Source organism: Silurus meridionalis, chromosome 3, assembly GCF_014805685.1.
Source record: "Silurus meridionalis isolate SWU-2019-XX chromosome 3, ASM1480568v1, whole genome shotgun sequence".
NCBI classification, from domain to species: Eukaryota; Metazoa; Chordata; class Actinopteri; order Siluriformes; family Siluridae; genus Silurus; species Silurus meridionalis.
The window spans coordinates 8,326,279-8,381,013 of record NC_060886.1 but is presented as its reverse complement, the minus strand read 5'-3'; the positions used below and the strand labels follow the sequence as shown (position 1 = coordinate 8,381,013).

Here is a 54,735-nt window from a genome sequence, read left to right as displayed (position 1 = left end):
CTGCCACCATCCCTATTTTTCCCAAGATGAACGCGCTTTTACAACCTTCTGGATTGGATTGTGGTCGGTACTGTGCTTCATCTCCACCCTCACCACCGTGGCTACGTTCCTTATCGACATGGAGCGCTTTAAGTACCCTGAGCGCCCCATCATTTTCCTGGCCGCCTGCTACCTCTTTGTGTCACTAGGCTACATCGTGCGATTGCTCGCGGGCCACGAGCGGGTGGCGTGCGGCGGCTCTGGGGAGCAGCAACACATCCTGTACGACACTACCGGCCCGGCTCTGTGCACGCTAGTCTTCCTGCTCGTCTACTTCTTCGGCATGGCCAGCTCAATCTGGTGGGTGGTGCTGTCGTTCACCTGGTTCTTGGCCGCAGGGATGAAGTGGGGAAATGAAGCCATTGCTGGCTACTCGCAGTACTTTCATCTAGCAGCGTGGCTGATCCCCAGCGTCAAGTCGATTGCTGTGCTGGCCCTCAGCTCTGTAGATGGAGACCCTGTCACTGGAATCTGCTACGTGGGCAACCAGAGTCTGGAGAGCTTGCGAGGCTTCGTGCTAGCACCCCTAGTAGTCTACCTCTTCTCCGGGTCACTGTTCCTGCTGGCCGGGTTCGTGTCACTCTTTCGCATCCGCAGCGTCATCAAGCAGGGTGGCACCAAGACGGACAAATTGGAGAAGCTGATGATTCGCATTGGCCTGTTCACCGTGCTCTATACTGTCCCAGCAACCATCGTGGTGGCATGCTTAGTCTACGAGCAGCACTACAGACCGGGCTGGGAGCAGGCACTTGCCTGTACCTGTCCCTCAGAGCGCCAGCAGCTCGGTTTAGGGCCCGAATATGCAGTGTTCATGCTTAAGTATTTCATGTGCTTGGTGGTGGGCACCACCTCGGGGGTATGGATCTGGTCAGGAAAGACGTTGGATTCATGGCGCGGGTTTGCGGCCCGCTGCTACCCGTGCAGGGCCAGAAAGCCCCCCGCCTCAGCTTCTTCTATGTACAGCGAAGCCAGCACGGCACTCACTGCTCGAGTCGGATCAGCACCACCCGGATCCTACCACAAATCAGCTCCACCGTCTCACGTCTGATCGAACAGAACTTAACATGAAGGATCTTAACAAACTGATCGCTTTTACATATGCGGATACAATGTGATCAAATGGAATTTAGACTTTTGGATGCAAAAAAAAAAAAGCAGGAAGAAAAAAAAAAAAACATTAAGGAATAAACTGGAGAATGATCTCCTGGCTGAAACCATGCTGGGAAAAGAAGAAAAAAAAATCACAGGAGCTACTAGAGACCGTGTCCCACTTGTGGGCATGTTATTTATTTGTGTATGTAAATATTTGTTCCTTTCACATTGTGATCTACAGGGAATGCCCCAACTGTGTGTGTGTGTTTGTGCTTTTATAATGGAAACCAGAGGTGGAATATTTTCACCAGAACAGGGACCTTTTTTATTTTTCAATTCCACGTCATCGAATGGGTTTCACTGGTAAACAATACGTGCCGTGACAGGATTACGCCAAACGTCCTGTATATAATTGTGAAAAGAATTCAGAAACGATGGAGAAAAACAGTGGACCAAGTCAAGTCTCATTTCATACAGCGTCCACAGGTGTCCTGAGAACACGCTCGCTGGTAAGACAAGTAAATGACTGATTATCGCAGATAGTCCAGTGCACGGTTTGCTATTTGGCTGATAAAACACTGATGATGAATCTGCAACTTTGGGAAGATTTTTGATCTTGCAAATTTTAGAAAACAAAACACAAATCAGGAACTATAAGTGAACAGAAAATTTGAGATGTTGATGGACTTCACATCCCTAAGCTTCACTCCCATCTAGTGGACATTTTATGTTCTGCTGGGTCTTTTAGAACTTCTGTGCTCGACTCCACACCTTATTCATGATTTCTTGAAGTAAATCAGATGCAAATCAGTTTACGGTTCATTTTCTAAAACCGATTTGTCAGAGGATTTTAGGCTTCCTGGCCAGTTCTCCTCTCTTCTTCAGGACCTGTGTGTGTGTGTGTGAGATGATGCGTTTGTAGATCTGAGCAGAAATTAATTTTTAAATCTGATCAAAAACACAGTCGTTTCTTGGTTCTATGAGTGTACATATTCGTTTTGCCCTGTGTGTAAATCCAGTATCCGGATATTTCTTTTATAACGAGCTGCTCTTGTGTGTAAATACTTTTTTTTTTTTTTTTTTAAAACAAAATGTTGATTGCTGAGATTTTTAAAAGATTTAGATATTTATGACAACTGGAGTGTTGTGTTTCATTGCTTTCTCTTATTTGTAGAGAATAAAACGATGGCGCGATCTGGTTTCTGGATTGTTGCCTTCAATCAAACCGTTTTCCCGGTTTAATATTTAATGTACATTTTTAAAACAAGGGCCTTTCCTCAGGGGCCCAGGAGTTGCAACATAAACTTCATGTCTGTGAACCTGCTGAAGAACGTTTAAGTGCATTTCTCTCATTCAGAATTTTTTTCCAAGCAGTTTTTTTTTTTACTTGTTCGTCTACTGCCAATATTATAGGAATATTTCAAGTTCTGATTAAAGGGAAAAAAGTTCTTCACAGGAAAATGCTTTCTTCGCATCCCTGTGACGCCAGAGCCAGTGGAGCATTGAGGGCTAAGGGCCTTGCTCAGGGGCCCCAAGCGTGTCAGCCAAAAACAGGGGCTTAAACCCACAACCTTCTGATCAGTCACACAGTGTCTTAACCACTGACCACTTCACCTGATTAACCACAGGCACTCAGATACAAGAAGTCATTTTATATATATATACACACAGTTACATACATATTTGTGCACACGCACACACACAAAACGGAAGGAAGTATGCCTTTGCCATGACACTCATAATTGAACTCATTTTTAATTTTGAGTGTCTTGATGTTTCTACAACTTGATTGGAGTTCACATGTGCTCAATTCATTTGATTGGACATGATTTGGAAAGGCGCACACACACACACACACATCTATATGATGTCCCACAGTTAACAGTGCACGTCAGAGCACAAACCAAGAAGTTCATCCTCTGAGACAGGATGTGTGGAAGGGAACAAACATTTCTGCAGTATTGAAGGTCCCAGTAAGCACAGTGGCCTCCATCATCCGTAACTGGATGAAGTTTTGAATGCACTGTTACTGTAGGACCTTATTTCCGGTCAACTGAATTGACCACAGGTGGACTCCAATCAAGTTGTAGAAACATCTTAAGGAAGATCAGTGGAAACAGGATGCACCTGAGCTCTATTCTGAGTGTCATGGCAAAGGCTGTGAATACTCATGTACATGTGATTATTTCATTTGTTTATTCTGAATAAATTTGCAAAGATTTCAAACAAACTTCTTTTTGTTCATTTTGGAATAAAGGCTAAAAAAGTGAAGCACTGTGAACACTTTCCGGATGTGCTCTGTGTGTGTGTGTGTGCATATATATACACACACACACACACACACACACACACACACACACACACACACACACACACACACACACACACACACACACACACACACACACACACACACACACAGCAATATATGAAATTATATTGGATCGTGCAGCTTCGGTAACCTGCACATCAAAACATCGACCAGTTTTACACGTGTGGTATTAGTGTTTATTTAAAATACTCCATATGCAATCGATTTCAATTAAAAACTGACAGATTTCACAGCTAGTAGCCTACATAGTAAGCAAAAAGCAAAAAAAATAAAAAATAAAAGTCAATTTGTTTCCATGTAGACAGGTCATTGGTTGTTGCAGGGGGACCGATGAGAGAGATCTCTACCGGAGGACAGGAGAAAAGAGTCCGAAGCGGGTTATGATCATGAGCGTGATCTAGGAGAGCACGGCGTTGGATCTGCGGATGCCCACCAGGTTGTCAGCACTGAAGGATCTCCTCATGGCGGTTCTGCTCAGATCTTTGTACTTATCCTCACACAGTCTGGAGATGGCCTGCACCGGAAACACACGCTGTTAAAGAGAACTGTTTAATCGCCGAACGCCGTCACGTGTAGCGGGTGGCTCGGATTGTTCCTTACCTCGAGTTTCTGCGCACGCTCTTTGCTCAGAGGCTCCAGAGGAAAACTCAAGTTGTTGTCGTCTGCCAGCGAACGCAGATCAAAATAATACTTGGCGTAGACGCTAGCCGGGACGTTGATGTTGAACTGCAGGAGCTCCAGGAAGTGTCTCTCCATCTCGTTCCTGGTGAAGAGGGGATTGATGAGCAAAAAAAATTAATAAATTCTTACTTGCACACAACAAAATATACATAAACACTGATTATCTCTTCATCATGGCACCTGTTAGTGCGTGCGATTTATTAGGCAGCAAGTGAACATTAGGTGAACAAAGTTGACGTGTTAGAAGCAGGAAAAATGGGTGATCGTAAGCATTTCAGCGAGTTTGACGAGAGCCACGTTGTGACGTCTAGACGACTGTTTTGGCAGCGAAAGGGAGACCGACACGATATAAAGTTACGCCTGATCAGTGTATATTTATGCAGAAATCATATAATGACTTCTTTAAGAAACGATATGATTAACTTCCACATTCAATGCTTTTGGTGTTCAAATAGAGTCACAAATTAGTGAAGATTTTCCAAATGCTCTTCTGCTCACTGAGAAAAATCCGCTACGTTTTACAACCACATTGGCCAGTCTGCTTTATTCATTACTGTCATCACTTCGCCTTTCAACCTTTCATTTCGATATTGCACAAAGTTTACATCACGTCTTTATACAACTCTAAAACGCTGAATTGAATCAACACCTGTGTCAAAACGTAAATAATTTAGCGCACCTTTGTGCACTACATAGTGTGTGAGCCAGAAAACACACACTTCTGTGGGGTGGTGTCTCTCAAAGACTTTAATACCGACACTAAAAAGAGCCAACCAGGATGTGAGCGATTGTTCTATGCGAGTCCTCACTGGACATCCAGCGTATCGATGTTCTTTACAAACCCCTACTGGTGATGAAGTGAACATTTCGCAGTAAATGTCGACCGATTCATCGTGTTCATTGTCTTTTTTTGTTTCCTTTTTCGATCAAAGGATTTTTGGCTTTTTAAAAATATTTTCAGGGGTTGCCCTGAATTCTAAATTTCAACATCGGCCAGAGACAAACCCGTATCGGTCGACCTCTAATTCTCAGCATTTCTCCTTGTACATCTGAGAGACGGCGGTGAGCCTGTCGCCGTGGAGACGGTGGCCCGGATGCTTTAGGGAGAAGATACACGGGGTATGATGGGGAGAAAGCGAGGGCGAGAGGGGCTACCAGTCACCAGGGGCAACAAATGGAGTAGGCGAGAGCCTGGGCCATTATGCTTGGATGCTAAGAGCACTCGAGTCCGACCGGCACAGAGACTCACAAAGCCAACTTCAATAGACAGGATGAAAATAGAACCGATGGAGCACACACACACACACACACACACACACACACACACACACACACACAAACAAACAGCTGAAAACAAGGTGTGCAAGCAAACACTGAGTATATCGTATTTAGATTAAATGTATTTAAAAAATAATAATAAAAAGAAAGAAATTATTAAAAGCTCCAGTGTTGTAATACAGGGGTCTCCAACCACCGAGTGGTACCGAGCCGACCGGTACCAAGCCATCATTTCATACTGTACAAAAACAATAAAACTCAGTTTGTATTCCGTTTGATTGTCTTTCACAATGTGTGTGTTGTGTCTTAGTATAAACTCTCAACTCCACACATACTTATTATACTGTATTTATGCTTACACTTCTATACACTGCATGTAATTATACTTAACAGTGCACCACCTCCCCCCCCTCTCTCACACACTCACACACACACACACTCACTCACTCACTCACTCACATGTCTTCAACAGTGATGTCTTTGAGGATCTGGCAGTAGTCTACATTCCACACAGCCTGATCATCCCAGACTTTGGAGGCCAGTAAGATGGCGCCCAGGACGATTCTCTTCCAGTTACACGGGCAGATGTCCATCTCGGCGTATGTCAGCAGTCGCTCCAAATACACCTGCAGCACACGGTGAAGCGTGACATCTCACATCCAGTCTCAGAAGAACTCAACCTTTCAACGAGCGTGAAATAAAACTACAGGGTGTCTGAACCGTTAAGATGAATAGCGCATGTACATAATTAAACGTATGCTCTTTTTCACAGTGTATTCCGATTAGATCCTGACTTTTGAGACAGAATGGAGTTAAAAAAAATACCATGTCTCAATTTTGTACCGACACGATCCACCCTGATCCGTTAATAGCAATCTGCTGCCATCTAGTGGACATCCGATGTTTTTTATTTATTAATCTATAAATCCTATGAAAATACATGATATAAAAAGGTTTGTTGGTATAAAATGTGGATTAGTAAAACACATCTCTGTAAAGCACTTGGGTGTAAATATTTACCTTCCTCCGGATATTAAAACTTGAACTCGGCTGTGTATTATTAACCAGGTTCCTTCTAGATATACTTGAAATTAGGGTTGCAAAGAGACACTGTTCCTATAGAAACTTCATCGGGGCTTAATTGCCAAGGCCCTTAACCCTTGGTGCTTCAGGGAACTGTATCACGGCTGACCCTGTGCTCTGAACCCCAGCTTCCTAACATCACTTGGATATGCGAAGAAAGATATTCACTGTTCTGTAAAGTATAAAATCACATTTCTTTTTCTATGATGAACACAGTAGGATGTGACATGAGATAGGGAATGAACTTAACCCTTTTATGCTGTATGTTTAATTAGTTACTATGTTGTTTAAAGTGATCATTTGATGCCCGTGTGTTGTTGCCACTCTCACCAGAGTGACGATGGCGCACTCGGCGGTGAGCTGAGCGGCGCTGAACAGCGTCCTGACGAACCGGTAGATGAGCTTGTGCTCGGGGTCTGTGCGCGAGTAGTCATCGGGAACTTGCTCCCTCTGCAATCACATTTCACACACAGCTGTTAACGTGTATACGAGCACAGTGTAGAATATCGAGGTCCCAGAAATGTTACACGGTATAAGAAACACCTCCAGGGCATGTAGAACACCAGGAATAGCATCATACTAAACACTGAACCTGATGCACCGTATGTAAAAATACTTTTCACGCCGAAGAACAGATTTCAGTCAGTACAAGCAAACGAGCTGAACCATCTGACCGTCTTGAAGGAGGACGTACTTACAGACAGAGGATGTTTCTTCTCATCAAATATGTCCAGCGATCTGTCAGAGTCCCTGTAGGGGGCGCCAATGAGAAAGATTTCGGCATTTTTAAATCGACAAAAATGACTTATGCAAGAAATAAGAATAAAAATGTTAAAAAACTGGGTACATACCTGTTTTTAATATGATAATATATTGCTAGAGTAACACTGGAGAGACAGAAGAGAGAGAGGTAAGATTCATATAAAGACAATAAATCAAAGCAAGTGACTACACTGTGGACAGTCGTAAAAAGCATTTCACTACGTCATACTCTGTATGAATGCGTATGTGACAGACGTTTATAAATAATGGTTTTGGTACTAATTTGATTGTATTTATATAGCAACATATTTAAGGTGTATAATGACAGGAAATATGACTGTGTGGACTGTACCATGTCAATTAAACCCACCATTTTATTGTGCTTTTCAGGTTGGGCTGGCTGACCGTACTGTCATCGATGAATATTGTCGAGCATGAGCTGTATTTTTTGGAGAGGGGACCTGGAGATACCTGAGATGAAAAAAAAATTATAATCTTTAAAAACACAAATACCTGATTTTTCACATTGTAAAGTAGAAATGCAGTATTATAGAGCATTAGTTCCCAACCTCCCTGCCATGGACCAGTACCGAGCTGCACACAGAGAAAAACACTTTCTAATGTTTATTTTCTTTCCATTTTATCAAACTGCTGTTTTTTTTTTAACGTCCACTTCCAAATGTGTCAATTTCCTGCAGCTGTTTAAGTCGTGTTTTTTTCCCCTCTATGCATTGATAAATGGAGCTCGCAATGATTCTGCATTACGGTGAGTCGAGTTTCTCATTATATATGTAATAATTAAATCACATATTATAAATACTTGTAATATGATATGCACATTATTGCCTTGCACATTATTGCCCCTCCCTCGGGGTCCGTGGAGAAATAAATAATAATAAATAAATAAATAAATAAATAAATAAATAAATGAATAAATGTTGCTGAGCGCTGTTATAGAGCTGACTTACATGGTTTATATGATTGCTTTTCCTCTTGTCCCGGACTAAAGGGGAAAAAAAAGGAATAAAAAAAAAGTTTAGTCATCATTAATTAGTCATGTCACTATATTTAAAAAATAAATAAATAAAAAATAAATAAAAATGCAGACCCACTTTTTTTCCAAAACACGATTTTATTTTTTCTAAATAATACTGTTTTTCAAGCCATACAGCTTTTTTTCTTTTACCTTAAACAGTGGATAGATATTTCATGGATATGCATACATCATAAAAACCCCCAAAAACAATAATAATTATATATAAACACACACACACACACACACACACACACACACACACACAGACAGACAGACAGACAGACAGACAGACAGACAGACAGACAGACAGACAGACAGACAGACAGATAGATAGATAGATAGATAGAACCTCACCCTAGCCTCAAAATAGGAGGGGGAAAAAATATCACTTTTTACTCAGCTACATTCAGTCGTTCCTTTTTATTTACGAGGATAAAAACTTAACCAATCGCGCAGCAATCCACCAATCAGGGTCGAGCGTGCGCTCTGTTTTAAACTTGTTTTGACTGGCGCTTGGTGGAATCTACTCACACTAACATACAGTTCAGCATCAGTTCAACAGCAAGCAGAACATTTACAGAGGAATAAATGGTGAAGAAACTCCTGACTCGAACTCGACACAACACCTGTGGCCTTGTTTGCAAATTTTAGTTTTGAAGTAGTTGAAAAGAAGGTTTTGGGCTCATGATAATTTGAATAAATTCAATTAGTGTTTTACTCATTATTATCATTCTATTAATATATTTGTGTGTTATTTGTGTGAGTCTTTTCACATAAGCAGAGATGATTAAGGAAGAGTCTTGAGATAAAAATTGTAATAGGAACATTAAAGCCATAATAAATTATAAAATTTTGAATACATTTATACATTTAAAGGGAAAAACTTTTGTACTTTTACTCACATGAAAGTTTAAAGAGGATCAGTGACACGGTGTGCAAATATAAAGATATAGAGATGCACTGTGCATAAATACTGAGGTAAAAATGTCCAGCGACCTCGTTCACGTGATTATACAGAGATCACGTGATAATTATAAAGTAACGTGCAAAGCGGCGAGGTGGAGAATGAGATGAAAGGCATGGTAACATAGCAGAGCAAATGATAAAGGGATGAAATCTTGATGTATAAATCAATCTAGATGTATAAGAAAGGATGTTGAGTGCCTCATGTAAAAGAGTGTAAAATAATAACTTCACTGAGGGAAAAAAAAAGCAATCACAACATTCTTCAGTGCAGAAGCAGAACCGTGTGTGCTGTTGATAACTCACCGTCTGTTTGGGACTTGCTCAGGAAGATGGTGCTAGCACGAGCATGGTCTGAAGGATTGGACTCGTGAGCAAGATCTGAAGAGGGAAAAAAAAGGTTGAATAAGACTATTAACTTGATTAACAAAATCGTTGAACGCACTTTAAATGCTACAGAGTGTGGAACATAATGTAAGACACCGGTGTCATAAATGGCATGAGAACTTAAACTGGAGCTTTATGGGTATAGAGAGTCATGTAATGCAGGCAGAACCAGTGCATATCTTTACTGCTTCACACACAGCATAGTGCTGCTGCTCCATGCACCAGCCGTGGTACCGAGGGGAGGAGAAGGACACAACGAGTGCATTGTAGATCCAGAGGAGCACACAGTAGCAACACTCTTTACAGCCCCCTACACCACACATACCAGGAAGGGAGAAATAAAAGTGGGTCTAATCCACCTCGGGCGTTTACTGAAAGAAAAAAAGAAAAAAATTAACCTAATTTATTAAATCTGAGCAGTTGAGGGTTAAAGGCCCTGCTCAAATTCCCGATAGTGGCACTTTCCAGTCAGTAGTAGTCCAACATTTTAACCACTGAGCTACCACTGCCTGTGGAAGTGTGCACAGAGCCTGAAGAGACAGACATGTCCGTTTCAGCAAGACATCATCGAGTCTGGGGTGTTAGAATTAATCACCCTTTGAGTCTCATCCCCATGGAAGGCCATCTCTGCTAATAAGAGTTACCACCTCACAGTTCTTGAACTCCATCTTTCTGGAGACCATTGACTGTCTACTTTAGACAATGAAGGAGTGTTTGAATATGTGGGTGAACTGATGTCCTATCCAGGATTTCTGGGATGGGCTCTGGATCCATTACAACCCTGCCCATTTTCTGTGGGATGGGTGGATGGGTTGGATGAAGGGGTGAGTAGATGGATGATTGGCCTCAGATTTATACAAATTACAGCCAAGACACAGCACAAGCGTGGTGCTGCGAGATGATGGATCATCCACCTCATCTCCGTGCAGCTGGATTTGCAAGGTTTGTCTCATGTGACCACTTTGGGATCCTTACAACCTTCTCAATTAATCCAAAATTATTAACTTTTGATCATTCAGTAATAAAATCCAAAACCATTAGGGCACCTAAACAATTATTTTGCATGAACAGTTCTGCATTTAAGCACCCATCACTGAACAGCACACCTCAACAATGACAAAACAATAATGAATGAACATTGTGTTTCACCAAGATGAGAATGGGTTCCCTTCTGAATCTGGTTCCTCCCAAGTTTTCTTTACAGAGTTTTTTCTCACTACTGTCGAACTTAAAGCCACGAACATATTCATTAAAATGTTATAACCTCTTTATCTCTGTAAACATTGTCCATTGTTAAAACACGCTACAACAATATATCTGAATAGAATTAAAACAGAATAAAATCTGCATACTGGTAAATATCTCATTTATTCATTGACAGCTTTAACACCAGCTTTAGAACAGACATCAGCAGAAGACAGGCACACTCGATGAACACACGTATTGATTTGTGCTAATTGTTGATCAATGGAAACCCTGCAGAAGAGCAAGACAGCGATGACCCCTGTCCTTCTAGGGGGCACAGCAGGAAAAGTCTGCATCCAATCTTAAAGGGCTTGTTTGGTATTTGCTTTCTTACTCTGCAAAAGAAAACAAGGGAAAAGGCTTGGGAACAATTTTTTACATTTACCCTGGAGTTTGTTAACTGAGGAGTGTAGAGTTTAACCTCCAGACTTTACAAGCAGCATCGGGCCTTTTCAAATTGTTAGTCTTCAGGTTGCCAAATCTGCCAAAAGTCAACATAAAAAACTGTCCCAGAAGCCTATATTCAGACACTGATGGCATTAATGGTTAGATCACTAGATTGCTTAGTCGGTCATGTTGTTTTGTGTGCAAAATCCACCAGGTAGAATTATTCTGACACCCAACCTCTAGATAAAGTTCTCTTTTCTTCTTTACCGATATACCCCATGTCCCTCCTCTGCACATGACCAAACCATCTCAATCTCGCCTCCCTCACCTTGTCTCAAAAATGTCCTACATGCACTGTCCCTCTAATAAACTTGTTTTTAATCCTGTCCATCGTCGTCACTCCAAACGAAAACCTCAACATCTTCAGCTCTGCTACCTCCAGCTCCACCTTCTGTCTTTTACTCAATACCACTGTCTCTAATTCATACAACATCTCAGGTCTCACCACAGTCCTATAAACTTTCCCTTTCACTCTTGCAGATACTCTTCTATCACAAATCACTCCTGCTATCACTCTTCTCCACCCACTCCACCCTGCCTGCACTCTTTTCCTCACTTCTCTAACACACTCTCCATTACTTTGCACTGTTAACCCCAGGTACCTGAACTCCACCTTTTCTCCCTGCAACCGCACCCCTCCAATGCCCCCCCTCTCATTCACACACATGTACTCTGTCTTACTCTTACTGACTTTCATTCCTCTTCTCTCCAGCACGTACCTCCTTCTCTCCAGGCTCTTCTCAACCTGCTCACTACTCTCACCACAAATCACAATATCATCCGCAAACTTCATTGTTCACGGAGACTCCCGTCTACCTGTCCATCAACCTGTCCATCACCACTGCAAACAGGAAAGGGCTTAGATCCGATCTTTGCAACCCAACCTTCACCTTGAACCAGTCTGTCGTTCCTACTGCACACTTCACTGCTGTCACACTGTCTTTATACATGTCCTGCACCACCACCAAAGAAAATATTAATGCGTCTGTAGTAGGGATGCACCGAATATTCGGCCACCGGAAAAAGACTTTGATCACCGAAAAAACACGGCCGAAACAGTTTGTTGTGATGATGCAAACAGAAACCGCGGCCCGCACGTGCCTGTCTAAAACAACATGTCTGCGGTGTGGACGTATTTCAGTATATCTGAGAAAGACCCACGGATAGTGATTTGCAAAACATGCAATCCCGAAATTTCAAGGTGGGGTGCGTCTGCAAAGACTTTCTCCACGTCGGGTTTATCACCTGAAATCCAAACATCCGATCGCTATGCTGAATATGAGAGGAACGCAAACGCACAGAAAAGCAAAACCCCTCTGTGCATGCGCACTCCGTCTGTGGTGGAGGTTTTTGAAAAGGCAGGAAGTTTCCCAGTGATGTTGTTGTATTGTATCTTTAAACAGTTGCACTTGTTCTAAATGCACTTTGTTTTTATGAAAGAACATATTTAATTTTACATCCTTTCAGCAGGCCAGAGGGCCTGTACATTATTATTTAATGTACACGAGTGCATTTAAGTTAAACATTTAAGACTAAATTTTAATTTATTTTATCCTGTGCATTGTTGCAATGTGCTATAAATAAATATTTTCATAATTTGTAATTGATTAATTTTTTGAAACTTTAATATTAATTTATGCAATTGAAATGCCTTGATTTTAGTAAGGTTAGTACACAGTCATGGCCATAAATGCAATAGTAATAATAATTGGCATAATTTCTTTCGGTTTTCGGGCTTGTTTTCCTTTTTTTCAGTTTCGGCCAAGAATTTTCATTTCAGTGCATCCCTAGTCTGTAGTGCTCTTTCTTGGCATAAAACCATACTGTTGCTCACAGATGGTCACCTCTTCTCTCAGCTTGGCTTTCACTACTCTTTCCCATAACTTCATGGTGTGACTGATCAACTTTATTCCTCTGTAGTTACTGCAGGTCTGCACATCTCACTTATTCTTAAAGATCTTTACCAGCACACCACTCCTCCATTCCTCAGGCACCCTCTCACCTTACAGAATCTTGTTAAAAACTCCACTGCCATCTCTCCTAAACATCTCCACATTTCTACTGGTAATGTCACTTTCCACTCTTACCTAAAATCCTTTTAATAGCTGCTCTCACTTACTCCTTACCAATCCTATTCACTTCCTGCTCCACCATCTCCACACCATCCAACCTTCCCTCTCTCTCATCAAGTAATGGCTCAGGATCAAAATTTGAATGAACTGTTCTGAGTTTTAGGACTAATCACTGATCAGGACGTCTCAACAATGATGGAACTGTAATGAATGGACATTCGGTGCCACCCAGATGAGCCTGGTTCCTCTCAAAGTTCTTCCACATACCATCCCATGGAGTTTTTCACCAATGGCTCGTGCAATCGGGATAAACTTGTAAATTTATATTTTATAACGTGTTGATCTTTGCAAATATGCATTGGGAGAATGTCCATTGTTAAAAGCACTATACAAATCGAACCAAATTTAATTACCCCAAAATATTAAAATTGACCCCTTTTAAATTAGAATTTGGTGTTCTTTTGATGTTGTATGAATTACACTTTAAACAAAAAATGTAGTGCAGACACACAGACTGGTGTCCACTGTACAAAAACAAACAGCGTGTAAAACAAAATGAATCATCTGAAAAACTCTGCTCTTACGCCCGATCCTCTGAGGTTCATGACCTGTCAGAACGGCTAATAAACACAGAAGAAAGTGACGTTTTTTCGGTTCAGATGCCTGACGGCGATCTTGCGCTTGAGCCACATTCATTCGAAGAGGCTCAATCTGCCAACAGCTGAACCTGCTAAACTGGGAGTGCCATGCTGCCGTGTCAAAAATAACCCCAGGGGGTGGAGCAGGGCACACTTAAAGAATACTGGAATGCTGGGTATGGGCACACGTCTCTGATTAAAAGGCATTCTCAATTCTGAAGGGCAACACGAGAGACTGGACAAACAAAGTGTGTATATCATATCCCTTACAAGCAGCTGAGTAGAGCAGCTCGGGTTTGCCTTCCGTGTCTGGTGCCATCCAATGTATCTACTCTAGATGATTCTCCAGAATACAAAGAGGGACTGTGGGTGAGGGTATAGCAATTAACACTTCACAGGAATGTCAGGAGTAGCGAAGATATTTGGGAGTCTCGTCTGGCTCGCTGCACATTCCTGTTCATCTCATGCTATCTCAGGGGAACATGCAGGAATGCCCCTTATCATACAGACTTACAGCAACTGTGCCAACCAATGCCACAACACGTGTTTAGACTTAAAGCTAAAACCCAAAGCCTGGAATGTGCATCCCCCTCTGTGGAGCTGCGCAGGATGTCTCCAGAGGTCTAAACAAGCAGCTGTAAATTCTCTAAACAACCCCAGTGGGAAAACTAAGAAGCTCAGTCTTCGAGGTGATTCGAACAGCCCGTGTTCTGATGTTTGCCAGTAGCTGGTGTTTGTTTTGTTGAGTAACAGAACCCATTTGAGCCACTCGGGTCACCGGGGAAGAAAAACACACCGGTGTATTCCTTAACCGTAACCCGAAACATGACCTGAGGCAGTTGAGTAAGAAAACCAACTAGATGACAAGACTCTAGAAAAAAGGCTGTATTGACAAAATTAGCTGTTTATATTACTTGATGACGTTGACCTGAGATTATTTTAAACAAAATTATTTATTTATAGGAACAGGGTTAAATAGAAGGAATGTCAGCGATGAAATCCTGGGAAAGATACAGCAAGGTTTTCGCAGCAATCTACTTTAAGGAGACATTCATGGGGGGGGAGATAGACGGAGTATCGTGCCTGTGGGGTATGTCAATACAGAACCTGTGGAGAAAGCCAATATCAAGCCTGAAGGGTAAATAAATACAGCATCTGCAGGGTAAGTCAAAGGACCGGTGGGGTAAGTCAAAGTCAGGTGGGGTAAATGAAAAAGTCTTACTCATTGGGTAAATAAGCACAGAACCTTTAGGGTAGATCAGCATAGAGACTGTGGGTAAGTCGGTGTTGAGTCTGTGGGGTAAGTCGGTGTTGAGTCTGTGGGGTAAGTCAAAGTTGAGGCTGTGGGGTAAGACAGTGTTGAGGCTGTGGGGTAAGACAGTGTTGAGGCTGTGGGGTAAGACAGTGTTGAGGCTGTGGGGTAAGACAGTGTTGAGGCTGTGGGGTAAGACAGTGTTGAGGCTGTGGGGTAAGACAGTGTTGAGGCTGTGGGGTAAGACAGTGTTGAGGCTGTGGGGTAAGACAGTGTTGAGTCTGTGGGGTAAGTTGGTGTTGAGTCTGTGGGGTAAGTCGGTGTTGAGTCTGTGGGGTAAGTCGGTGTTGAGGCTGTGGGGTAAGTCAGTGTTGAGGCTGTGGGGTAAGACAGTGTTGAGGCTGTGGGGTAAGACAGTGTTGAGGCTGTGGGGTAAGACAGTGTTGAGTCTGTCGGGTGACTCAGTACTGAGTCTGTGGGGGTAAATCAGCACCTACCATCGGGCAGCTCCCGGTCGCTGATGTGCTGCAGGTACGGCCCGGTGTCTTCACTGAGGTCGGCGCTTATCTGACAGTCCTCAAGGCGCTCCGATGCCCGCGGCAGTTTCGGACTTCCGCTGGGAGACACGCAGCATGACACCGTATTCCCCATAATGCAGCGCACTCAGGACCGAGTCGTGTGAAACTCACACCAAGTTCACTCCGGACATCAGAGCTTCATTTACAGAGGCGGAGAGACGCTGCTCGGGGACCGGACCACTGCTGCCCGCTTCTCACACACACACACACACACACACACCGTACAGAGCACAGCTAACTGTCCAGCGGGACTCCGGCGTGGATCCGTACGGCTTGCAGGATAAACACAGCTGGCTAATGTATTCCGGATAACTACCTAGAACCCGGATTAACTACCCCCAACCCGAGTTAACAGCACCCAACCCCGTTTAACAATCCCAACCGCTCGCTAATCTGCTAGCTAACTATCCATTATTTCTGAATGGGCGGTCAGTTAGCTTTTACGCTAAGCTGGCTAGTCCATTTAACTGATCCGACATTGAAGTTCGGATCTTCTCTGGGCTTTGGAGAAGGAAATCAGCTCCTAGACCAGGCCGGTAAAGTCCGGTAGAGTGTAGGGGGTTCGGTAACGGATCCTCCCCCCGCCCTCTCTCCAAGTCGAAGTCCCAGAGCCGAGGCCTCAAGTCCCACACCGTCCGCGGTCTGCTCTTCCGCTCAAGCACCAATGAATGGACAAACTCCCCGCGCTTCTCCACCGAGGAAAAAACCCCAACCGTTCCCTTTTCCTTTCCCACGAAGTTCAGCTTCTCTCGCCCGGCCTTTTTTTCAGGCTCTCCCTGGTTCTCCGCTCCGCCACTTCGCCGGCCAGGCTCGCAATCCTCCACTGCCCGTCTCCGCCATCTGTTCCGCCACCGAATCCACCAGGACACGCCCCTTTTAAAATTCCATCAATTACTATTGGTTGTTTCATCCGAGTTAAACCTGAACTGTGGCTGCTTTTGGCTGAAACCCCTGTCACTCAAATCAAGGATCTGCCCACATGCATGGGTCTGGCTCCAAAATGGCCCATTGCTCCTCTAACCCTCATACAAGTTTATTCATATTTTAACTAGACATTATTTTCTCTACTTTCTATGTAAACATAAAATGGTTTATTGCCATATAATGAACATATGTATATATTTTTTTATTCATTTAAAACCTTGCTAAATGAGCATCAATTCACCCATGTATATATGTATGGGCTCCATTGAGAAGACTTATTTTCATTCATACTGACACACACACACACACACACACACACACACGTCAGAGCCATACACACTACTTCTTTGTAGGACAAAAAAACAAAAACCCTACAAACCAATCTGGTCTTTAATGAACATTTCAGTAGCTGGACAGTAGTTCTCAACAAAATTATGACTTAATGGAGTTGGTGTTTATATAAATGACAATATCAATGTTTATGAGGCTCATAATGCGAGCACGTAAATACACATTGGCATTGCATTCCTAATGGGGAAAACCCCCAAACCATTAAGCTTCCACCTCCATGTTTGACTGTGGGGGTGAGGCAGTACCCTAACATCTTCTCTCCTGTTCTCTGTCTTTCTTCTGTTAGAGCCAAAAACGTCAAATTTGGACACATCTGTCAACTGAACTTTCATCCAGTCATTCTTTGTCCATGTGTTTTTTGCCTTTTACCCAGTTTGTTGCATATAAACCAAAGAAAACATGCATTTGTCTCAAAAACCATGTGTTTCCAAACATTTGTTTACACTTTATTAGCAAAAGTTTGCAGACATCTGGTCATAGGTTTGGTATATGCTTTTTGGGCATCACATTTTACATTAAGTTCCAATTTGCTCTTATAATTCCATCCACTCTTCTGGGAAGATGTTTCACTAGATTTTGGAGTGTGCTTGTGGACATTTTCATCAGCCACAAGGGTGTTTCTCAAGTCAGGTACAGATGTTGGTGAGGTGAAGAGGTCTGGGGTGCAGTCAGTGTTATAATAATTAGAACACTGACTGCACCCCAGACCGTCTCACCTCACCTCACCTCACCTCACCAACATCTGTACCTCACCTAAATCTAATTCATACAAATAGTGTTTATTAGGGTTGAGATCAGAGCTCTATAGCAAGCCATTCAAGATCTTCTCTACAAACAATGTAAACCAGATGTTCATGGAGCTGGCTTTGTGCATGGTGGTATTGTCATGCTGGATCAAGTTTGGGTTTCCAAGTTCAAGTGAATGCAAAATTTAATGCAACCACATCCAGAGACATTCTATACAACTGTGCGCCTTCAACTTATTTGGTAACAGTTTGGAGAATAACCACATATGGCAGGAACGGACAGGTGTCCAAATACTTTTGTCCATATTGTGTATATATGAATGAGACCTAGTGATATAAATGTTAAAGGGGATAAAACGGGGTTCTTCTGGTAGAAAGAACTGCAATAGAAGCAAGAAAGAAATAAAGAAACAAAGTAAAAAAGACCTAAAAATAGTTGTGGTTGTATCGAATATTAATAATCAACTTCCTGTTATATTTTCAGTGCCTTCAGTGAGATGTATAAGACGTGACATCTTCATCCTACTGTAAGTTCCGTTATTTAATCTTCATCTGCAGGGACTGAACAATTTCTGCTGCAGAGTGGTAAAACCCTGGCTGTAGGCTTCAGGGAGCTTCAGAGTGTTCACCTGTCAGAAAATAATTGGTTTTGTGGATGAGACCAGATTCAAGGTGTTCTGTGTCAAAATGCATATACCGTTTTTTTTTTGGCCAGTGCTAAAATCTGTATGGAGAAAGTCTGCTGGTGAGAGATTACTTCAACAATTTGTCATGCTCGAATCCGCTAGTGCAAATGACACTGTGGGGCAGAAAGACGGAACTGTGGCTGCTTTGGGCAGTGAGTTATAATAAGTGGGTACTGCCTTGATAAAGTAGGGATTTTACCATACCATCAGAGAGTTTTTTCTGTCTTTTATTTATTTATTTCGATTTCAAATAGAATTGATGCTGTGGTAAATGACGCAGCTGAACACAAACCAAAGAGACGTGCCACATGAAACCAGCTTTGATATTTTCTATCATTGGCACTGCAGAGTTCCAGAGGTGCTGCGTTATTATATATTAAAGCGGCCCTAAAAGCAGGAAAATCAAAGGTTTATACAATATTAAGGCACTTGTTTTCTTCTTGTGGCATATATAATGTGAAGATTGAAGATCTGGTTGACAGATGCAGAATAAATGAATAAAAACCGAAATTTTGTTGTGTGTTTTCTTTGATGTCTTGGAGTCTTGTGTTGAGACAAGAGGAAAAAGCGGTATATTTTCTGCCATAGCAAAACCTTCAGTCTTAGTAAGGTTTCCTAGTATTTTTGTCTTAAAAACAACAAAGAAGAAAAAAAAATGGATATTTTGCTGAAATCAGATATCCGCAGGCCACTCAGGTGCTTGTTCAGTCCCTCGTCATCTTAGCGCTGGACTACTGTAAGTCGCTCCAGGCAGGTGTGCCTCTGAAAGACATTCAACCTCTGCAACTGATCCAGATCACAGCTGCATAACTTGTTCTCCCACACCACCACTCTTACACTCCCATCATTGACTTCCTGTAGCTGCCCAGCGGATTTAAAACTCTGATACACACTTACAAAGCCCAACTTAAGCAGCACTTATCTCACCCTTCACTGTACCACGCTCCTTCCATCCTCAAGCACTGCTTGACTGATCCCACCATCTCACTGGGCACAAGGAAGACATTCTTCCAGTCTTTTCTCTGCTCTGGCATCAAGGTGGTGGAACAAACACCCACTTGATATCCGAGAAGCTCACGTCAAGTCAAGACAACAAGCTTTTATTGTCAGCTGATGCACAGTGAAATGAGACAACGTTTCTCCAGAACCCTGGTGCTACATTGAACAACATAGAGCTACATCACACAACATAAATGTACATACAGAGCACAGAGGTAAGCACTAAATTAAGTCGTCCTAGCCTCATAAAGTGCATCGTGTGCAACAGATGGTTCAAGACACACGGCAGTGCAAACAGACAAGACAATAAAGGACAGATACCTACCTAAAACCAATAAACCTACTGCAGGGGTCACCAACCTTTTGAAACTGAGGGCTACTTCTTGGGTAGCAATTAATGTGAAGGGCAACCAGTTTGAAAGTCAAAATAACACACAAGTTCTGAAATAACAAATTTGCTCAATTTACTTTTAATTATATGTTATTATTAATAATGAATGATACTCATCTTTATCTAGTCATCTATATTTTAAGAGTAATTTTCAAATTCACACCAATGCAAGTGTGCTGCTCACTGGTAAGTGGCGCTACGGTGATCTATTTTTTTTAGAAAAGGCCCACAGGCGACTCAAGTGGTCCCGCAGGCACCATGTTGGTGACCCCTGACCTACTGTATATGTTATACAGAACAATGTGCAAAAAAGAGAAATTTAAATAAGAGTGTACTTGTAAACAAACACAATATTGTTCAAAACTGCAAATGCAGCAAGAGGTGTGCAGAAACACCATGTAACAGTTATGGTATAATTATAGTATAATATGGGTGGAGACATGGATGTGTATGAATTGAAATAACTATTGAGCGTGTTTTAGATTGTAACATTTCATTAACACAAAGTAGAGTGTGTGCGTCTGAGTTTCAGTTCAATTTAATGTGTTGAGGAGCCTGATAGCTTGAAAGAAGAAACTGTAAAAAGCACCATTTTGTATCTGGAGAGATTAGTAGTCTTTAAACAATGTACCTCTTCGAGAGGTTCTTATCTTAACGTTTTAGACTGATGGTTTTCTTAGTCTGTGTCCTAATAAACCAGCGTCAGAATGTACTTATCGATAAAAACTTCTAAGTATTTTGTAAGTCATTATGGATAAAGTGTCGGCCAAATGAAATAGAATAATACAGGAGCGTGCCCTTGAAGTCTTTTTTTTTTTTTTAAATCACGTCAAGCATCTTCTGCTACTCTCACTCGATCTCCACAATGGTGTAAAAAAAAACAGCGGCGTTTGAGCAGGACCTTCATCATCAGGAAGAGGGCGAAGTCTGCAAGAAGTGAGGAAGTGAGATCATGTGGATTGTTTTCCGACAGTCATCATGCACAAGTTGCTGAATAGTTTTTCGGTGGTTGGTCTTCCTAATCTCTCATCGTCTCCTAGTGATGTTTTTCCACTATTGAAGCATGTGTGCCACTCAAAACAAATAAATAAAAATAAAAAATAAAATAATATATATTATATGGTATTATAAATTATACCAGACTAATAATGCAAAATGGCACACCAGTTAAATAATCACAATTTCATTTGAGTTCATGACTGCTATAACGCATTCAGTGCACATACATAAAATGTAAATATAACCACATAAGTATATAATGTTTTTTTTTTTTCTTCGTAAAATAATCAATCGAAAATTGATTGCTGTGGTACAAAAGGAATAAAACACCATAACGGTAACAGCGACTTAATTTAAGATCATAGCGTCTCACTGTTTTTTTTTTTTTTAACCGTTATGTTTCGTTTTCTTTCTGTTTGGGGAAAAAAATAGCAAAAACACAACAAATGACAGCGCTGGTTTCCACGCACTTGTTTTATATGAAATAGCTGCCGAAAATGCAACAGTCATGGTAGACTAACAACATATATTTGTACCCTATATATATGTGTTGATGCATTAAATACAAAGACGTACAGTACAGAATCCATATCCATTGTGGTGACATAATGCAAAAATAACCACAGCGATATCAAAGTTAAAAAAAATGGATATACAAAACAAGTTGAAACATGCTGTAATGACAGATAATAATACTTATACACGATGCTAGTCATTAGTCCGATCGTCTGGGGACAAACCAAAAGGTAACATAACTGTGTATATAAAAAAAATGAAAAAGTCCTTGACGTTTAAAAAACGTTAAAATATTTAACCGTTTCTTTTTTCACTCTTTATTCAATACGAAATTCCAGAATGAAGCCCACTGGATCACTTTGTGCTCGAGTGGAACAGACGCAGCCCAGATCAGTACACCCACATCCCGTTAGCTCTGCAAACACACCCACACACACACACACACACACACACACACCCTTAGCTGAGCAACCTAGCTACTTCCAAACTGCACATACATATTAAACCTTTTGGGTCGTCTCTCCTCAGTCCGTCCTCAGAGGAACCAGAAATTGGAGCGAATACAATTTGACTCCGAGGTGGAAAAGTGCTTAAATCCTCGAAGAAAAACCCGACGATGAGGAATGTTTATTCTGCAAGGTACAGGGATCGCAAAAAAAAAAATGTGTTATATAAATTAAATGTTTAATATCCATGAGAAAGATGGTGGGCGGAGCCGGAGCAGTGGACGGCTGTTGGCTTAACAAAACTGTAGATATCGCAAGTCAAATCAGAATGTAGATGACTAATATAGTTTCCTATAGACAATACAAATAGTATCAGTTATAAATGCCTTAAATTCTTTCGATCTGTTTTCATACAGTTGTTTTTATAAGGCATCAAATGTAAATAATCTAAATAATATTTTACAGTAGAAATGTGTGTAGGCAAAAAATAATAATAATAAAAGAAAACCAACATTTGACACCAAATATTAGTAACAGTCGGACGAATATAGCTGAAAATCTGACGCTCGAGGAAAAAAACGGTGCTCATTCCAACGTATACGTTCCTGCAACTGTCCCTCAATGTCCAGAGATGTCCAGATATATTATATAGCATGAGTGTGTCGCTTGCACCTTTTACAATATATCCAGATTTTTAAAACTTGTTTCTAAACCAACATTAACGTGAACCCGGGAATTTTAATGAGAGGAAAAAAATGATTCATGGAATTCTTCAAGTCCTTCAACACCACTCGATTTCTTTGTAAAGACATGATCGGGTGGTGCAGAGATTTTGGGGTTCATGCCCCAGTGTGTTCACGGGAAATTTCCAGGCAGTCTGAAGCGTTTTTTTGTTTCTTTTTTGCTTTTGTTAAAAGTATATTTAGAAAACATGCGTTCCTTCTAGGGACAGCTCACACACAGTCTTTGTACACTGAAGTCCACCAAGGATAAACATGGATGAGGACGTCACTCGGATTTATGGCAGTACAGGTCTTTGAGAGCTTTCAGCTCCTCAATCAGAGTTTTGTTCTGGTTCTCCAAAACAGCCACGCGGTTCTCCAGACACTTCACGTACTCCTTCTTCTTCCGGCGACACTCCCGGGCTGCCTCCCTGGAAAGACAGATAGAGCTGTAATCAGTGTGTATTAATGACAAGTGTCCATCTAATGCTGTTTAGTGGAAATGAGATCCCTCACTGTGATTGTGATTTGAAGACAAAGCACGATACGATCAATGAAAACAATGACACGAGAAATGTATTTTGTCAACGTTGGACATAAAAGTTCTCATAATCGTACTCAAGGATTATACAACCTTGAGTCCTAAAAGGTTGGTAAATTTATTTGATTAATCTGACCACAGAACAGTTTCCCACTTTTGGTTCAAAACATTGTAAATGAGCTTTGGGGAAGAGAGTGTGCTGGCGTTTCTGGATCATGTTCACGCATGCCTTCTTCTTTGCATGATAGAGATTTAACCTGTGTTTGTAGATAAAATGGCAGATTTTAGTTTTCAGTTTTATTGAGCCCATGAACTGATTCCCATTCCAGAATCATGACTTATCGCCCTTGTCCCGTGTACACAGATTTCTCCAATTCTTTAACTCGTTGATTAGTATTGTGTACTCTATATGATGGGATATTCAACTGTTTTGCAATTTTATGTTGAGGAACATTATTCTGAAATTGTTCCACAATTTGTAGACACTACAAATGGGCTCTGCCCATCTTTACTTCTGAGAGACTCTGCCTCTCACTTTTGTAGTTCCAAATTTTTTTTTTTTTTAAGATGTGTTTAAATAGTATGTATTCCTAGTTTAACATTTAGTTTTTAGTTTAATTGTGAATAAAATATAGATTCATGAGATTTGCAAATCATTGAATTCTGCTTTTATTTACATTTTACACATTGTCCCAACTGTTTTTTTTTTTTTAAATTAGGGTTGTATATTAGGTCCCCTGGTGGTCTAGTGGTTAAGATGCAGCGCTCTCACCGCTGCGACCCGGGTTCGATCCCCGGTCAGGGAACCATCCCCAGCCACTCTCAGTGCCGGTCCCAAGCCCGGATAAATTAGGGAGGGTTGCGTTAGGAAGGGCATCCAGCGTAAAACGTGCCAAACGTGCGGAGGATCCGCTGTGGCGACCCCTAACGGGAGAAGCCGAAAGAAAGTTCAGTGTTGTATATTTGCACTGCGATGCTGAGAGATCATGGATAATTGTGACTATTTGGTGGATGCCGAATACACACTACTGCCACCTGTTGGCATGAGAGAGTTATGTTCTCTCACGCAAGTGCGAACGTACGCACGTGCGGTTTGGTGTGTCAGATCAGGCGACCTGTGATTAAACGGTCGATCTCTAGTCATGAAGTTACGCCCGATGCAGGTGTTATAAATCAGGTTGTATTTCATTACCTGTTCTTCATGAGTCTCACTTCTCGTTTGCGTGTGGCCTCCTCAGCACCTCCTTGGCTGGGCAGAGCAGGCGATGAGGCCATGACCACTCCAGGGCCGATGGTACTCGCTGACGCTGTGCGAATCTGATACGCCTGCACATCTCCCGAAGCAGCTGTAGAATGATAAGCGCAGACGTTTATATGGTGATATTAAATTTAAGTCCTCAAAACGCATGCTGAATCGTCTCTGAATTTTATGTGTGTTAGATTTCTGTTTAAGTGTGTGTTCCTGTTAGAGCAGGTCACCTTGGACCACAACTTGGTTGCTGGGCACCAGGATCTGCTGGCCGTCGCTCGTCTGGGCGTACTGCAGGATAGTGGTTCCTGGCTGCGCAGCCGCCGCGTTCGTCATGGTTAGCGTTTGCAGACCTTGCACTCCGTCTGTGCCGTTATTGGCCAGCTGGATGGCTCCGCCCTGTGTGATTGCGACTGAAAGATAAACCGTGAGAAGTTTCCTCAGAGTCCTCATTATGAAAGGGTACGATAGCAGGTGTGCAGTCACAGGTGAGACGGAAACATACTGTACTGGCCACTGCTGGTCTGATAAATGGGGGTTGGCACCGTAACCGTAGTGATGGCAGGTGCAGCATCTTCCTCGGATTTCTCCTCCTCGATTCTCGGGACTCCCGGGGCGTCGGACGACAAGTCGTTCAGAATCTTCCTGCAAAGCAAGGGTGGGGAAAGAAACGCATCGTTAGCGTTCCACTGCGTTACGCAGATAACAGTAGCACTGCTGTACTCCCACACACCTGTAAGAAGGACGCCTGGAGAGGATCTCTCGACGTTTCTGAGAGTCGGTCACGCTGTCCACGGACTCCTGCGAGTCCTCACTCTCGGCCACTGTAGAGATCTGAACAGGATATGCAGACTGTGTGAGATCTGCGTGTTTTAGTCTACAATAAATGTGTGGACAAACACGCCGATGACATGCGTAATTTGGACGTCACATGTGACCTATAATGCCCGGAGTCAATTTAAAGCTGTTCTCATGGATTTTTTTCTCCTATGAACCAAATCTGTGGAAAGAATTCCACAGATTTGGTTTATAGGAGAAAGAAATCCATTATGCAAATCCATATTATTAGAATCACGATTTATAGCATCCCACATGAACGGTGAGTCATTCCAGCGTTACTTTCACCCGTCGAGATAAGCTGAAAAGTCTTTCTTTTTTATTGCGCTTTGGGCAATAATATTGTTTGCAGAAGACACTCACCTGGACAGCCTGCACCTGTGGGGACTGGATGACAGAGGGCTGTGCTGCCTGGATCACTCCGTGTACCTGCACTGTCTGCCCATTAGGCAGCTGCACCAGAGTGACGGTGGGGGTGGCGGCGGTGGTGTGTCCTGCACCCACAGTCACCTATGAGTAGAAATAACTACATATTTAAACTGGCATGAATTGAGGGGTTAAACGTGATCTTTTCTGACTTCTGACATCGAAGGAAATGTATATCGCCACCATTAACATGATGCGTCTGAGCCCTGAGCTTGACCCGATTGGGCTGTTCAAAATCCAAACAGCACTACGTAACCCGAGTGAACACGTGAAATGCTGAGAAGGGTTCTGGTGCTGGTGCTCATATGTACCTGAGCGAGCGTGGCGATCTGGGCCTGGGTGATCTGCTGGGCCTCGGTCTCAGCCACAGCTGTGTCTGCACCCTGCTGGGCCTCCACTCCCACCTCCATGGTCATCGAGTTATCTGCAGACACGCCACGTCACATTATGTAGCAGAATAATAATAATCTTTATTTTATGTAGTGCCTTCAAAATTCACCTCTCAAAGCTTTCAAAAGCCTAAAAACAGAAATGAAATAAAAAATATATATATTCACAAAAATACAAATAAATCACCTTCAAAAGTAAGGTACTCAGCATAAGGCTGGAGCAGGATCATACACGTAGACTACTACATGCTTAATGAAAAATGCTGTACGTCTGCCCTACTCTATCAGGTCTTTAACATCTCTAATGCTTCCCAATCTCAATATTTTTTCAGTCCTGTGCTTCCATTGTTCCAGCTGCACTCTTGTTTTTATAACCCTGAAGAAAGAACCAAAGCCAGTGAGGTTTATTTTAAGCTTTTGTGTTTTCTATAGCTGTATGGAAAGCTTCATTTACACACAGAGTTTGGAAACACCTTGTCTTTTGTGAGACACCTGCACATCCTTTTATTAATATGCAGCAAACTGGCTGGAGGAAAGATGGTCTCATCCCAACAGTCAAACATAAAGGTGGAAGTTGAATGTTTTGGAGCTGGGAATTTTGGAGACTCCGGAAAGTGAAAGGAACCAACATGGCTACCACACAATACTTCAACAGCATGCAATACCGTCTGGACTGCGACTCATTGGAACTGACTTCACTATGAAAAAAGACAATGACCTGAAGCAAACATCTAACTGTTACTTAGTTATTCAGCAAACAGTCAATGCAGTGATATCTATCATGGAACAGCCATGAAAAAAACAACATCTCTTAAAAACAATAAAATACTAAGTATTTCCAAACTTTTTAAAGGCACTGTATAATGAAATAAGTCTTTCGTCGCACGCATTTCTGCAAAATAAGCATTTTTTGATAACGTGGAACTACGGAAGCCTTAAATCAGGCATTGAGGACATTAAACTTAAGTAACGTATCCTGACGTGTCTTATTATTTGGTTGAGACCGATTGTGTCTACATGAGAGAAGCGGTAGACACACTTATCACGGTCTGGATGCTTACAGCGGAAAGTCTGAAAAAATCTGGTGATACCATATGGAGGATATTCAGCCGGTGGGTTTGGTGAGGGTTGGCGCAAATCAATCGTTGTAAAAAAAAGTTTGTTTGGTTGCTATGGCAAGCGATGAGGTTATTAGTGCGCATTGCACTTGCATGACCGGGTGTCTGTATGTTTATGTTAATAATAGATCACATTGCTAACTTAATTCTTTTAAATTGTAGGGAACTAAATATAGGATTATAAATTATGTAAAACCAAATTTTTGACTTACAACTTACAGACAACTGAGCGTTAATTTTCAAGAGATATATCGCCTATTAATAACTATTATAATGACATTTTTTCATATTCATTGCTATTGAAATCAAAACATTGACATACTTATATATATATATATATATATGGTTGGTGGGTGAATCTAACAAATAATCAGGCTATGTTAATAACTAGAGGCCAACCAATAGTGGATTTTACAGATATCGATACTTAGGTTGGATTGTATTTGCCGATAACCGAATAATCAACCGTTTTAAAATGGATACAGGATAAAAAACAAACATAACGCTCCATGTATAATAGTACTGAACTTTATTACAAAAAAAAGTACTGAATCATGGAAATGTGCTAAAGGAAATATGAATACATTCGTTAATAAATATAACTTTATAATAAACAAATTATAAATAATAAATATAGCGTTGTAACAGCAGTGTCAGTGAATCGCCTCTAGAGGCCGCTCTTTTAATGACAGCGGACCAGAAGCTGGAAAAACTATCTACGAAGGGAAATTTTTGTTTAAAAGCCAACCTTTATCATTTAATAAAATATAATAAGTACAACATATATTGAAAATTACATTTTCAAAACATGTCTCTGACATTGTTCGGAGAGATGTTTTAAATGTGGGGTGGGCCATAGTTTCGAGGACCCCTGGTGTATATATAGAGAGAGAGATGCAACGTTTAATCCGCTGTGGCGTATGACTATGAGTTTCGTCTCCAGATGTTCAATGACCCAAATGTTGTGATCTCGGGGTGCAGAGCTGATAAACCGATCGTCTAAACAACGCAGAAAAAGCCACGGACTTCTTTAAAATCCTCCATCTGGTCATGTATAAAAAAATATAATGCATGCAATGCAATAGGAGCTCAGTAATTAAGGTGCTGGGCTACTGATCAGAAGGTCGGGGGTTCAAGCCCCAGTCTTGCCAAGCTGCCACTCTTGGGCCCTTGAGCAAGGCCCTTAACCTTCTGTGCTCCCGGGGTGCTGTATCATGGCTGACCCTGTACTCTGACCCCAGGTTCTGAACAGGCTGGGATCCGTGAAGAAAAGAATTTCACTGTGCTGTAATGGATATGTGACAAATAAAGACTATTCTATTCTTCTAGATAAAAGTAGAGATCCTTTACGAGTGACAAGGTTTGCCAAAACTGCAGTAGAACAATTCAAGTGTCCTGCAGAGACCTGACCTCAACCCCACTGAACACCTTTATAATAAATTAGAAGACTGCACACCAGACCTCCTTCACTAACATCAGTGGCACTAATACTGTTCTAGCTGAAAGATCATAAAACCCCACAGCCATGCATGAAAATCTAGTGGAAAGTCTTCCCAGAAAACCAAACAAGGAACTAAAGATATAGATGTGATGGTCCAGGTATAAACGTTTGTGCTTTACTCTTGGAGGTTCACCAGGTTCATGTTTAAAAATTCTAGACTTTATGCAAATCTTAGGACAGCTGACTTTTCCAGCCATATGTGGTTCCTCCTCAAATTCTTAACACAAAGTTAGAGGCACACAAACGTATGGGACGTCTTTGGAAGAAAAAAAGAAAGACAACAATATACATTGGTAAATGACATTTTTACTTGCTCAAGGAGACCCAAACCTGTTCCAGTAGGACAATGCTTCTTTAATCAGAGTGAGCTCCATGAACATATGGTTTACATAGAAGATCTCGAGTGGCCTGCAACAGAGCAGTACCCGACTTTACTAACACCCTTGTGGTTGATGAACACAAATCTCCACAAACACACTCCAAAATCTAGTGGAACATCTTCCCAGAGGAATCTCTCATGGAGAGATGTCCACAAAATTTCAGCTGGTAGGAGAAAAACGCATGTTTAAAACCAATGTATTTAATGACATGCTCTCATTTTCCTTCCTGGAGACTTGTATCGCTCTTCCAAGGACACAAAGGTTTCCTGACCAAATGCAACATCCTTAAAAGAGTTCAGACTGAAAAACAATAGTCAATGCTTTTCAATGGTCAGTTTTGGTCAGGTTCCGTATTTTGCATTCTTCCTTTTTTTTTTTTTTCTTTTTCAACTAGTTAAGCCTGTTTTCCTCCACCGAGGCCTTACATGGTTTTTTCTCTCTAAGGAACAACCTTCAGTCACATCACAGTTATGCAAAGTATTCCCTGCTGGGAAGTGGTCCAGGAAATTGGTCTAAATAAGCAGCTCTCTGGAGTTTTCCTGCTTTGTCTGTCGGCCGACCCGGAGTATCCAATGCTGGTGAATGGATTGTGTGATTACGCGTGTTTAGATCCTGCTGGCTAAATGAACACGTTCTGAAGATAAATCCACTTGTGATCGTGGTCTAAAATGCAGACAGCGGTTATAAATCATCTCTAACATCCGCAATGTCCACCTTTCTGAAGCAGCCCCTTTATTTATAGCTGCAATCTGTTCATCCTGCATCCAGGCACAAGGCTGCTGACGGCGTCTTCCGTCTGCCGGGGTGGGGGTGGGGTGGGAGAAAACGCACAACGGCGAATCGATGCTTTCAACCTCGGTGAACTTTAAAGCAGCTGAGACGGGAAGACTGCGCCGCTTCTCACGGGCTTGTGTTTGTGCTGCGTGCGATTATCTAAACAAATCGCGTCGCGGACGTTTGTGTCTGGGAGCAAAGCCTGGGTTAGTATTCAAATCACTGACACTTCGCTGCATCGGGGCCGACACTAATAAAGGTTATAGCAGCTTCGTGTAGTCGACGACCTGGGTGAAGCCTGGGCCTGTCAATCAAAAAAGGTTATACAGAGCTTTTACCTGCAGTCCTTTACACAGAAATGTGTCCTGCCACACACTGTAAGAACAGGGTTCATTACATACAAGAAGGCAGAGTGTGTGATAGCGGACTCTGAAATTGCAGTTCTGGCTGAAACTGTCGTGTCAGTTATTGTTTTTACTGAGTGTGGGTGGAAAGTGTGTGAAATGACCTGTAGAAATAACCCCATGTGAGATCTATCAAACGGAGTTCAAACGTCTGAGACCACATTGAAAAATTGGATTTAAAAATAAACTCGTTTAAACGCCACCACACTGGATTTAATCGAAAATGGATCGTCGAACAACATACACAAAATTGTGAAATCCATTCCAGCTTGAGGGAGGAGAGGAGGACAAACCAATCTGAGCCCTAACGTTCTTACTTCTCGCTCACGTTGAATGTCATAATGAATTGGCTGGTCGTTAAATTAGAACAGAAGGAAATAAAAGGATTTTCGCTAGTGCTGGAGACGTGTATGGAGAAGACGACTTTTTGCATGTTTTCTTTAGTATAATCGATGCACTCTTTTCTATCGTCTGTTACAGAACCTGGTCCAAATCCACACCGAGTTTTGAACATAGAACAATAAATAGTAGACTGCATTTAAAAGGACATGACAGAGAAACAATGCTTCGTGATTTTAGTTAAGTTACTGAGTTCCTAAGTATAAAAAGACTTTAAAACTGAGGGAAAGAAATGAAATTTATACTAGGGGTGGCAATCGATATTATTAGAGGGACAGCGCATGCAGGACGTTTTGGAGACAAGGAAAGGGAGGCGAGATTGAGATGGTTTGGACATGTGCAGAGGAGGGACATGGGGTATATCAGTAGGAGAATGCTGAGGATGGAGCCTCCAGGAAGGAGGAAAAGATATAGGCCGAGGAGAAGGTTTATGGATGTGGTGAAGGAAGACATGCTGGTAGATGATTTGAAAGATGCAGATGTAGAGGACAGGAGGGTTTGGAGACGGATGATCTGCTGTGATGACACCAAATTGGAGCAGCCGGAAGAAGAAGAATCGATTAAAATATTTAATTGTGATTAATCGCATCAGAATCAGGTTTATTGGCCAAGTGTGTTGACACACACAAGGAATTTGGTACCAGCTGATAGTGACTCAAAAGTACAAACATAAATATCACTACACATTTAACTTGGAAAATGTAGTAAAAATGTAGTAAATTTAGTAAATAAAACTACATACAGCATGACAACTTAATTGCATATTTTTATTTGTCCAAAACGTACCTTAAATGAATACTTTTCAAGTTACTACTACTCTAATTAACATGGGAATGGACAAATATTGAAGACTAGACATGTTTCAAAGGTCAGAGATGTTTAAAGAACTTGTTTAGGTTTTGTAGACAAGCTTTCTATTCTATTCTATTCTATTCTATTCTATTCTATTCTATTCTATTCTATTCTATTCTATTCCCAGTGGCTCAAACCAGACGACCCTGTTAATATTATCAGATGACTGGGCAGCTAATAAAAATACTCTTGTATATGTTTTAAAGTAATTATGGTGTTTTAATTTACATAAATTATCAAGACACCAAACGGAACATTCGCAATGTTTCCACACGGACGGTTTTAATTGCCGGATGCGTTGCGTCATGGCGGATTTTGGTGCCGATTTAAAACTTGGTGCATCAGTAGAACAAATGTTTGTTGATTAAAAATAATTTTCAGTGGAGTTTATTTATTTATTGATTTATCTGAGTAAAGAAAGGACAGTGCGGATCAGTGCCGTTAAAATGATTTTGCATTAACGCGTTAATTGAAAGTAATAAAGCCCTAATATATGAATGGTCTTAACCAAAAAAAAAAAAAAAATAGTGGTGAGATGATAAGCAAGAATGGAACGAATGCACTCCTGAGACCTCGTGTGCCTCCATTTGCTTTACTTTTGTTGAAAAATCTCCAGACAAGCACGCGTTCCCAAAATAATCACCTTCTGAGAATTCTTTGTCCTCAAAAATATTGGTCATCATTTGTTTCTTTGTCACAGCTGATGTCGCTTATCAAGGCCCTGACAGCGAGATCATAAACAGAATCAGGATTGAAGAGTATTTGGAAAGATTTAAAGTATTTGACGCTTTGATGTAACGACTATTCAAGTTTTTTTTTATTTTGCCCAGGAGTATTTATCATGTGCCCTGCTGCTGAACAAGTGCTGATAATAACATAGAATTAACATAGAATATAGAACATTTAGCTTGGCCGTAAAAAACCTGTGCGTTGTGAACGTTCCCGTTGCAAAAAAAAAAGGCCGCTAATCCTGTGCAGAGCGATTATGATTACCACAGCAGTCCCCCAGAGACATTAACATCCATATGCCTGGAAATCTTATCCCATCTGAACGCCACTTACGACTACAATCAACTGGTCTGATCATTGATGCTATTGGATGATGTATTATGAGAGACTGCGAGTCTCAGACAGGCTAATCCGATTTCTCGGCAACGCACCAAGCAGGAACTGCAGTTAAAGAAACTCGCCATCTTGTGTGCAGCGCAGAATACAAACTAGATTCAGAGTAGCAACTTAAAGTGATATATTTTTAGTGCATGGCCTTAAATGACCCGGGAGGGACATGTACACAGGGCTCTTTAAAATGACTCTGTAGCTAAATTAAATGTGGGTAATCCGATTATTGTCAAGTGCTAGGTTAGATTTCATGCTGTGGCTCAACACCTATATTTCTGAATCAAGTCATCATTCGATAGTTGTGTCAGGACTCTCATTTTCATGCTTGGTGACAGAAAGAAAGGATAGAAAGAAAGACTTAGAAGCTAAGACGGTGCACAAGACCATGCAGACCTCAGGAACGATAGCGCTTTTTTTGGGAGTAGTGAGGACACCTTTAATACCTCTCCTGCACCTGGACATGTGGGTAATTGAAAGCTAGATTTTTTGTTTTTCTGCATCACATACAACAGATTCATATTAAAGGTGTACGAAAAAAAAAAAAAAAAGCGCCGTTTGAAACCACTGAAATAAACACAATATTCGTATTTAACTGTACGTAGTGTTCATTTATTATCAGCTCAAAATCATTTCAGTTCATTGTTTCGTTTTTAAAACATTTTCACACTCATGTAGCACTAATCTGGGCCTGGCTGTGGGATCCTTCCAGCACTTGACATTCTTCTGTACTGGTCTGGACTGTCTCCCCTAGCCTACTATTTACACTCTAATGGGCAAATAAAACGTGAATAGGCATGTCAGTAGGCAGCATGGATAGCACAAGGCTACACCATGCAGAAGTCCGTCGAGACCTGACTGCACAATAGTACTTTTCCTTTTTAAGGATGTCTTTATACCCGTCTTGCACCTGGACACGTGGAGATATATATACACACACCGAGCCAGCAACTTTATGGCCACCGATCAGGTATAACCTTATGACTAATGTTTCCAAAACAGTCCTGACCTGTCGAGCATTAACAGTAACTTCTTCAGCGGTTTGAGCTACAGGAGCTCGTCTGTTAGATCGGACCACACAGTCCAGCCTTCGCTCCTCACGTGCATCACTGAGCCTCGTCCGCCCGTGACCCTGTCGCAGGTTCACCACTGTTACTTCCTTGGAGCACTTTTTATAGATACTGACCACTGCAGACCAGGAACACCAGATAAGAGCTGCAGTTTTGGAGATGCTCTTCCCAGTCGTCTAGACGTCACAATTTGGCGCTTGTCAAATTCGCCAAATCCTTACGCTCACCCATTTTTCCTGCTTTTAACACGTCAACTTTGAGGACGAAATATTCGCTTACTGCCTGATAAATCCACCCACTAACAGGTGCCATGATGAAGAGATAATCAGTGTAATTCACTTCACCAGTCATATTGTTATGCCTGATTGGGGTGTATATCAGTTTTTGGAGTAATTATTGGAAATCTACACCACTTACACCTTTCTAGGTAACAGTTTCATATTGACGGTGTACAGAAATGCTCTTTCTCTGAATTAAACAGAATATTCATATTTATCTGTCCATTTATTTTCAGCTCGAAATGCATTTCAGTTTATTAATATTTAATTTACAAAACATTTATACACTCGTATATCACTAATCTGGACCTGGCTGCAGGATCCTTCTAGGACTTGCTATTATTCTGTAGTGGAGATCAGAAACCTGCTATTTATACTCTAATGCCCAAATCATATAAAAACAGACCGGTCAGTTGTCCATTTTACCAGAAATTAATATAAAATAATAATAATAATGCTTCATATTCGAGCCCCAGAGAACGAACTGGAGACTAGTTGAGCTGGTTAGAGACCTGGTTAGCGTGATGGAAGCTATGGTAGATAGCTAGATAGCTATCTAGCTAACGCGGGGTGGCTAGTCAGGTTAGCCTGCCGGAGCGCTCACACACCCGGAGATGACACAACCGGATCACGCACGCACGCACTGCTTTGTTCGCTCGTTTCCGCTTCGCCCTAAACGGTGCCACTGCCTTTGCTCCGGAACACAGCCCGGTTTACCCCCCGTGTCCAACAGGCTCCCCTCCCTCATGTACTACAACCCCGCCGCCATGATCTCTTTGTTTCCTACGGGCCGAACCCGACCCGAGCTCTACGTCTTATACGGGCGAGCTCCCTCCCTTCCCCCCCGCCGCCGGGACACTTTGTCTTCTCTTACCGATACACGCTCCTTCCGTCACTCGCGAGCCCTCGGAGCTCCACTTTTTATTCGGGCCGACACGTAAGAGACCGCGTCAGGCTACACCTCCGCCGCGTCACCGACAACAACAACGACACACGCGCAGGGAAGGACGAAGGAGAGCCGAGCGCCGCCGAACGCCCACGAAGCGCTCACGGAACTTGCCGAGCTTCAGACGAAGATTTCTCACACGCGAGCGAAATTGCACGAAGGCTGCCGAAAGTTGAACTGTTTAAAGGTCGTGTAGAAGCGTGGATTGTGTTTAAGAAGATTTTTCTTTGAGAAGCCCTTCTCCATATTGTTCCCACATAGACACACACGATGAATAGGAAAAAGAAAAATTAGAGGAATATGTAATCAAAGCAAGATGTGAGCAATGCACTATATATGTAGCAAAATATGGGCTATATAAATTCACAATATGAGATACTGTATGTAGATTGTATATACAACTGTACAAACATTATACACAGTGTATATACAGATCAAGTCAAGAGTCGAGAAGCTTTTATTGTCATTTCAACCATATACAGCTGACGCGTTACACAGTGAAATGATACAACGTTCCTCCTGAACCCTGATGCTACATACAACAACAATCACAGAAAATAGAAAACACAGGGCGAAGGACTAGTAAGTGTCCTCGCCACATAAAGTGCATGTGTGCAACCTGGTGCAAACAGTGCAAAGACAACACAAGACAGTTCAAGACAATACAGGACAATGCAAAGACAACACAAGACAGTGCAAAGACAACACAAGACAGTTCAAGACAATACAGGACAATGCAAAGACAACACAAGACAGTGCAAAGACAACACAAGACAGTTCAAGACAATACAGGACAATGCAAAGACAACACAAGACAGTGCAAAGACAACACAAGACAGTGCAAAGACAACACAAGACAGTGCAAGACAATACAGGACAGTGTAAGACAATACAGGACAGTGCAAAGACAACACAAGACAGTGCAAGACAATACAGGACAATGCAAAGACAACACAAGACAGTGCAAAGACAACACAAGACAGTGCAAGACAATACAGGACAGTGTAAGACAAGACAGGACAGTGCAAAGACAACACAAGACAGTGCAAGACAATATAGGACAGTGCAAAGACAACACAAGACAGTGCAAAGACAACACAAGACAGTGCAAGACAATATAGGACAGTGTAAGACAATACAGGACAGTGCAAAGACAACACAAGACAGTGCAAGACAATACAGGACAGTGCAAGACAATACAGGACAGTGCAAAGACAACACAAGACAGTGCAAGACAATACAGGACAGTGCAAGACAATACAGGACAATGCAAAGACAACACAAGACAGTGCAAAGACAACACAAGACAGTGCAAAGACAACACAAGACAGTGCAAGACAATACAAGACAGTGCAAGACAATACAGGACAGTGCAAAGACAACACAAGACAGTGCAAGACAATACAGGACAGTGCAAAACCAACACAAGACAGTGCAAAGACAACAAAAGACAGTGCAAGACAAATACACAAAACACAAAATACAAAATAGCTTCACCAGTAAACCTGTTGTAAAGAGACGTAAAGTGAACAGTAACAAATATTTAATCAAAATGTTGTGCAAAAGAGCAAATAGCAGCAATCCAGAAAAAAATGTGCAAAAACAATTTATGTTATTTATATTATATTTATATTTTAAAGAATTTATGGTAATGAGGGGATGTAATGTGAGTGGTACTGAGGACATGGGTGTGCGAAGTGAGTACGAGCGTGTGTTGAGTCCAGGTTGTACAGATCAGTCACACTGTGTGTGTGTGTGTGTGTGTGTGTGTGTGTGTGTGTGTGTGTGTGTGTGTGTGTGGGTTTGAGTTCAGATCAGTTCTGTGTTGACATCAACATCAGAACTACCTTAATTTGTCACGTTGTGCTGTTGCTATAAATATATTAAAACTAGAAAAAAAGTTAAGGACAGTGTACAAGTTCTGCAGGGTACGTAAATGTAATGATATGTAGGAGATAATCCAGGATATTCTATGAATTACAATGATATACAGTTATAATTATGTGTGAGTGGAGCAGAACTGCATGATGATTACTGGCAGTAAAATCAGTAAAGCATCAGTGAACCTTCAGTGTCCTAACGGTGTAGTGTAGACACGGTTTTAAAACATTTTCAGGTTCCACATACAAGTAAAAATAGACATTTGGTGCTTTAAAAATCTGAACACAATCTTCCTCACAAAAGCAGTTTACAAACCAACTTACATGCATTGCTCAAATGCTGCATCTTTATCACTTGAGTTACAGCACAAAAAAAGCAATGACAGCTTACCACCTTATAGCAAACTGTTTTATTTTACATCCACTGATCATAACATTTGATTTAGAACAGTGATAAATCTTTTGCCTGAATCGACTTTACAGTGTGGACTGAAATAAGGATTTGATGCACATAAAAAAATGTTTGTCAAAAGATGAAAGATGCTTTTGGTTGTCACATAAATTTCAGCATAATGCAATTCTTTCTTCACATATCCCAGCTTATTAGGAAGCTGGGATCAGAGGTCAGGGTCAGCCATGATACAGCAACCGTGGAACAGAGAGGGTTAAGGGTCTTGCTCAAGGACCCAACAGTGGCAATGTGGCAGGGCTGGGGGGGCTTGAAAACTCAGAACTTTTGGACCAGTATCCCAAAGCCTTAACCGTTCATTTACCACATTCCTGCGTTATTAGTATAAGAGGCAACTCCAATGTATAAACTTTTTTTTTATATATATGCAAAATTATTATTTGTTGCACACACACACACACACACACACACACACACACACACCACATGTTTTGTATAGTCCTTTGTGTAGATCTGCATGTCTTAGTTTGTTCTGTGTTGTTTCATGGTACTCGTTGTTGTCTCATGTAGAACCTCGGTCTGAGAAGATCGTTTTGTTTCACTGTGTACTGTACGAACTGTATATGGTTGAAATGACAATAAAACAAATCGACTCATAATAAATATTTATTTTGTTACCTCTCTGGTCAAATATACAAAATTGTGTCCTTTTTCTGACTGCTTGTGTGACAGTCCAAATGCAGAACTTGTTACTGTCCCTGATAAACTGAACCCCAGTATAGTTAGTGCAGTGCAATAGTGACACACAAACACAAACACAGTCGAAGCCCTAGCAGATCTATATCCAGACAGAGGCAATGCCCCAGCAGAGCTAAATCCTTACACTGTGACAGTGCTATGTCTGGACCAAGAAACCTCTCGATTGGCACATGGAAACATTCTACTTAAAAGTTTGGTCTAGGAAAAGTAGGGGTTGCAGCAAATGCAATAACAAATATCTTCTCATATTTATGTCCACGGAGCAGTGAAGGGTTAAGGGCCTTGCTCAAGGGCACAGTAGAGGCACTGGGAGTACTGGGATTTGAACTCACAGTCTTTCAAGACAAAGCCCAACAACACTGAGCTACCACTTCTCCAATAATATATGCACACACACACACACACACACACACACACACACACACACACACACACACACACACACACAGTTAAAAAAGAATTTGAAGAGTATTAGGGCAAAATTAACACATAGACGCTCTTCCAAAATTCAAAATCCATATGCGTAAAAACACACACAAAAAAAAAAAATCCGTCAGATTCCAATAAACATTAAATTCAGTATGGTCTTGCTGTGTATATATATATATATATATATATATATATATATATATATATATATATATATATATATATATATTAATATCATACATGTAAAACATCAATAAAACCTATTATTCAAAAACGGACATAAAATGGCACTACCATGAATAGAGGTGGACATTTATTGTACCAAACACCCCATGACACCTGCCAACCAACCCCATGGTAGAGCTGATTTTCACACGTGCACAACATATTTTTCTGTCATGAATGTCCTGCAACTTCTGAAAATATTTTCTCTCAATGATTTTTTGTTTAGCCAAACCTTTATTTGCTATGTATACTATATACAGCAGGGAGTGAAAACTGTGCCAACCAGCTTTGCTCTACATCAGGGGTCACCAACGTGGTGCACCAGGTAGCCCACAAGGACCACATGAGTAGCCCGCGGGTCTTTTTTAAAAATAGCTGTTTCCTACTTTGTTAAATCATTGTTGATAATTATTATCAGAAGTCATTACCATGATCAGTGTACTTCACATAGATGGATATCATTAATCATTAATATTAACATATAATAAAAGGTAAATTGAGCAAATTTGTTATTTCAGATCAAACTGAAAACTGTGTGTATCAAACTGGTAGCCCTTCACATTAATCGGTACCCAAGAAGTAGCTCTCAGTTTCAAAAAGGTTGGTGACCCCTGATCTACATAATGGCTTTCTCCTTGCCATTTTTCCATAAAACCCAGCTTTGTTCTTTGAACAGCTTCTCCCATCTGATCCGTGGATCTCTCCAGAGTTACTCTTTGCCTGTTGGGTGTCTTACTGACAGTTGACTAACTGACTTGTTGGATGGGCAGCATTATTCATGGTGGTGCCACATTATTTACATTTCTAATGACATTTATTGACACTTTATACGTTCACATTATTTTAATCAAATTTTACACCTATTTTCTCAGAAAATACTCTCCCATAGTTGGTGTATTAAGATAGAGATAATATGACACCGTAATGGCACAGCACAGACCGATATTATATATTAATTATTTTATGTGATGCGGATACACAATCATTATTACTTGCAGTCACATTTGCAACCTTCACTGTTTCACACCTTAGATATTATGCATTTCTTTGTATAAATGCACGATGTAATCCAACAGTAATTCAATCAGTCTGTTTCAGATTACGACACCACGTAATGTAGGATGAACATGCAAGCATCAGTAATATCCAGGATGAAACATGAACATTAAGATGATTGAGCTGCAGCGGGTTCCATCAACATTAAATTAAAACCTTTGCCGTATTTAATGGATTGTTCGAAGCAGTTGCAGATGTTTTTTCATCCTTCATTACACAGCACTGTTTTAACTGCATAGAGATTATTAATTTTCTCTCTCTCTCTCTTTTTTTTTTGGAAGGTTATATAAACACAATTCCACCTGCTTCTGACAGTTGGGGGCAGCATTAACCCTCTCCTGGAAGCGTTTGGATGTTGGACAGTTCTTATAGGTATAAAAAGCCCTGCTATGTGATATCGGTCCTAAAGGTGGCGCCAAAGACACAGGGTGCATTCCAGCTCTGAACTCACTCACCTCTCTCACTGAACGAATTTGGCTGTGGGTGTGTGAGATTTTTATTTTTTTTTCATGGCAATTCCTTTTATAATCCTCCAGATGCCAGTTTGGCGTGTTTTATCTGTTCAATAGTGCTTCACTGCTACAACCCATAAAACCTGCTTTTTATTGTGACACCAACCACATTGTTTGGGGAATTGACCCCCGCCTCGTTAACGAACAGCCACGAATTTGTGCCCGGCGGAAATCTTTAGGGGAAAGTGACAGATTTGTCCAATATGTGAAATTATCTTTACGACACTGTCTTGGCGTTGAGGGAAGCTGGAAGGGAAAAACTTGCAACTCTATATGATAAAATCAATACCAGCGTTCGGTCTATTATCATAAAAACATAACATTTATGCCCCAATTGTTAGAAGCCTTCTGGTGCACATTGATGTAGCGAAGGCAGAAGTAATGAAGCTATTGAAAATATAAAGATGTCAGAAGGAAAGGACAGATGTCAGCTATATCTCCTCAGTGTGCCGTCCGTGTGTCTCTCCTCTGCGTTGAGACTGTGTGAGTATATATATGTATATATATATATATATATATATATATATATATATATATATATATATATATATATATATAAATGGTGTGTTAGTGTGTTATGTTTCCTGTACAAATTATTCCTGCATATCAGTCTATGTGCCCAGTTCTGAGGTTGACCTTGAGAAGGGGAACCACAATTCATAGTTCATTCATACTCCCCACCTCTCTCTCTCTCTCTCTCTCTCTCTCTCTCTCTCTCTCTCCCCGTCTCTCTCTTTTTTTCCTTTAACCTAAAGAAATCTTGCTGCATTGGTACCACCTTGATTGCAGTAATTTTATTTTACTGCTGAATATTACTAATTTATGAAGCCATTTTTATTTTATTTATTTTTATTCTCATTCACTCCATCACTCAGTTGCTCGCACACAAACACACACTCACTAAGAATCAATGTTGTGTAGATCCATGAATACTAGACACAAAAAAGGGACACATCTTGGATGCTTTATAAATCCAATGTGTACACACACACACACACACACACACACACACACACACACACACACACACATTCATACCTAGTGACGTTTAGTCTAGCCAAACCACCTACATCTCATATCTTTGAAAGGTGGAAGAAAACCAAAGACCCCAGAGGAAACCCATATGAACACAGTGAGAAACACCACACAGACCTGAGTTCAGAATCAACCCATGGAGCTTGGATCTGTGAGGGGTAATGTTGGAGCCAGAGAAGTGTCTGTTTGTTGCAGCTGCAACAAAAAAACACGGTGTCCAAAATGAATAAGTAATGAATATGGATTATTCCAAAGCCCAGCCTCATCATCTAATTTCTTCATGCATCTTCATACTGGATTGCTCGGTAATATAATGCATTTGCTGCTATTAAAAGCTAATCTGTAACACAATGTTAGATTGTTTTTGTGCTGGCTAACTAATCACTGAAAATAATGATCAGGATCTTTACAAATTATACCTTGAACTTTGCTTTGCATATGCAAGAAGGAAGGAACCAGTCAAAATGTATTATATTTATGATTGTTGAATGATTATTGAATTATTACACATTTTCTGACTGAAATGGAGCAAATTTGTGTTTCAGAATTAAGTTTGTAAAAACTTAAGCAGACCATTTAAAAGATTTTTTTTTTAGTTTAGGAATGGATATAGAATTAATGTAAAAAAGATGGCTTATAATAAATTATTAATGCCTGAGTTTTGCATGTACAAGTAGCCCCTGTGATCAGCCTTAAATCCTATTTGCATCTTATTAAATTTTCTTTACGATGTCTCAGACATTACGCCAGTAAATCTCCCGAGTGCCAAAGAAGCATTTCTCTCCCAGTCGTGATTTCGATGTAGCTAATCGCGCCTCATACTAACAGTGAAGAGTTTTCCCATTGGAGCCACGTTCCAGACGACACAGAGTTAACAATCACATCAGGTACGGATGACAGGTACGAATACACAAGAGCTTTTTTTTTTTAACCTCGGGCTGTTTTTTTATTCAATACCTTATGAGAAAAGTGCAAGGAAGTGTGCCAGTCCCAATTAAATATGGATCAGTACCAAAAATGGTTTGAGCTTATGGGCTGTGATTTGCCTTTCACTTGAATAATCATTTCTAAAAAAAAAAAGCAGGTTTGAGATGGAGTTGTCCTGCATATTGTTTTTCTCTTCACAATATTTCTAATGCTCCTCATGAAGCATTTGATTATGCAGACCTGCAGCTTCAAACCCCATGCGTGTTAGATCATCTCATATCAGGGTCACAGCATGACTCAAGAGTGTTTGCCTTTCTGACAAGGAGTGTGACAAGGGCAAAAAAGTGTTTTCATGTCTCTCAATGAAAAAAAAAAACACGACTATTGCTTTCATTCAGACTCCGGGTAGCTCAGCTCCAAAAAAAAAAAAAGACAAAAAAAAAAGTGTTTGTCTGACACTGTGTCTCTCTCTGTCTCACTCTCCCTCTTTCAGCACTGCTGATAGCTCTAGTCTTGCAGACAGGGTGAAAGCCACAGCTTTATTGATGCGTGGGCTCAAAGGCTGCCTTACTGACTTCTCCGCCGAGCTCTTCTCAGCTTTCATACAGTGTTGTTCCTTATAATAGACATCACAAGTAGAACAACAATAGAACAGGATACTGTAGACTGAGACTTAGTGCTCACTCATGGAATTCTATTCGTCCATCACAGATTTTTGGGGGTTATTTTTTTTGTTTGTTTTTCTTTTGAATAAAGCATATAAACCATCTGGGTTTGACTGGATCTCATTTTCTGTTGTCAAAATGGAAATTGGGGGGAATAATAGATAAAGTGTTGGATAACACGGCTAGAATTGAGAATGTGTCTTATTTTAAAATACCTCACAGACTTGTGCGGTGTTCCCGGACCCTTTCAAATTTCATCTCTCAGCTCGTCTGTATCAGAGAGAGAGGAAAAAAAGAACATAAGCGATTTAATAATCCAGCAATAAAAAGATGATAGCAGAGGATCTTTGACATATCCATCTCCATCCAGCTGTTTCCTGCTCATCTTAATATCTCCAGCTACGGTAGTGTGTGTGTGTGTGTGTGTGTGTGTGTGTGTGTGTGTGTGTGTGTGTAGTTATATAGGCTACAGTATGTATGCTTTTGGGGAAAAGATATATAACAGGAGCAATAAGGAGCTAGGGAGGGTTGCTCAGCCACAAACAGAAGAGTGAATGCTGAAAGTTTCTATTTTTGCCGCAGCACAGGAGGAAGTGGCATGGAAATGTGATCACTGCATAATGCATGGCCCCTGCAGAGCAGCAGCGGGACGTTACACAACCAGGTGCTCTCTCAAGACCAGCCGCATCACATCACGTACTGCTACCGCAGGGCCCCAAGGCTGAATATACAGTCAGCGCAGACTGGTGGCAAAGCAATGAATTAAAGTTTGCCGGCATTTACAAAAACTTAGGGTCAGCTAAGCGGAGGAGTCTGACAAAGAGCATGGCATCCGTTTTCTCCTGTGACAAATATAAAATTCTGTGAGAGTTTTAAGGTCTTGGATAAAGAGCTGTAAGTATAACTACAGAGTAAAGTATGAGGAATAAATGAAGTAAGCTCTACAGGGAGATGGGCTCTGTGTTTAGCAGCGACTTAAGGGAATGATGAGGAATAAAACATTCATACGTCGGTGGAAAATGCAAGACCATTTGTATTCCGTGATGAGACGCAGCAGGTTATGCTCTGCTGCCTTCATCTGGCTCTATCCGAAGATATTTGGATCATGGCAGTTAATCTGTATCGATGCCAGCAGCACAATTTAATTGTGCACTATGTCTGTGATAGAATTGACCCAGAAAGCAGTGTTAGCAAGTATCTCGGAATCGGCAGTCAATGGTTATTTTTAAACCACAGCAGACAGGATAGAACGGGCAGGAGGACGGGTTGGGGGGATGGGGGATAAGTCTGTGGTGTATGGATCAGCAGAACCTGAGACCTGAGCACTTTGGCACAATGGATCGTCGCTGCATTGTGTCCTAAAGTTGCCCATTAATCTGGCCTGATGTTAGGCAAATTGGTTGCCGAGTCCTTCCTTTGCATATAAAATAAGTCCCAACCTGACTGCAGCTACATGGATTGGCAGACAGGTTGGCAGACAGACAGGCAAGAGAGTGAATAGACAGAAAAACGAGCGAGGAGACTTTACAGAGGGTGCCTGTGCATACATAAAACTAGGAGCTGCTAACCATAAAGACTGTATAAGACTGTAGAAAGAACATTTACTTATAATCTTATACTCCAGTGCTCATGTTAGTTCTCTCTCTCCAGTGTTCTGTATTGTTGAAAGATTTATGATCACACTCTTGATGTCACCCAAATGAGGATGGGTTCCCCTTTTGAGTCTGGTTCCTCTTAAGGTTTCTTCCTCATTAAATCTAAGGGAGTTTTTCTTGCCACAGTCGCCACGGCTGCTCATCAGGGATAAATACACATCATTCACCTTGACTGTTGATTTCTGTAAAGCTGCTTTAAAACAATGTCTGTTGTGAAAAGCGCTATACAAATAAACTTGACTTGACTTGACATTTATGTCCTGATCTGTATGTACTATATACAGTATATCACTTGGCTTTTGAAAACATCTAGTTTTTTATAAAAACTATTTGAGAGTCATGTGCATGAAGCATGTTTTTTCTTTATATGCAAAAAACTAGTGCTACTTTGACCAAACTAATCTATAAATGTACAGATTCATTTTTAATAATAAAAAATCCTCCCTTAGCATGAATAACAGCTTTATACACTTTTGGTGTCTGGACAGTTCTCCAAACATTGCAGCTGAAATATTTTGCCATGAAGGTATTCTTCACTAGTTGGATACATCTCGCATATCTTTAGTTCATCCCAGAGTAGTTCAATAGGATTTAAGTGCAGTGTCATGGCAGGACATTCTATAATAGATAACACTGCATCTGACATTTTACTTTCTAAATAACGCTTACAGAGCATGGATATATAATTAAAATGTTTTCAATGAGCTGCAGTCCAGACAGAATTACATGGTGTTATATAACATGGAATGATAGCCATGTTGGTTCAGTATTCATTTTACCTCTTCCTTGCTTCAAAACAACCCCAAACCATTAAGATTCCATCTTCATGTTTGACTGTGGGGAGAAATCAGTCTGTTAACATCTTCTCTCCTGTTCTCCATCTTACACAAGTTCTTCTGTTAAAGACACAAATGTAAAATTTGGTCTCAACTATCCACAGGACTTTCCTTCAGTCCTCCAATTCTTGTGTTATTTTGTTCTATCTATCTATCTATCTATCTATCTATCTATCTATCTATCTATCTATCTATCTATCTATCTATCTATCTATCTATCTATCTATCTATACACACACACACACACACACACACACACACACACACACACACACACACACTGCCACCTTGCTACAGATGTTTCATTCATCTCAAACACTTCTACCTGGAGGAATGTGAATAGTAAAATTTAGCCATTCTCTTGGAAAAAGCCGTTTCTCCATGCTGCAGAAAAAGCTGTCAAATATTTCTCCATTTGTGCCACACACAGAGCTATATAGTTATTTTCCTCACGTCATAAAAACCGGTGTGAAATAAAGAACCTACTTCACAAGGCACAGTGACACAGCGGAGAGCAAAAGGAACATACAGAACTGTTCAATATCACTCACATTGCAGACTACTTGTTGTTAGAATGCTGGCCATCAGACTGCATGAGTAAAATGGCACCTAAAGCAGGTAGACCGGTGACCTATTAGCGAGCCAGCGCTCTTCCATGCTGATTGGGTTTTAATTACGGCAGCTTTGCCTGACACTTTGCCAATAATTGGAAATATTCAGCCCCTTCTCTTGCTGTGGGGCCATGAAGGAATACATTAGAATCAACAATGAAAAGGAGAGGAAAGTGACCTTCAAAGAGGAGACGGACTGAATTTTTAAGCTGGGCTTGCTGATTATATATTAAGAGTCACGGTCTGTTAATAATTTCAGAGATCTGCTGCACTTGGGTGAGATTCGAAACTAGCCAGTTCATTACCAAAACTGTTTCGAGCAGCAAATGGTGTTTTTGTGTATTTTTTGCTATTCACGGTCAGAAAGCACAGCGTTTTCGGTGGCACCTCTAACTGCTACCCACAAGGCTTTGTACGGAAGGGATCTTCTGAATGACACTAATGGTTCAGCATATGGCACATTACTGCGCAGTTTGTCTGTTATTACTGCTGCGATGGGTATTGGGTTATGAATATATTACAGAAACAGTATGCCATATGGGCTGCATATATCCACGGCAATATTCCCGCAACATCCAGTTAATCATTGTTCATTTTTAATTGGAAGCAAACAGCGCACAATCCTTTTCTCACATCTTAAGTCTTTGATTTCGTTACAGGCTTAAAGCACTGTGTACCCGTCGGTATTCCTTTTTTGCCGATTTGATACATGATATGCTACATCAAATAACCGTCGTCTAAAACCTCCCAGTGATGGAAGCCCTAATCCAATTCATTACCTTCTCCTTTCTCTGCCTCTGCTAATGCACACTTAGCTCTGCAGAAAATTCAATCAAAACTGTTTTAACACTATCCCAGTGCTGTGTTCAGCTCATGGTTTATCAAGGAAAAAAAACCTGCATCAAACAGAAATGATTTCAGTAGACAGTGATTTCAATATGTCAGGATAAGGATGCAGGTTATTCAGCTCAGAGTTTAAATGCTAAGGAAGACTATGGATTCATTTGTTTTATGGGTTTATTTAATGAAAATGAAGCAAATGTTGCTCTTTTTTTGTGTGTCGTGTAAAGCTTTAAGTTGTAATTGAAAATGTTCAAATGTAAAAATACAGGCATGGGTTAGGCCGGGGAGAGTACACAGCAATTTAAATGAATAAATCAGTGCAACACTAGCAAGGCAGATCAGCAGAGCAGAGCAGAAGCTTTAACTAATGTGAATCTGGTGAGACTTGGCAGACAACATTTCCTTTTGCATCATTTAAAACCTGAATTTTAAAAACCAAGAGGAATAAAAAAAAAAAAAAAAAAAAAAAAAAGAAATGATGCTTAATGTGCCCTTTGGTTAGAACCTGTATTGATGTAACCGGGACTACTTTGTTTCTTGAAATCTATATGTAATTCATATGTTTATTAGAGTTCATATTTGTCATTGCGTGAACTTCCTTCATCTCAGAACGGAAATGAAGAACAATTGCAATGCACTTAGCTAGTAAGCGAGTGCTAATGCTACGCACCAAATTACTCTCATACACCTTGCAAACTAAATCTTCTCCATACGTGGACTTGTCCTGTTTTCTAACACATCCTTAGAGCTTTCCTTGACATTTTAATTATCTTCTTCAACCGGTTTAAGTGTGCCATTTCCAAACCAGCTTATAGTGAAAAACACTTTCAATATGCTCCAAATCTTTCCCGTTTCAATTTGTTCTTACAAATTCCCAAATGTATTTGACCACATTTTCTTTATGTTAGCCCTTTATATTTATGACAGAGGTACAGTAGATGGCCTATTTTCTTCTTTTTTTTAATTTTTTTTTTTTATAATGCCAGTACACACGTCTTTATTCCGAAATTCCCAGATGTAGTTCGGCCCATTACACCACCTCCCTGCAGCAGACTAATCAAATCTCATCAGCAAATGTTATCCGATGCCTTTCTGGGAGCAAGTTGCTGCAACAAGAACAGACAGTTATGTTTTTACGTATAAAGTCCTTTCAGGAGTCGCTTGCAAGTACAGGCCTTGTCGTTGTTGTAGAATTGAGCGGACGTAATTGCTGGTTAAACACGTAATTGCAAAATATAACTCAAGTCAACTCAAATATTCAACTGTGTTCAAAGATTGCTTTTTTATCTTCAGTGGAGAACAAAAGCTCTAGAAATGCTCAGTGTTCCAATAATAAGCAACCAGCATTTTGTTATGTAGCAATAGCAAGCTTTGATTTATGTGATTAACTATTCAGAATGAGACCGACAATTTTCCATAGGTTACACTTTGCTGTTCGCTGACTGCGATCCCCATTTAGTGTCAGGTTTTCTATAAGACTGCTTGTCTTTCATCTGCCTCAAAACCTGCAATCTAGTTTGATTGCTAATAACACATTCCATATATCCACAGTACCAATTCTCAGTGAAGGACAACAGCAGCCTTTGACCATTTATTTTTTCCTTTAGGCATGAAGATGAGGCTGCACATGTACAATCTTTTTATGATACAGAAGCACAGGGAAAAAACTATGACCCTTTAATGCAAAGGGCACATCTTGTGGATAATCTAGGCTTGGGTTTAGTAAGTCTTTTAACACGCTACAATCCGTCACGCTCCCTGAGATCTCAAAACTCTGGGCTTCTAGTAGTTCCTAGAATAGCAAAGTCCACTAAAGGCGATAGATCATTCTCACATTTAGCTCCTAAACACTGGAATAGTCTTCCTGACAGTGTTCGTGGCTCAGACACACTCACCCAGTTTAAATGCAGATTAAAAACTTATCTTTTTAGCAAAGCCTACACATAACACACCTTACATCATAACCTTGTGCTCTGGAACATCTGATCACATCACATTATCAACTTGTGCTGTTAATTTCTTGAACAGCAGCTACGCTAATTTCTCTCCACTGCTTCTCTTTCTCTCCCCATCCCGAGGCATCCTGAGGTTTGGCCAGCTCCAGTCACGTCCCACCTCATGAAGATTATGGACCTTTGAAGAAGTAGATTCCAAACTTGCAAACATCCTGTACCATCTAGAGACGTACCAGTGCCTATTGGATGCCACTGCATGTGTGGAGTTTTGATACTGGACCTCCTGGAGTGTTTAAAGGCTCTGGCATGGAGAAGCTGATGCTGGATCTGTGATGATCACAAATGTTGAGCTCAGTAGCTCCTAGTTTTATAACCATATAGACTGTACAAGACTGTAGGAAGAACATTTACTTATAATCTTATACTCCAGTGCTCATGTTAGTTCTCACTCTACAGTGTTCTGTATTGTTGAAAGATTTATGATCAAACTCTTGATGTCACCCAAATGAGGATGGGTTCCTCTTTTGAGTCTGGTTCCTCTCAAGGTTTCTTCCTCATAACATCTAAGGGAGTTTTTCCTTGCCACAGTCGCCATGGCTGCTCATCAGGGATAAATACACACCATTACCCTTAACTGTTTATTTCTGTAAAGCTGCTTTAAGACAATGTCTGTTGTAAAAAGCACTATAGAAATAAACTTGACTTGACTTGACTATGCAGAAGTTTGTAAATGTCCTGCCATAATGTCCAGTGCACTGAAAATCCATAGTTCCTTTATGGTTACCAAGTTCCATAATTAGACTCTACTTCCATGAGATGGCTAGATTAACTATGCTTCTTTACCAGTTGGAACTTCATACAACATTAATGGAACTTCAACCGTAACTACAATAGATCTTTCAGACCAGATTTGCCCAAATTGTTTCACTATGACGGGCCAAAAATAAACTTGGCTGAGGGCTGTGGGCCAAAAATTAATATTGCACTTTATTAAACATTATATTAAAAATTAAAGTTGCCATGGTTCCTCTCGTTTAAAATTTAATCATTAAAAATAAATAAATAAATAAAAATCATTATTCTGTAATCTGCTTAACTAATTCCAATTCAGTAGATATAGATAGCAGCTTTACATAGATAATGTGGTGATAAAGAATGAATAAGATGTTCTTTATAAGTGTAAGTTTGTCTCTGTAATACAGCTATTCAGTGACCTCTAATGAGAGACATGAAACTGGTCTTATTTTTCAAATGTTTTTACAAATGGCATTTTTTCCCCCCACTTTTCTTATCTAACATGATGCCAAATCAAAGGTCATCACAGGCCAACTTTGGCCCACAAGCTGTAGTTTGGGCATCTTTTATGTCCACAGTTAAGCCTTTTGGTATCTAGTAAAACTAGGACCACATACTAAAATCCTTCTCTCTACTCACAACTTCACAGATGCCTGCAAATGGTTTGTCTTAATCTAATTGAAAGGAGAGAAACTAATGCCAACTCTCCTGATCAGAGGCCACAGCTAATTATGCTTGCTGGGACTTCTAGCTACAGATAGCTGTGCCCTCATCAGTAGTCATCCTCACAGTCTGGTTAACAAGGTGATATTTTTTGTTGCACCACATAGTTGTGAATCTTTGGCTGTTTTTGCCGAAAAACCTAGTCGTCTCTGGCACAAGATTAATAAGTAGCTGAGGAATGATGATTCAATGAGGAAATCACCCCAGACATACATACAATCGAATGAGGAAATGATTGAACAAAAAAAAAAAAAGTTCAATTAACATCCCAATCTATAAAATTGAGCCATTGGGTAGGTGTGTCGAAGTATAAAAATGTATATATACACCATTTAAGCATAACATTATGCCCATCTTCTTAATATTTTTCCATTTTGCCACAAAACAGTTCTGACCCATCGAGCATTAACAGCATTAACTTCCTCAGCAATTTGAGCTACAGGAGCTCATCCGTTGGATCGGACCACACGGTCCAGCCTTCGCTCCCTACGTGCATCAATGAGCCTCGTCCACCGTGACCCTGTCGCAGGTTCACCATTGTTCCTTTCTTGGACCATTTTTGATAGACCACTGCAGACCAGGAACATCCCACAAGAGCTGCAGTTTTGGAGATGCTCTGACCCAGTCATCTGGGCTCTTGCCAAACTCGCTTAAATCCTTACACTTGCCCATTTTTCCTGCTTCTAACACGTCAACTTTGAGGACAAAATGTTCACTTGCTGCCAAATAAATCCACCCACTAACAGGTGCCATGATGACGAGATAATCAGTGTTATTCACTTCACATGTCATAATGTTATACTGTCATAATGTTGACAGCCTGATTGATGTATAAGGAACATTAAAATGTGGTGTATAAAAAGGAGTGGAACAAAATCCCTCTACAGAAGTCTCCAATATGTGTTCATAGAGTATATTTAAATAACACTCACTGTGTATTATTCATTATTAATCCATGAAGTGCCACCATCCCAAATTATATTGACACACTACCCTGGACTTTACTCTATTCCCAGTCATTTCATCCTAACAGACCAGAATGATTTTAGAATGTAAATAATAAAGGTCCCCAAATTGCTTATTTTCAATGAAATCTGTTTCCTGATATGGAAACAAAATGAAAATTCCTGCAGATAAGAAGGCACTGGCCAGAGGGTGTCCTGCACCCTTTCTATAATTGTGACTGATCAAGCACAGTCAGGCCACTAAGAAATTTCACCCATGACAAAGATACACAAGCCTTGTACTTTGTATGATTCAATTTTGCTATTGCCCAGGGCTAAAAAACTGAAAAGCAAAATGCTCTGTGCACATCCATACAGGATATATCTCAGTCCATCCGATTATCCAGTGAATCACCTCATACTCCTCCAGTTGTTATACTAACTATCCATATCTCAATGACCCTGGTCACCTATGACCATTTTTTGTGAGGGATTGTCCACCCTTGAATGAGTTTAATACTCTGACGGTGGCAGTGGACAGATTCTGTTAGACATCTAGGATACTTCCACTTACAGTGCTGCCTACTGCAGTTTGGGTTCCTAAATTGATGTTTAAACACATTTTTTAGCATAATAAAAATGTGGAAGATATTATCTTGGATCTCTAATACCCTCTATAGTGTCATGGGCATGCAATGAAACAGGTCAAAAGATCATCCACTAGGAAGCTATTGCAATGGACCCACAGCATTTAAAGAGTTCACTGATAATTTTCTGAAAATTTGTTGTTTAACTTAATTATAGTGTGATCTAGATTATCATTTACCACAAACCCAAACCTAGGACCTGCAGTGGATGAGTTGTTCTGTAATCTGGAGAAGCTTTGACAGTGAGCTACAATGCCTTTAGTGCCAGTTAAAAGATTGAGAACAACCTACATTTAAGCCCTTAAAAAAATCATTACAAATGCTCTTAAAGTTAAATATTTAACAAAGAATATGTATAAATAAATTGAGAAATTTATTATTAAATGTTTAGTTAACATTTTAGATGGACTGGAACTCTGGGTCTTTTTATCAGTGTTGATGGATTGGCAGATCAGTGAGGAGGTGGTAGCTCAGTGGCATTGGACTCATTGGACTTGAATCCTAGCACCACCAGCACTACCACTGCTGGGCCCTTAAACAAGGCCCTTAACCTTCAACTGCTCAGTTATAGGTCACGCTGGGTAAGGGCATCTGCCAAATGGCATAAATGTAAATGCTTAATGGGGATAATTGGATGTCTAGTTAATTGAGAAATGTAAGAAATGGCTGTTATATTAGTTAATTTATATATAATAAAAAAAGAAGACGTAGCCTACAACTAAAGTTGTCTCAAAGTCTTTTATCTTTAGGGTTAATGGGTTTATACCCTAAGTGTGCCTGACTTTAATAAAGCACTCATTTTAAGACTCGTTCGGATCTAAGAACAAGAGTTTTGCTATTTAATTTAAAGTTTTGTGTCCTATAATTTTGTGTGTCTCCAGCTTTGTGGTAACAGTTTGGAGAAAAAAACACATATGGCTGGAAAAGTCAGGTGTCCCAAAACTTTTGTCAGAGTTTTAAAGTAGCGAAGTAGATTTTTTCTGGTAACACTACTTTATTTCACTATTTATTTTTCAGACAACTTTTTACTTTCACTCTACATTTTTTACACAAATATCTGTACTTTCTACTTTTTTCATTTTCAAAACAGAATCGTTACTTTAGTTTTAATCTATTTGGTGACATGATCAATATTTTTTCTTCTCATAGCGCTCCGTTTTCAGCACATCAACCTATTTCTTGTCATTGCGTGGCTTTTTCAATCTACTGCTGGTGTATCATTTTCTGGCTCTCACACATTACAAATGAAGGCTAGTTAACGGAACTAACAATGAGCGCGGCAGAAGGCAACAAGAAGTCTGGGGTTAACGTGGATGAGACAGAGGGAGTCACAATAGAATCATGACTGAGAACAGATACATTCCTGATCACCTGATCATCGTCATCTTTTCTCTGCTTGAAATTCTTTGGTATTAATATATTAAAAAGGGCTGTCAAAATGAACTCGTTAATAACGTGTTAACGCAAATTAATTTTAACGCAACTAATTTTATGGACGTGTAATTCATGCAGCCTGCATATCTGTTGGAACACTTTTTATTAAAAATATAAATAAATATAAATAGGGGGAAATTAAAACCTTTAACTGAATTTTTTAACGGCTTATGATCATTTTTGTAGATATCAATCAGTGTTTGACTGATTAATATCATTCTATTATTAGATGCGTTCAGAGTAACATTAGAGTCTTTCCACATAAATTGAGTTGATTAAGGAAGAGTCTTGTGACAGAAAATGATAATAGGAACATTATAGCCATAATAAATCATAGTACTCTGAATTCTTAATACATTTGAAGTCAAATACTTTTGTACATTTACTCAAGTGAAAGTTTAAACGGAGCACTTTTACTGAAGTCATATTTTAGTGTACTCTACTTTTACTCAAGTACATGCTTTATGTACTTTGTCCACCACTGGTCTTATTAATCACAATGGTGTTTGCATTCTGTGTGTATGCTTGTTTTTGACTGGGAAAAAACACCCCAAAAAACTATTTGGTCACAAATCATCCTCCACCAGTGACTGTGAGTCTTAGCTTGGGGAGTCATTGGCAGGAAGGTGGTAGCAATCTGTTTCCAGTGGCAGTGTTGTCCTTAATCTGCCTCCGACAGCCTGCCACATATCTGACAGTGCGTACTGATTTTTCTCTTACGTAAAAGCCAATAGATAGGGGCTGTCTGAGAGGTGGCTGAGCTGAATTACTGCGCCGTGCCTACAGACCTCGCTCACTTTTTTTGCTCCTGGTCTGAGAGGCTTCATCTAAACAATAATAAAACACTATCTCTACAGGCTACCGAATGCCTCGTTGCTTCCAATTTCCTGCCATGCTGCTATGAAACTGTTGTGTTTACCTTTGATTTGCTTTCCTTTTGGGTAAGGGTGAGGTAATCTTCTCTAATATTTGGTAATGTGTCAATTTAGTCGGCACGCTAATCCTGCCGTTAAGATGGTATCTCCTGTATGATAACCAATGAAGTGCTCTCCTGGTTAGCAATGATAGGATGGATGCAGGCAGTTTCTCCTGTGTCAGCGCTGGATGGAATGGATGCAGGTAAACAGCTATTATCATGGTGTGTATGTGTGTGTGTGTGTGTATATATGTGTGTGTGTGCAACACTCCCTTGTGGGTTCTAGAGACTTAGCACAGGAAATAGCTTTCGTGTTGCTACATATGCAGCAGAGAAAGGACGCTGCGCCAAGGAACGAGCAAACAGACTGGTGCATTACCTTGGCATGCATGAGCAGTCTGATGGGGAAGAGAAGGGGGGGAAGAAAGAGCATGATTGCATCTGACAAGCTCCCTGCACTACCTCTATACATTTCACTCTACAATCTGTCCCAGCTGAGCGACTGGTGACACTTGAGTAGCAGGAAGACTTGAA

General features: G+C 40.6%; 3 protein-coding genes across 3 annotated transcripts in view; 1 reads left to right on the top strand and 2 right to left on the bottom strand.

Annotated features, from left to right (window-relative positions):
• Window positions 1–2,450, top strand: part of fzd5 (frizzled class receptor 5) — a 3,906-nt gene extending 1,456 nt beyond the window's left edge. Inside the window, exon 2 of the mRNA XM_046845965.1 lies at window positions 1–2,450. This exon is cut by the window's left edge and continues 893 nt beyond it. Within this exon, the coding sequence (XP_046701921.1) occupies window positions 1–1,087 (1,087 nt within the window). The 3' untranslated portion in view covers window positions 1,088–2,450.
• A 1,166-nt stretch (window positions 2,451–3,616) lies between these two features.
• Window positions 3,617–15,971, bottom strand: ccnyl1 (cyclin Y-like 1). The gene is made up of 10 exons (XM_046845745.1): window positions 15,805–15,971; window positions 9,573–9,647; window positions 8,236–8,270; window positions 7,638–7,738; window positions 7,357–7,392; window positions 7,204–7,255; window positions 6,836–6,955; window positions 5,882–6,048; window positions 4,064–4,226; window positions 3,617–3,977 (listed from the first exon to the last, which is right to left on the bottom strand). The coding sequence occupies exons 1-10, from the start codon at window positions 15,956–15,958 to the stop codon at window positions 3,861–3,863; spliced, it is 1,020 nt and encodes a 339-aa protein (XP_046701701.1). The 5' UTR covers window positions 15,959–15,971; the 3' UTR covers window positions 3,617–3,860.
• A 5,178-nt stretch (window positions 15,972–21,149) lies between these two features.
• Window positions 21,150–35,012, bottom strand: creb1b (cAMP responsive element binding protein 1b). The gene is made up of 8 exons (XM_046845617.1): window positions 34,874–35,012; window positions 26,030–26,142; window positions 25,656–25,802; window positions 25,189–25,289; window positions 24,961–25,100; window positions 24,686–24,868; window positions 24,399–24,552; window positions 21,150–23,096 (listed from the first exon to the last, which is right to left on the bottom strand). The coding sequence occupies exons 2-8, from the start codon at window positions 26,132–26,134 to the stop codon at window positions 22,952–22,954; spliced, it is 975 nt and encodes a 324-aa protein (XP_046701573.1). The 5' UTR covers window positions 26,135–26,142; window positions 34,874–35,012; the 3' UTR covers window positions 21,150–22,951.
• Window positions 35,013–54,735: the final 19,723 nt, after the last annotated feature.

Excerpts from the sequence above, each read along its gene's own strand:
- ccnyl1 (XM_046845745.1), bottom strand. The coding sequence starts at position 15,958 with ATGGGGAATACGGTGTCATGCTGCGTGTCTCCCAGCGGAAGTCCGAAA. Across the intron at positions 6,956-7,203 it reads AGAAGAAACATCCTCTGTCT|AGGGAGCAAGTTCCCGATGA; the intron begins GTAAGTACGTCC and ends ATGTGATTGCAG. Across the intron at positions 4,227-5,881 it reads GACATCACTGTTGAAGACAT|GAACGAGATGGAGAGACACT; the intron begins GTGAGTGAGTGA and ends CCTCTTCACCAG.
- creb1b (XM_046845617.1), bottom strand. The coding sequence starts at position 26,134 with ATGACCATGGAGGTGGGAGTGGAGGCCCAGCAGGGTGCAGACACAGCT. Across the intron at positions 25,101-25,188 it reads TCCAGGCGTCCTTCTTACAG|GAAGATTCTGAACGACTTGT; the intron begins GTGTGTGGGAGT and ends CTTGCTTTGCAG. Across the intron at positions 24,553-24,685 it reads CAACCAAGTTGTGGTCCAAG|CTGCTTCGGGAGATGTGCAG; the intron begins GTGACCTGCTCT and ends ATCATTCTACAG.